This window comes from Megalops cyprinoides, chromosome 23, assembly GCF_013368585.1.
Source record: "Megalops cyprinoides isolate fMegCyp1 chromosome 23, fMegCyp1.pri, whole genome shotgun sequence".
In the NCBI taxonomy this organism is placed as follows: Eukaryota; Metazoa; Chordata; class Actinopteri; order Elopiformes; family Megalopidae; genus Megalops; species Megalops cyprinoides.
Window position 1 is genome coordinate 18,116,864 of NC_050605.1, and position 70,207 is coordinate 18,187,070.

General features: G+C 45.6%; 4 protein-coding genes across 7 annotated transcripts in view; 2 read left to right on the plus strand and 2 right to left on the minus strand.

The window, feature by feature from the left end:
• Positions 1-1,737: 1,737 nt before the first annotated feature.
• LOC118770213 (solute carrier organic anion transporter family member 1C1-like) lies at positions 1,738-27,939 on the plus strand. Its single transcript, XM_036517752.1, has 13 exons — positions 1,738-1,787; positions 15,653-15,785; positions 16,643-16,764; positions 17,875-18,021; positions 18,323-18,421; positions 19,148-19,396; positions 19,973-20,137; positions 20,820-21,015; positions 21,523-21,688; positions 23,534-23,730; positions 25,315-25,379; positions 25,800-25,917; positions 27,619-27,939. The coding sequence occupies exons 2-13, from the start codon at positions 15,736-15,738 to the stop codon at positions 27,842-27,844; spliced, it is 1,800 nt and encodes a 599-aa protein (XP_036373645.1). The 5' UTR covers positions 1,738-1,787; positions 15,653-15,735; the 3' UTR covers positions 27,845-27,939.
• A 6,177-nt stretch (positions 27,940-34,116) lies between these two features.
• Positions 34,117-42,849, minus strand: LOC118770273 (tRNA-dihydrouridine(20a/20b) synthase [NAD(P)+]-like). Of its 3 annotated transcripts, XM_036517846.1 has the most exons (13): positions 42,756-42,849; positions 42,412-42,539; positions 42,181-42,302; positions 41,498-41,615; positions 41,105-41,227; positions 40,355-40,581; positions 37,049-37,154; positions 36,564-36,664; positions 36,164-36,311; positions 35,593-35,728; positions 35,263-35,365; positions 34,799-34,899; positions 34,117-34,401 (listed from the first exon to the last, which is right to left on the minus strand). In XM_036517846.1, exons 2-13 carry the CDS (start codon positions 42,501-42,503, stop codon positions 34,363-34,365), a joined length of 1,416 nt encoding a protein of 471 aa, XP_036373739.1. In that variant the 5' UTR covers positions 42,504-42,539; positions 42,756-42,849; the 3' UTR covers positions 34,117-34,362. The 3 variants fall into 3 exon arrangements, with proteins under 3 accessions (XP_036373739.1, XP_036373737.1, XP_036373738.1); XM_036517844.1 differs by lacking the exons at positions 34,117-34,401; positions 34,799-34,899; positions 35,263-35,365; ... (2 more) ...; positions 36,564-36,664; positions 37,049-37,154 and adding an exon at positions 39,879-40,138; XM_036517845.1 differs by lacking the exons at positions 34,117-34,401; positions 34,799-34,899; positions 35,263-35,365; ... (2 more) ...; positions 36,564-36,664; positions 37,049-37,154 and adding an exon at positions 39,879-40,138 and having other exon boundaries at positions 42,752-42,849.
• Positions 42,850-43,236: 387 nt separating this feature from the next.
• Positions 43,237-70,207, plus strand: part of cog5 (component of oligomeric golgi complex 5) — a 111,700-nt gene continuing 84,729 nt past the window's right edge. The window contains exons 1-6 of one of the 2 annotated variants that reach the window (XM_036517916.1): positions 43,237-43,291; positions 44,278-44,417; positions 45,734-45,791; positions 47,101-47,155; positions 47,309-47,378; positions 52,154-52,274. In XM_036517916.1, coding sequence (XP_036373809.1) covers positions 43,243-43,291; positions 44,278-44,417; positions 45,734-45,791; positions 47,101-47,155; positions 47,309-47,378; positions 52,154-52,274 — 493 coding nt within the window. In that variant the 5' untranslated portion in view covers positions 43,237-43,242. Of the gene's footprint in view, positions 43,292-44,277; positions 44,418-45,733; positions 45,792-47,100; positions 47,156-47,308; positions 47,379-52,153; positions 52,275-57,503; positions 57,540-70,207 lie in introns of those variants that run through there. The other variant, XM_036517917.1, reaches the window with a different exon arrangement.
• LOC118770316 (G-protein coupled receptor 22-like) lies at positions 59,717-65,637 on the minus strand. Its single transcript, XM_036517918.1, has 3 exons — positions 65,374-65,637; positions 62,858-64,014; positions 59,717-61,350 (listed from the first exon to the last, which is right to left on the minus strand). The coding sequence occupies exon 3, from the start codon at positions 61,344-61,346 to the stop codon at positions 60,042-60,044; it is 1,305 nt and encodes a 434-aa protein (XP_036373811.1). The 5' UTR covers positions 61,347-61,350; positions 62,858-64,014; positions 65,374-65,637; the 3' UTR covers positions 59,717-60,041.

The window sequence follows — 70,207 nt, forward strand, 5'->3', positions numbered from 1 at the left end:
CATTGCTGTCTCTATTATGGTTACTCTTAAGTCTTTGTGAGTACCCTGTTTATGCAGAATGATCATCTGTGTTTGAGTCGAAGATTGAGGCGCATCGCGCGGCTAAATATGCATGGGCTAATTAAGCAAAGTGCGCGTGGTCAGGGATACAGAGCTGGTTGTCATGACGTCTGACCCTTAAAAGCTATTCACATCGACTAAGCAACCACCTATGAGTGTATGGTTGTCTACCATTTGTCACCATTTTTCACCTAAGACCGAGATGCATACAATGTGGTGAATCCTGAATTTGTACAGCAGTGTGTGTGTGTTTTTACAGTTGTAAACACAGCTAATCAGATAATAAGGATGAATGAATAACGGCATTATTTCTTTGGCACAACAGTTGCGTAACAGCCATAACAAAGCTTCATACAGTTTGCTCAAAGTTACACATGTGTGGATTGTTTTTTTTCTACTGTTTGCAGATTTTATTCTTTAATACAAAATCATTAATGATAAAATAAACCTAGTAAAAAAATGAAGGCCTAGACATTTCATTTTCTCAAGTACAATGAAAGAATGTCTGTAATCCTATTGGATTCTTGATCCTAATTACCAAAAGGATTACTCAAGTGAAATTCTGCTGTAGACATCAAAATTCCCACCAAACTGTGCAAGCTACACATGCTGCGATGTTATCCAGTTTCTATAGTTTATCCTGGCGCAATGACTGGTATGCAAAAAAAATTACTTTTATTTGCCTGTATGTGTGTTCATTCAGAGAGAGGCTATTTTATTGTGGCAATCGAGGGTTTGATGAATAAAACATAAAACAAGACTGTGCCCAGTTTCATTCATTAATCAGTTATTTTAATTACAACTTTAATAGAAGCTAAGTACACAAGCACTACTTTTGTAAATGCAGTCTATATCATGTATGAATAAATGAGTGCTAAGTTGCCTTTTGCTGACAACAATGAGCCAGCTGTTTTGGCCAGCAGTTTGCTAGAAGAGTGGCATTAAGAGAAACAAATCCGGAGGAATTGCTCGGATTTGCATTGAGCTGGAGTGGCGTGGATGGCCTTGACTTGGTTGGCTTCCAAGCTCGGGAGGTGATTCATTGTTGTTGTAGGGTTTTCCAATTTAGCGGGTTGTTGTTGAGGAAACTGGAAATACCAAGAGCATTAGCTGCCTAGAGTACAGTCTGTACCTACTGAACCCACCTATATTTGTAGTATTTCCTTTGTCAGCTCACCTCCATCATTATGAAATGTTCATAAATGTCAGTCATTTTTTTGGCTTGTGTAACCCTCATTGTTTGCACTTGAATTTGTCATTACAGTGCCGTTCTTTTTAATTTTACTGGCTTTTTGAGGCTAATAGAGTTCTGCAAAGCTGTGTGGGAAATTATCCTTTTAATAAAAGACCACATGTGTAATTTTACTTTTCAAATGCTGTTAAGTTCTACTTAATTTGTTCAGGGCTGGCAGTCCCTGTGTAATGCTGGAGTTTTTCAGACTGCATTCCACCAAACTAATGGCATCATCGTTCTTTTGAAGTGCACAGCAAACAGTTTTTTTCTTTTTCTTTTTTTTTTTTGAAGAGAGGAGAAGAGGGTCACATGCTTCAATTATCTTCTTACAGGAGTGCGTGCATCAATGCCAAGAAATTTCATTAGGGAAACTTCGCCCAAGGAAAACGATATCTTTCTCTGGAGGATGGACCCACTCGCTAAGGAGGGGTGGTCACCCGGAAGCAGACCCTGCTCTTCAAGAGGCCAACGCTCCTGCTTTTCCAACCTCAAGGTATGGGGACCGAATCGTCCAATCGGTGATGACTTTCTGATGGCTTCTACACTGACAAAAAACCTAAGAAACAACAACATTCCTTTTGATAATTCCACCCAGGAAGAGCATGAGAGATTGCTAACATTAGACCTTGTTTCCTGCCTTAGTACCATGCTTTGTGATGTTATGAGGGCAGCACTACCTTTAGCTGTAGCCCCCAGTCTCCCTTCAAACAGACAAAGAGAGGGGAACAGTTGAGTGTTTGAGCTTGTTAACCATGATGATTATTTCAAAAAAAAAAAAAAAAGCCTTTGGACCCCATTGTCAGAATGAAACTCTCCTCAGTCAATCAGTACAGTTTAATTAAATAGTTCTTTATTGCACAAAATTCAACAATCTCCCTCACACCAGTTACAAATATGCCCCTCACACACACAATGAGAAGATGAAGCTTCACGTACTCCATAATGAGTAAAGCTATCAAGTGCTGTAGATCATTATCCCATATGTATCAAAAAAGGCTCACTAGAGGAAAACACTACAAAATCCCCGACACACACACACATACACTGCTGTTTTTCACACAGCCTCAACTGCCCCATCAATATCCATTCACTGGTCCATTCACTCATCTGATGAGCTGATATTACAGTGCTTTTCACTCCAGCTCCTCTCTGGCTGACACACATTGTACACCTCCATTAGGCTCATAATGACACATCTCAGATCAGGGACTTCCCGTGAAATCTGTGACTTATCAGAGTTTCCTTCCCCTGTGATTTCTAGATGATGTATTTGCTTTCCAGTGACTTAAATAGCTCACATGTTATTCATTATATGGTCGTGTGTTTCCTGAAGCAATTCAGGCCAGACTACCTTGCTCAGTTGGCCTACCTAGGAATAGATCCTGCAACCTTGTGGCCATTGGCTCATTTCCCTTACTTCTATGTCTTATCTGTCACCTTAAACCCCTGACTCTAACCAGCAGCACAGCTGTCTTTGATTCCTTACCTAAATTTAGTTTTCAATCAGGCAAAAGTTTAAGACACAGAGAGCTGCGCTTCTGAAAGGTGAAAACCACGTGAAAGTGTTTAAGCTAGATGTATCCAGACCTCATTATTCCTATTGGCCACTGACATGGTGTTTGCATGGTGCATACAGAGGTAAATGTTTTTCCTGCACTTCATTGTCAAACACCTATTGAGGTTTTTCCAGAAAAAAAAAAGTTAAAAAAAAAAATAAGTAAAAGTGAAAATTAAAAAAAAAGTAAAATTTTGACATCAGCTTATATTCAGGTATGCATTTAGAAAAATAACTCTAATGATAGTGATAATATTTAAACACAGGTGACATTTCAAAGCTTTCTGTATTGATAAAATGCTTTGGCACCTTCAGAGACCAGCCTTTGGTGGCTTGAATAGGGCTTTATTGAAAATAGCTGCAGCATGTCTCAAATGCTGTTATGCTTCCTAACACATGTAGTTATATATTCAGATAGGAACCATTAACCCTTTGCACGGTGATCCAACTCCTCCCATTAGGCAGATGTTGGGCAGTTTAAAAAAGAAAGGGTGAATGATTTTCTCACAACACCACAGCAAAACGTCTTGACTGGCCAAAAGACAGCAACACAAGGAGGTTCTGAAGAATAGTGGTTCAATAACAGACAGCTGTTTAAAAATGCAGTTAAATGCAATTAAACAAATGATCCATTTTCTCATATCAAAATTGTTTTGTAATACTATTCTAGGCAGCAGCCCGCGCTAAAATACATTAATTAGGCAAACGCCAATTAGGCTGTGCGGTGGTGCTGGTGTGAAGAAAAGATAACAATCCACCCATTGTCCCATTGAGTGTTTCTGTAATGTGAGGACAGCAGCCGTATTGTTGTTGCTGTGCCAGTAACTTTGATTGCTGATATCGTGAAGCTCCAGTCTCTTTCTCACTCCCATAAATCACCAGTGCGCCCCCCCCCCCCCCCCCAACCCTCTCCCCGGGTCCAAACGCCTGCCATTGCTTGTCACATTCACACCTTGTTCACAGGTGAAAAGTGGTTAGATTGAAGGAAAGTCTTGAGTTGGAATGATAAAATCGATGCACATTCGACCAGGAAAAACATGGACCTCCCGCTGTTGTGGCCAGTGGTGTGTTCGGCGGTAGCATAATTATTTAAAAGGCCATTACATTTAGTGTTTAATGAACACAAGTGGGTGGGCGCTTAAATGGCTTTTCACAGCAGCAAATGCAGTTATATGAAGGTTGAGGCAGATTGTTATGGTCAGGTGGTTTCAATTGGACCCGCACCCATTAAGCTAGCTAGCATAAAGAGAGTTTTTTTTTGGTTTGTTTGCTTGTTTTTCTTTGCTTTAGAGTCGATGCTGTGCAGATGCTGCTTGTCTTTTTTTTGGGCTGAAGAATCCCACACTGCTGATCTTTGATTCATTTTTGAGTGCTTGTTACTGCTCAGCTGGAACCAGTAACATCAGCATTTGTCACTTTTTATTGAGTATCTAACCCCCTTTTTCCCACGTACAGGCACTGATACTGCATACAAATAACATGGCTGTGTTGTGGTAATGGTCACAAATGTTGTGGGCCCCCTTTTAACTTACCAGACACAGTGGCTTTCATTGCTATGGAGCTGGGTGTGGAGGGGAGAGAGGACAATTCTGCTTGCTGGTTGCCTGAAGTCACTTTACTACATTACTTTACATTATTGTCATTTTATTAGACACTCTTATCTAGAGTGACTTACACAGGTTAGTTTTTATGTGTAATCCATTTCTACTGCTGGATATTTACTGAGGCAACTGTGGGTTAAGTACCTTGCCCAAGGGAACAGCAGCAGTGTCCCACACTGTTGCCTACAGAATATTTCACCCTCGCTAGGCTAGAATCCCACCCCCCGGGAGGGTGTTCTGGGTGCAAATAGCCGCCACGCACCTGAACGCCCAGAGCATCCCTTCCCGAAAAAAAAAAAGCGGCCCGTTCGTCATGCGGTGAACAGCCTCTGCACGGAAAGCCTGCCCGGGGGGGCTCCTCGCGTGAGAAGGGCTGAACGGCTTTGCATGGAAAGGCTGTATTTTTGCCAGCACTTTATGGGACGAGATAAGCAGGCGATAACAGCAGAGGTGTCAGGCAGGTGACAGGCTCGATGATTCTGTGTGGCGTGCGGTCAAGAACAGCGGCTCACCTGTGGAATTCCACATGGGGGACGGTGGTCAATGCCATCACAATGGCTGTAGTACTGTGCTGTTTGTGACAGCTAGCTGTCACAGTGGCTGTAGTACTGTGCTCTTAGTTGTGGGGCTGTTGATGTGCTCTGCTTGCTGGGGGTGCGTGTGTGTGAAGGGGCGTGTGGTAGTGGGTGGTGCAGGGTGGGGCAGGGAGGGGGGGGGGGGGGGGGGCTTTTGTAAGAACAGTCTGTGCTCAGGGTCACAGGTTTCAGGGTGAATAATGCCTCTGTGAAATGACAGCCTCTGACGCAGGCATGCCCTCTGGGGTTTCAATTTCAATTCCACAGAGCGACTGGAGACAACGCATCTCTTTGCTGTGTCACAGACCGAAACAAGCTGTTTTATTGCCCTCATAACCTTCTCTTTTTTCTGTGCCCAAGGCCCCCCTGACACATGCATTCTCCTGTGACCCCCGAAAACCGAAAATATCAGTACATTCGTTAATAAGATTAATGGTTATTGTTATCTCACTATCTGACACTGTAGTCGTAATTATTTACTGGCCAGGGATGAATTTGAGTGCCCTTTGCCCTTTAATGGAGTGAATCAGGAGGGGTGTGTTGGAACGCCCTTCCTTTTTAATGCATTGAATCATTAGAGATGAGACTGGTTCCCTCAATGGGTACCATAGACAGGCACATCATGCTTTGTGGGTAGCAGCAAGTATCCCTCTCTTAGCATTACATTACATTATTGACATTTAGCAGACACTCTTATTTAGCGTGACTTACATAGGTTACAATTTTTTACATGTTGCCCATTTATACAGCTGGATATTTACTGAGGCAATTCTGGGTTAAGTACCTTGCCCAAGGGTGCAACAGCAGCAGTGCTGCAGGACGGAGTTGAACCGGCAACCTTTTGGTTACGAGTCCTGCTCTTTACCACTATGCTACACTACCACCCCGTGTGAGAAGCCCTGCATCCATGCCGTCCCTGTCAATCTGTGGAGGGAGGCAGAGAGCGAACTGATTGGGTGTTCCCTGTGGGCCAGCATCTGGCTAATAGTGACTGCCGAGCTACAACCGGAAGAGCCAAAAAACTTAGTGTACCCCTGTTTGATGGTTAACTCCCTGGGCTTCTCTTTTTTTAGTGTTTTGCGCTATTAGCAGATAAGGATCACTCACGAGCAGGAGAAATTCCCATGCTGGTAAATCATCGGCTTAAAGGTAAGGTCAAAAGGTAAGCCCCCCCTCTCTGTGGATCTTCTTCCCGGCCCCGATTGGGTCAGACCCCAGTGATCCAGAGGGAGGGGAAACAAGGGAGTTACTCTCTGAAGAGGCGTGGGACGGGGATCTATTTCATGTTCAAAGTCCCTTCCGCCCCCAGACGGGGTCACTGAATTAGGAGCCCCTCTCTCACCCCGAAACCCATGGAAGGGGGACACCCCGATGCTGATTAGTCCCGGGAGGATAGCGCAGAAAATGAAAAACAAGCTGGTGCCACAGCTTGTGAACCGAACCCATAAAAACGACTTCACTTCCAGTGTGAATTACGACTGAGGGACGGAGAGAACAGGCCGGAGCTCGCCACAATTGGGAAAGAACAGAGAAGTATCTCGATCCAATTTTAAAATGTTACATGGAGCTCGTAAAATGCAAAGCTCCTTTAATGTCTGCTGTCTGTGGCAGGTCGCGGTGAAATATTAGCGGCGTGAAGTTTGAGTTAGAGGCAAGACAATGAGTTTTGCGCCTGGGCTTGCAACCCAAGGGCCTTCCTGAAGTGGTGTAATGCAAGCATATGGCGGTCACCATCACAGCTGAAGGCACCGGCAGCACGAAAAACCAATTAACCATGGGTGCATTACGCAGTGTTGATTTAGAGGTGTAACATTTTGGGGGTAAAAAATTCAGTCCAGTGGTACAGATGTTGGTTTTGTGGAAGAGAAGCTCCTTTGAAAATGAGCCAGTTGCATTATACATCCCAAAACTATCTATGGACTGTATCTCTGACAAAAGGCCTGGAGGGCATTTGATTGCCTTACAAAAATTCTCTTGACATTATACTGGGGTAGAAGAAAACCAGAACAGGAGGCTTGTTCTCACTGAGGGATTAAACCTGCATTAGACAATAATGAAAACAAGCCGCTTAATAACAGATTATCTGTTAAAGCAGCAAAATAAAAAAAACAACAACTATTTCTAGGAAATTCGACCAAGCTGGGTGTGGTTTTAGGCCTCCAGTGTCTGCCTCCCCCTTAAGCATAGCAGAATAAATCTCACAGTGTGGTGCTTTTTTTTTTTTAAAAAAAAAAAGAAAATCTCTAGAGCTTTCTTGCTTGTTTTCTTTTTTTTCCACGAAGCGGGGTTAGGAACGTGCCGTTTTCACGTGAGCCATACCTCACCTACGGTATTTGCGAGTGAGCTGGACGTGCCCCTACTAAAAAGGGCGCTGGACACAATGAGCACAATAGCTAACTGAAAGTATAAATAGAGTGGTCAAAAGAAAGGGCACATTGTAACTCATGGCACAGCAACGGCCGGCAAAAGCCGATTAGCGCTGTGCTAAGGGAGGTGGCTGCACTCACTCTGATTTTTAGAAATGTGAGCGGGGTCTCACTTGCGTGATGTTCAGGACCTGGTACAACGAGTATCGACAGGCAGGTCGCAAACCTTTTTGTCAGGTGGCAGTGAAATGAATCATGGTGAGGACGTATGCTTGTGGAGCTAATGTTATAAGTGCCTCGGATTCAGCTTTCAGAAACGGTCGAATTTTACTCTTTGAAAGTGCTGCAGCTTGACATTGACATTGATAAAATAAATGTATGGAATCTTCCTACTGAGACTAACCCATACAAAAAATTGTATATTGATAATATATTTTCAGCTCTGACGGTATATTGAAACTATGTAAACTATTGCCATTTTGGTATACTGCAATATATGTCTGCTTTGCATTCATATTTGTAAAATGTATTGTAATATATTCTTGGTCTGAACAACACATTTCACAGTATATTATCATATATTTCATCTTCATATTACTGGGGAGCATTATCATTGCACCCACTGTGTTGCAAGAATATTACATTCGAATAGTCTGTATGTTACCACACTGTGCTGTGACATATTAATTGTGTGCATATTAATTTGTATAACATAACATGCACATTTCCACTATGTAACAATCCCCTCATTAACATCAATTCATGTTGTGACAGTGGGTTAAAAAACACTCCCATTGTAATATTTTTGTCATGTGAACAAAATGCTAATTTTTAGTTTTTGTTAGAAACTGAATGCTTTTGTTAGCTGGGTGAAAGCAGGTATGGGCCCTGCTGGACTGTTCTTTCTGACACCATTAATTAATTGTGATACCAGCAATGTGCAGCAGTTGTATTACAGCAGCACATGCCAAACACTCTAGCTCCATAGAGGATTCGTGCACATGCTTGCAGGGGCTTTAGCAACAGTCTATACCCCTTTGCGCAAAAATGGCTCCAATGGGGAAGTTGCAGGAGGGCATCTTGAGTGTGCTGGGAAGAGCTGACTTCGAAGTCTGAGGCAGAGTTTTGGGCGCAGGTGTTTATTGCAGCGTATTTGAAGACAGGTTTTACGGCGCATGTAATGTGATCTGATTGGTGGCTCAGAGGAAGTGCCCCCGCAGGAATGTGGAGAATTTGCTCCCAGTATATTTGGGCAGAATTCCTGAGAACTTTTCTGAGTCAGGCTGAGTCAGAGTATGTCAGAGCCGTACTGCTTGTCAGCATAGCCGAACAGTGTTGTATCTCTTCCAAAAGACTGTACCGCTTCCAGAAAATAATGCTTGCTTCTGAAAGGAAATAGTCTACATGTCATGTTGTAACCTTTAAATATTCAAATAAGATTTCACCATTACTGTACTTTTAAACAGCCACACCAAATCTTGAATGATCTTTAAATATCTGTGACGTACCTTTAAAGGTATATTATACCACTTTGCGCCCAAAATCAAGTGACATCATGAGAAAGCAAATTACAGGCAGGCCCTTTTTCAAGGTAGATCAGTTTAAAATCATTTGAGTTTATGACATTTTTGACATTTATGAGAGAGAGAGCCTGGGTAGTGAGGAACAGCGCTTGCAAGCCAAAGTGAAGTAAAAAAAAAATTCTGAAAAGGCCAGAAAGATTTTTGTTTGATTTTTTTTTTTTGTAGTTTGTTGATTTCTTTCAGTGAACTCACAGATAGGTGTTTAATAAACACCCTGAACGTCTGTCCACAGACTGGTTGCAGCTTCCTGTTCTCTATTATTCCTGAATGCCACATGGTGCCACGTATGTCACAACACGTATGAGTATCACATGTCACAACGCTGAATATATAATATATATATAATATTTGTATTAATTTGTAGATCTGTTTTACAGTGTTAATGTCCTATGAATATTTGACTTAATGCCATTTTATATAGCCATTTATTGTGGAAAATATAGAGCAGGAACATAATCTCCGCTGTCACAGTTTGGTGTAAGACAAAGCTTCCTGGAGCACATTGTGTCTTAAAAGTGGGGACTGTTACAAGCACATGAGAAATAAGCTGCCGATTGGCGTACATCAAAATTCACGTTTTCAAAATGTACTTCTGATATGCTCAGGCATTGTAGTTTGATTAATGAAAATTGATATTTACAGCTTGGTACAGTTTTGGCATTCCCAGATAAAAGTGGCATACCAACAACCAATATGTTAACTTTTGCTTTTTTCATACCTGCTTGGTATTTATTAACAGTTTTAGCATAGAAGTACTTGGATGAGAAAGAACATATTTGTTTGCTAACCATATGAATATGAAGACAATAAATACAAAGTGGAGTGAATGGTTTAAATTAATGCAAAAATGAGACATTGTGGCTTGGTTATCAAGAACACCTGACTACTGGAAAGGCAATGCTCTTGTAATTCGTAATTCGTCTCATTGTTTTGTAGTAGACAGGAGTGGTTGAGTTTTCTTGCCTGTTCTCTGTATGATTGCTAGCCTATACAGCTGTTTACTTATTCTCCATAGGGTTTGTATCTTTGTTACCACTACTGTAGCTGGCTTCGCCTCTCTAACATTTTGATTTTGCATTTCATTATCTGTCTTCATTAACATATTCTTCCTAGCATCAGAGGTAGAAAGGAAGACAGTCGTGTTTTAGTATGCCTGCTATCCTTAGTGTTCCCCCACACAGAGATTGTCCCACACCTTGAAATGTTGAAATGTGTTAATTGGCAATTAGGTTTTCTGTCCTAAGACGCATTACAGAAACTTAGAAGTGCATGAGACAGTCAACAGTACTGCACCTTAATGCGCGATTTACCATAAACAATCTCAAATTAATCATGTCTCCATTTGCCCTGTAGAATAGCACATTTAATAAATAAAACACATTTATACAGTTCATTTCACTTAGAAACGTATCCTTTTTTTCCCCTTGGCAAGAAGAATAAATTGACGAAAGAGAACTAACTCTTGTTATTTCATTTTGAGTTGGGGTCATGTTGTCCTTGTGGGTTCTGTTTCTCTCTTTCTTGACCCCACAGTGAGACTCATACACAAATAGTCTAGAAAGTATTGGGAAGAGATGTGTAGTGCAATGCTTTAATTACAAGCAGTCCAGTTGTTAAAATTGATTTCGCATATATAATACAGTACAAGTATTCAGCATTGTGACATGCACTTGTTTGGTAATGACAGGTCTCAGAGGACAGCGAGACGAAAAAAATGACAGAACAAAAAAAAAAAACTTTCTTCTCAGCCCCCTCTCAGCTGATGTGCTGCACGTCAGAGGCAGGACTTTGTCATCTGCTTCCAATTTCTGAATTAAGCGTCTCCCATTCAGGGTCAGCCAATTAGCTGAAAGTCTCCTGGACGCGGAGCCGGCTGAGGCCTCCAGCCCCACGGCGCTCCTGTCAGTTTCCCCCTTCGGGGTCTCTGTTCTGGAGGGCTCGGTGCCGAAGCCCCTTGGTGCGGTGAACAATAGGGGGACGTGATGGGGCATGACTAGGCCCCTGTGACCCAGTTTGAAAATGCGGGTTTACAAAAAGAGCTATAAAAACCCCAGAAACAAGGGTCGTATTCTTCTGCGGCTACCGCCTGCCCAGATGATAATTACCAGAGATAATTGATTGTTTTTTCTGACAGAGGTGTGTGTGTGTGTACGTGTGTGTGTGTGTGTGTGTGTGTGTGTGTGTGTGTCAGTGGGGATGGTGGTGGTGGTGGGGGGGGGGGGGGGGGGGTGGGGGTTGGGGGGGTTGACAGCACCGGCCCCCAGTGGCCCAACCTTTTTTGTACAAAGTTTGGTTTCATTACTGATGTGCATGGGAAACATACCAATGTGCTGAGGTGAAAAATAATGAATTGGATGCTCTTTCAGTGTGTCCAGCTAAGATGTTTGGTTTTCACATTATCTGGGTAAGGGTGGACCTCGAAAAGAGTCGTCATTGAGTGAATTTGGGGGGGGGGGGGGTGGCTGGCAGTGACTTTGGACTGGCAGTGACGAGCAATAATTAAAGTGAGGCTTCAGCAGCAGAAAGTGGGCATTCCTATTGCTAAAAGAACTCATAGCTGTTGGTTTCCACATCAGCCTGATGCTGTGTTTCTATGGCGATGTTTCCCATGTGGTATGGTGCCAACCAAACACTGTTTTCATTTCATAGCTAGAGACTTCTCACTGTAGTACAAGAGGGGTCAAGGCTGAGGTAGCAAAGGAAATACACCAGTGATTTCCGGTCCCAGCAGAGCCACCACCCACTCTGTTTTACAGATCAGCCTAGATCTCTTTACTTTGTGAGTCTTTTTTTCAGCAAGACTGGTACTAAACAATAAGAGAAATGAATAATTGATGAACATTTTAGCAAAGTTTGTCCTCCTTACACTCCATTGAGACTGTTTCCCATGTGTACTGATTCTTTGGTTAATAACCAATCAAAAATCACTGCTTTTTATATTATCTGCAAATAATACTCACTTGAAGATGAATAACTGGATGAATAATCTTTCCTCCACATCTGTGTGGTATTTATGTGCAGGGAAAGTAAAGGTAATTGCTTGTTCCCATAACAAGACACATCTTTTAGATCAGCTTTGATTTGTTGTTAGATGTTCATCAGGTAGGAGGGCAGTAGTGAAGTCACCTCGCATTAATTCCTGCTGAAACCAGACACATCCACACGCCCCCCCCAAACACGCTGTATTTCCAAAAGGTACATTGTGTAACCACAGGAACCACCAGGCATCTCTGCTTCTTCATTGGTGTTTATTCACCGTCTAAACACAAAGTACCCAGCTTTACAGGGTTGGTAGAGACAAAGCACCAACAGGCGCTCAGGAGGAACCTCTTTCTACACAGGAGACACACCGGGGCAGCTAGTTTGCGCGGCTCCGACCGAACCTGAAGGGATGCGAGTTCAGGAGCTGCTCGTCACCTTTGTTATTCTGGGCGTTTCGCTAAGATTGTTGGATTTATGGGGTGCCACGCGGCCGGCGGGGAATTTGAAACCCCGGGCTGTGATTAATTCGCTTCTCTTTTCTCAGAGCCCTGCCACCCCGTTCCCCGAGCGCACGAGACACAGAGCACCCAGTGGGGCGGGGCGGGGGGGTCCAAAGGAGAGTCCTCCTTTGACTGTGCCAGATGCAATCCCGGGGGTCCTTATATTATTGGGCATTTTCATTTTTTTGCCTCCAAATAAGGCAGATTCTGCTATGATGCACAGCTCAAAAAAGTCAGTTTCATATCTTTTCAAAAATATAGTCAAAAATTCCTCCTAAATACCTTATATTTAGAGTAAAGTTCTGCCCCAAATTGTTATTATTACTGTTTATAACTAATGCTGATGCAGTAAAGAATAGACACCTCCAAACATCACCAAACAGGTTTTTAAATTAGAAATGTACCTGAATGAAAGATGATGAATCACCCATCTGTTTTAATCAGTCATTTATTTTTCAATAAAAATAAAACACCCTCAGAACAGATATTTATATATTATTTGAGAGGGAACAAATGGTAAACGTGTCCTTGTATATTTCTGTATAACTCCTTACGTATCCCTCTTTTGCTGAAGAACGGTGGAACAGACGGGTCTTTGGAGGGGCCGTATGACTGAGAATAGCCGCTGAAAATAGGCATGCCTCTTTGATGCCTCCCATGCCACCCCCCCCTACCCCCTGCCACTCTGATTTTATTTTCATTCCTGAGAGCAGACTGACACAGATGCTCACCTGTTTCCAATTACCATCCCTGAGTCACTGGCCGGGGCCTTGCGGTTTGGTGCGTCAAACGCGCAAGATTATTCTTCCTAATCCCCTCTTTGTCCAGGTTCCCCCCATTGTGTTTCATCGCCGTGGAGACGGGCCCCCCCAGTCTGCCTCACACTCTGCAAACACACGTTTTCCAACTCATCCTCGCTCTCTCTCTGCATCCCTCTCTCTCTCTCTCTCTCTCCTTCGCAATCTCTCTATCTTTTTTGGGTACAGTAGCTCCCCCTTATCCGCGGTGGGATATGATACAAGATCCCCAGCAGATGCCTGAAACCGCGGATAGTATCGAACCCTATATATACCGAGACGGCTACTAAGTGACTAACGGGCGGGTAGCGTATACAGCGTAGATACGCTGGACAAAAGGATGATCCATGTCCCCGGCGGGACGGAGCGAGATTTCATCACGCTACTCAGAACAGCGCACAATTTAAAACTTTTGAATTGCGTATTTCTGGAATTTTCCATTTAATATTTTCGGACCGCGGTTGACCGCGGGTAACTGAAACCGCGGAAAGCGAAACTGTGGATAAGGGGGGTCCACTGTATATCCTTCTTACTCTTAATTTGCATTGCATATAAATCAATACTCAAAGAAAACAGCTTGATTGAAAAGTCGGTGAGATTGAGAGGAAGGTGATGCAGAGTGATGCAATGTTCACTATTACAACGAACCTTTTAAGCATTTTGAATGAAGGGCAGTTAAAAGTCTCTTGTCTCTCTTTCCCTCTTTTTCTAGATGTTCCTTGGGGCCTTGTCCTTTGCCTATTTCGCTAAGGCCTTATCCGGGAGCTATATGAAAAGCACAATAACCCAGCTGGAGAGGCGCTTTGATATTCCTAGCTACTTAATAGGAGTTATAGATGGAAGCTTTGAAATAGGTTGGTATTGTTTTTAATATGCATTACTGGTGTCCCCAGTAAACTATTTTTATGCACTGATGTTTAAAAAAAAACATTGTGGATGGGCCATGTATGCATCCTCTAGAAAAAATGAACTACTCTTGGAATGGACTGTTACTGTTATCAATATATTCAGCTGTACGTCAGTTAGGTCAGACATTTTGAAAAGGGCAAGACATTCAAAAGTATTTTTGGGTTGTTGAAATTAAATATATCCAACACTGGCCACTGAAAGAAAAACCACAGCTGTTACCAACATTCTTCAACAAGAAGAATGACCACCATTATCTGGAGAGAGATGTGTAAAATATCAATGTCAAGAGCAGTGCACAGAGCACAGGCATAAAGTGGAGTCATAAACCTACTGAGAGCCACTGTTCCACTGAGTCACTTTGTGTCAAACTAGTGAAAGCTTCCTGAACGCCATAATGAATGGCGATACCATAGGCTGTCAATAAATGACTTTAATGATCCAAACTAAACCTATGCTCCCTATTGGAAAACACTGTGGTTGGTTCAAGGCTGATAACACTTGATAGTTCCATTCATGTTGGGATAGAGGGCCCGAGCTCTACAGACATTGCGCTGGAGCACAGACGTAACTCAGCAAGGGAGGGCAGGTGTTAATTGCTCCCTCTTTCTTTTGAGATTACACTGGCCAAGTGCTAACAACTGCAGGTCACTGTGGCTTTCAGACCAACCTCCCCATTCAAGATCCCAGAGGCCACTGGTTCTGCATTCACATTTCAGCAAGCAGAGTTTCCATGGGAACAGAGCAGTGGTTCCAGGAGCATCACAGATCTTCTTTCAGTGAGCTGGGTCAGCCATGGAGTCTATATTATTTGTTTTTCCTGGCTGTCGCAGGCAAATCGCTTGTGTCCCTGAAAAACAGTGGAAGACCACCGGGGAGCAAGGGTTCAGAGCGGCTATATTTGACTGGCGAGCTTCGCATGGACTTTGTGCCATGTCTCCAGACGGAAGGACTTCCCTATGCAACTTTTGTGGAAAACGCCCAATGTGAACAATGGAGCGGTGCACACACAAAATGCAAAACCAATGTGCTGACCTTTCGATCTGGTCCTTTCCACCGCGGATGTAATGTTCTGCGCCAAGGTTTCAAGTGCTACCTGATTTCCTGGTGACTCAGTGCGGAACCCTGCATGGTTCAGCCAAACAACGGCCCGTGAAGAGTGGGACAGCATCGAGCGCAACCTTGAAAAGCAACAGCAGACCGCAGACAGAGGAGACTATCTGTTGGGCTTTTTCACCAAGCCTTTTCACCTGTTTTCATGCACCGGTGCTGCCAGTTGGCCAGTGCTCAATAGCTGTTGCGACATTCTAAAAAAAAAAAGAAAAGCAAAGTGTTCTAAACCACGTTGTCCTCACATTCCAGGTCTGGATTCTGGCCGATGTCATGTTTCTGGCCGAGGTGCTTCAATCAGCAGTGGTGGTACTGTGTTGAGGTTTAGGTGATCTGTCTCCTCACCTGCTCATCTGAAACGTTTTCTCGTGCGTTTTCCCCAGGTAATTTGCTGGTGATAGCGTTTGTGAGTTACTTTGGGGCCAAGCTACACAGGCCAAAGATCATTGCGATTGGTTGTCTTCTAATGTCTATCGGGACATTCCTAATTGCGATGCCACACTTCATTATTGGACGGTGAGTAGGTCTGAGCAGTTCACACAAAACCCTTATTAATTTCTCAGAACTTGGACAATGGATGGAGACTTGTCAGATTAGATTCGTGTCAATGGTCCCATTATTACTATTATTTTACATTACTTTCTGCCATTATGATTAAATGAGCGGGTGATTTTTTTAGATTCACACGCTGTCTCCATCTCTAACTTGTTATGTGTATGTTATTATCTAAACCTTAGCTCTTTTCATTAGAGAATTTGAAATTACAGAACAGGCATAACGGTACATTATAACAAAGGTGTTATCACCCACGTAGTGTCACAGCTGAATGTTTAACAGGAAGTATTTACTCAGTACAATCAGCACAGTACATCAATACATTGGTGTTTCAAACAACTGCTGACATCAACACACTGACATTTAAACTAACCACAAATGTCAACACACTGACATTTAAAAGATCTGCGAATGTCAACACATCAGCACTGTATAGACATTGGATCTCATGTTAGGTGTTTGGCAGGCTGGTTGCCGCTGTGCGCTGCTCTCAGGAATCACATTGGTTCAAGGTGCCTGGGTGACAGGGCATGTTTCATTTGCTGGGAGCTGGCTGTGAGATTATCAAAGACATAGTTGATTACTCTGTGAAAATTTGACCTTGGAAAGCAGAAAGGGCACTGTGTAAATGACCAGCTGAAGCAGTATGGGACTAGCTGTGCATGCAAATTGTTGCCAATGTACTGTATATATCTATACTCAGTATACCCTTTTCTTGTTATTGTTCTGAATTCCTTCGACCTGTCTGGTTATCTAATGGTGCACGATGCTTTTTCCTCCTCCCCTGCTAAACAGTCACATTGGTGTTTTGTACGCAGCTATAAGTTCGAAACGTCAATTAGATCTTCAGTGAACTCAACCAATAACCTCTCTCCATGTCCAGCAAGCTCACCTGACCCTCTGCCTGCAGGTGATAGGCCCTCTATACTGCCCAGTGCAGGTAAGATGTCATGCACCCGTACATTTTTGCTAATGCTGATCTATTCTCATGTCCCTGCCAAAATGTTGAGCACAGTCCTCCAGTGGGTCTCCCGAGTTTGGATTTGTTTGGTGTAGTGTGATCTATGGAGGGACCGACACAAACTCAATCCAAGCAACACACAGTATAGAAGTCAACATGGATATATGGATATATGCTGTCTGAATATTGCAATGTGATGTCTGGGGAGATAGGGACAACAAATACAGATTAGAATTGAACTGACTTCCTGATTACTTTTGTGTAAAGAAAACCAGTCACGTCATTGTCAAAGTCATGCAAGACGATAACGTTGTGCTGTATATTTGCTCAGGTTACCTATGTGCATGGTTTCCACAACTATCTATTCTAGAGAATGTTTGCTTGAATGAATGCACGCATCAATAAAAAATTACTGGTGATACAACACTGATGTTCAGTGTTTTGGTGTTATATTGGGTTACTAGAATGTCTCCTGCAGCCTGTTTAGAAGATAACTAAATTATCAAAATTCCTTCATGGACTAGACTCCAAGATAAGGCAAGACAAGGCAGGTTTTGGTGTTATTTGGGGCAAACACTGACTTTTTTGGCAGTAGGAACATTTTTACAACTATGATGGTAATGATAATGATAACAACTACAGTGTGACTGTTGTCTAATGTCTAAAGGCATTAAGGGAATGAAGGCCTGTCACTAGAAGGATTTTTGTCACACTTTCTATATCACTCGCAATATTTCCGTTAGAATGTCAAATTGAATTCAGCACAACACGTCTTGTGGTTTAGCAATGACTTGAATTCATCTTTCATACAAAAAAGAGGGTTCTTTAACAGAGTCACTGAGCAACTCATTTAAACCAGTTACTTTGCATTTTCCCCAAACAGTCATCTTAATAAAAATGTTCAGTATTTTTCGTGAAGTCAGCTGACATTCATCTCAATTCTGTAATTAATGTCTGTCTTTAAGTGCCTTTTCATAAAGTCACACAGAGTTGTAAAGTGACTCTTTTAATGTCACATAACTTCAGGATAAAAAAAGATAAAAAATAAACTGCCTGTTTATCCTCTTCTGTCTCTCTCGCCCATCTAAGGGTGTGTACGGGAGTCCAGCTTCTCCATGTGGATCTATGTTTTCCTGGGAAACGTGTTGCGTGGAATCGGTGAGACCCCAGTGCAGCCGCTGGGAATCTCGTACATAGATGATTACGCCCGCGAGGAAAACGCAGCCTTCTACATAGGTACCGCATCCTTGCCCACACAAAGAAAGAGAGAGCAAGAAACATGTGGTAGTGCATAGTGACTCAATGTGCTCATTGGTAGGTGTATGGTGCACTACTTTCAGATGGCTATCAGTCACGTTATTTGCCACATTTTTTTCTTGATGTGTCATTACCACCTTAGAGCATTGGTTAGTTTTAAACATCAGCCATTAAATATCCTTAAATTCTAGAGAAAGCAGAGGCCAAGATTTTTCAAACTGCTGTTGGCAATAGCTTGGGTTGCTGTGATGCTCATGCTGGCTTATGTTTTATGTTCCAGGCTGCGTTCAGACAATTTCCATAATTGGCCCGGTGTTTGGATATTTACTGGGATCTCTGTGTGCCAAAATATATGTGGACATTGGATTTGTAGACATGGGTGAGTACAGGAGTGACAATTACAGTACAGAAGGCTGTGCTTTCCCATTGACACTATGCTGTCCAACTCACACTAAAATATTATGTTGTAAGGTTATCTTGTTGAAACTATCCTTTCTGAACCACAAGTACTGCATGCTACCTAGGATCTGGAGTGGTGCTGTGTTTTGTATTTCCTCTAAAACCCAAATGACTCATTGTAATTTAATTGATTATATCATGTTTAATTACGCTAAATGACCATGTGACCTATGTAGTCAGCATGTAATGATTTGCAGAAGACCTAAACAATTTATGAGTTATGCAATGTTATGAAAATTCTTGGCTGACTCTTCTGAAAGACCTGCAGCAGGAAATGTTTGTTCCTGTTTAATCAGGTTTAACATGCTTTAGACAAGTCCAGAAAACATGATCTGAGAGCCCATCTCATTAAATACTTCAGTTAATTATTCTGTATCTGTGGCTGGGTGAAATCTCGAACTACTCTGGCCCTCAACGACTTGAGTTTGTCTAGACTATACACTCTCTCGCATTGCATTGCAAGACTCTAGAACATAAACTCTCCCAGCATGCTTTGCTGGGTTCTGCCACTCCAGCACATAAATCTTTCCTAGCATGATTTACTGTGTCCCATTGCTGTCGACCTTGCTGTGCTGTGTTTTGCTACCCTAGACTCCAGATTACATTCTTTCTCCCAGCATGCTTTGCTGTCCTTCCCTCCCCACAGACAGTATCACGATTACCCCGGGTGACGCTCGTTGGGTGGGGGCCTGGTGGCTGGGGTACCTCATCGCGGGGGTGATCACCCTCCTCTCAGCTATCCCTTTCTGGTTCCTGCCCAAGTCCCTGCCCATGCCAGAGACCCAGCGAGATTCCAAATGCTCCCCCGAGCAGTCCTGCTTCATCAAAGACTCTCCACACAGAGAGCAGAAGTATAGGGCAGAAGAACCTGCTAACTTCCTGGAAATGGCAAAAGGTGAAGGACAGTAATCACAGTTTTCATTTCATACCTGCAGTATTAGCCTCTGCACGCAGTATACAACATGGATGAGAGGGGTTGTGGTATATAGTGGGTAGTTAAGGGATCTTGCATTACGACCTGAGGGTTGCAAGTTCAAGTTCCAGGTTATCGTTCTGCTGTTGATGATTTTTTTTGCTTATGCTGTACTCTGCCTCACTTGTAAGCTGCTTTGGATAAAAGCATCTGTCAAATGAATGCATGTAAATGTGAATGTAAATGATGTTCTACTTATCCATAATTGCTTCAGCAATATCTTACAGTATGTAAAATGTAAACTAAATAAGTTGCCATGGATAAGACCATCTGCTTATCAAGTTATTAGTGTAATTCTTAAAATTACAGACATGTTGATAGAATGGTTTTGATGATGACAGTAACCCTTTAATAATGGTATCCTGTATCAACTATTCACATTTTTTATCAATTTTAAAAGCAGTTTTTGAGACCTCTGCTGCTTAATGTGCATAGTGTATTCTTCAGCTTCCATGCAATAATGATTACTACTAACAGTAAAACTCATTCTTTTCATAGAGTTTCTGCCATCACTGAAAAACCTGTTTGGAAATCCTGTGTACTTCATCTATCTCTGTGTGACCATCATCCAGTTCAACTCCCTGATCGGCATGGTCACGTACAAGCCCAAATACATTGAGCAACATTATGGCCAATCAGCATCGAGAGCAAACTTCCTAATGGGTGTGTAACTTCATTTTTGTTTTCCTGATCATTTTTCATACGAGTTATGACATTCTGGTGATAATTGCGCTGGTAAAACATATAATGAAAAGAACAGTACATCCCTGAATCTGTGAATTAATTCAGTCTGTTAAATATGTTCACAGACTGCTGTGAGCAAGATGAATTGTCTTGGGTTTTTTTGTAAATCAGCTTTAATGTTTTTACCCTTTCATGCCATTTAGTGAAAGATTTATGGCTCGTATTTTTAAAAGGTAATGTAAGTAGGCCATTAAATCTCTGTAAATCCGAAACTGACATTAGGCTTTCGCTTCAACATGAAAGAGCATGTTTTAATTAGGGCCAGTAATGGCTCTACTCTGTGAAATATGGAATTTCAACCACTACGATTGTGCAGTGATGTACAGCTGATGTGGTGACATGGCTTATTCATGTACCCTTCTGCCGTACTCTGCGTACTCTCCTTTCAACCGTCAAAGTGTTTTTTTATTTTTTTTTTTTTATATAAACCATTCAACCGTTTTTCATCTCTCCTGTCTCGATCTCATGGCTTTAAGCATGGATGAGATGACTTTGATATAAATGAGGGTGCAGTGTCTTTGGTCCTGTTGGGAAGTGAGTGTTCTTGGCACCAGTCAAGCTGGGGAGTGTGTAGCGACCTGAACTCGCTCTGCCGTCACAGGTGTCATCAACATCCCCGCGGTGGCCCTGGGGATATTCTCCGGGGGCGTGATCATGAAGAAATTTAAGCTGAGCATCATGGGAGCAGCCAAATTCGCCTTCGGGACCTCCCTCCTGGGCTACTTCCTGTCCCTCTTCTTCTTCGCCATGGGCTGCGAGAACTCCAAGTTTGCAGGGATAACCATGTCTTATAAGGGGTAGGTCTGCAAATGTTTGGGAGATGGGCCTCTTACCCAAAGGCTGTTGGTTTGATTGCCAGAAAGAGCACCATATATCTGCCACTGAAGTAATAAATGTCCAGTTGAATAAATTAGTAATATCTAAAAATATGAGATGTGTTATTTGCCCTGGATGAGCAAAAAATGTAATGCAGAAAGCAAAGAATCTTGTCTCAAGCACCGCGGGAGTTGGGCCAATTTAAGTCAGTGCTGTTCTGTAGTGATATTCACTGCCGTTTGTGACTTTTAATAATTGACTATTCATTTGTTAGTTGTAGTGCCAAGTCAGTCGTGCTTTAAGTAAACAGTGCACATTTCGACTGGTGTGTCGTCAAACTTTACATTGTTGTCAGTCTGCCGTATTGGTTGTCACTCTTACAAATCGTCTCCTCTGTTAAATGCAAGGATTCAGAATGATGCATCTCAGAGATGTTGGCAGCTAATGACCAACTAACTGTCTCGCTCCCTCTGCGTGCCGTCACGAAGAGTGGATGGAATATCCTACCATGAGAGGGCGCTGTTTGCAGACTGCAACTCTGGGTGCCTGTGCTCTGAGAAAGAGTGGGACCCCGTGTGTGGAGAGAATGGGATGACATACATCTCGCCTTGTCTGGCAGGTTGCCAGTCATCCAGCGGATCTGGGAAAAGCACTGTAAGAAGCCCTCCTGCTGCTGCAACTGTATGTGTTTCACATTGTATTAATTATGGTGTTATATATAAAAACCCTATACTGCAGATGTGACGAGTGTTCCAGGGAAAGGCCTTTATGTGTGAGTGTTCGAGACAGTTACACTTTCAAAATATGAACACATCTCCACAGAAAATGAAATGGTTTCTGAGAGAACTAAAAGTGACCTGTAAAAATGCTTACATAGATGAAATTCAATTGGCAAATATTTATCATTTTTTGTTTGCCTCATTTTTTTCAGGCACTCTGTCCAGTTTAGGAATACTTGAAGACTGAAACACCTTTCATATCAGGACAGTTGTTAGCTCTTTTTGTTAGGTCAGATATTAAAACCTGCCAAGCATTACATTTACATTTTAAGGTGAACTAAAGTACCCACTGGGCAGTTTTGCTTTACTAATAAAATCTTTTGTTTGCAATTACCTCTTGACAAATAACCCAATTTGCTTGTATGAAAAGAAATAGAGGCTAGAGATCTGCATATTTAAACAACTGCAGATCATTACAAGAGTTCTCTAGTAAATCTTTAACTAGCTAGTAAATTTAACTTTCCCCTCGGGAGAAACACGTTAGGTTTGACTTGGCAGTGCACATGTTTTCAGTCCAAATGTGAAAGACCAGTACGCTAGTACAATAGAAGACATAACGCACACCAGTAATTCAGCAAATGTACTGCATTAAACATTTACTGCCTCATATTTATTTTTAGCAATGAATTCTTTAAGTGTTTCAGTAAGCAGTACATCTACAGAGTCTTGTGCTTGTTCTGTATTAAAAAATAAAATTAAAAAGACAGAGCAGTCTTTCAGATATGACTTAGTCAGTCACAAGAACCTCAAACAGCTGCTGAAAATGATCTCTGTGGATGGCTTCAAAAAAGACAAAATGACTTTGACAAGACCTCAAAAAATGAGATGAGAGACAAGAAAGAAAGTTTCTGGTATGAGTAATTAAGAGATAAGAATCATGTTAAAGTGCACGGTTTAAACATGGATCCTTTACACACAAAGTGTATGTACTGACCAGCTAAATAAATGAAGTTATAAACAGACCTCTCTCTGTCGGCTTCCTGCTAGTGCTGCAGCTGTATCTTTCCTTTGCTCTGCCTCTTGCCAAAAGAGTTTTGACACATATTTTACCCTTCTGGACAGAACAGTGTGTTGTAATTATAAAAACGTGTTGTAATTACAAAAATACTTGATTTCCTGTGATACCTTTAAACTGATTTAAAGTGCGTGTTCAGGAAAATGACATTCAGTTGAGAAAACAAGATTCAATTCCCAAAGATCCGGTTCAGAGAGGGGTTTCCAGGAACATATTGTGTTGCAGATGGACTACCTGTAACAGACCATGTGGGTGCTCCTGGTTCTGGGACTTGAAACCCCAGAGTCAATACATAATTTTCAGTATAAATCAGTCCTCTGCAGTGATAATGGGACATTACTGTAACTACACTATAAATCTACTGTGGCGGTACTGTAAATCTAATGTAACTCTAAACTAAATCAACTGTAAATCCACTGTAGGTCCACCGCAAATCTAATTTAATGCTACTTTGACTGAGCTGCGCTGTAAATCTATTGTAACTCTACTGAAATTCTGATTTGACTGTAGTTTGACCGCATCACAGTGTAAATCTACCATAACTATACAGTTTTATGACTTGTTTGGTCCATACATTGTGGCCCTGCTGTATCTTAGTTTGGTACTGAGTATGCAGCAGGACTGCATGATGCAGTATCTCTGTTCAGTGCTCATGGTGAGCCGTGATGCGGTGTCCTCTCAGTCTCCTCTCACCTGCGCCCCCAGGTATTCGAGCACTGCAGGTGCGTGGCAGCGGCGATGGTGGCGTCCGGTGCGGGATCCGGGAACCTCACGGCCACAGTGGGGCACTGTCAGGACCGGGAGGGGTGCGACCGGGTCTTCCCCTACTTCCTGGCCCTCTCCGTCATCAGCTCCTTCATCATCTCGCTGGGTGGGACGCCGGGCTATGTGTTCCTCATCAGGTCAGCGCGCGGTGATCAGCAGCGCCACCTAGTGCAAAAGGGCCGTCTGATCGCCATGACAACCTGTGGGGCACCCTGATGATGCGCACAATGGTCTTAGGGCGTGAAGACTTGGCCTTATTCTGGCACTCTTTAAGGAACTGTTTAAGTAAAAGAAAGCTATGAAAATGATTTGATTGGAGCATTCATCAGAACAGGTTTATATTTTTTCCTGCCAGCTATCGTGTGCTAGAAAACCAGAGCATACACGGAAATACACTGAAAAATTCTGAGCATTCAGTGGCAACTGAGAATAATAATCATAAGAAGGAGTCTGAACATGTGCCCTTTTTATGAACACTGTCACTCCCTCCAATGCAGTGCTGGCTGGCGCAAACACACATTCAAACGAATGCATCACTAAAGCATATGCTCATTTAAATTTGCATAATGTCTGTTCACGACTCTTCTGAGTTACAGTATCAGATGTGTCTACAGTTACGTGTGATCAGTGATGACTCGGGATAGATGAGAAATTCTGAACATGCACTCAATGTGACAGCAAATATGGCCACACTATAGCTCCAGTTATAAGCAGCAATTTTAGCATGTACTATTTCTGTACACACACACACTGACATACACACATTCTCATGCACACACACACATACACACACACACACACAAGCACAGTGATAGTGTGTGAGTCTCTTGGATACACGAAACTGGATCAGCTGACCGTGTTGGAATGCATCTCCTGTCTAGGACAAATTAGGTTAGTGTCTGTTCCTGCTTGCCTTCATTTGGGTCAGCGTATGTCTGCGACCCTCTGCTTTCTCAAACTGGTCCTGTTTTGAATGACCAAAGAAGCTGTCTTAGTTGTTCTAATGAGAGTGTATTCTGAAAGCATCATTTCATGTGCTTGTCTGAGTAACCTGCCACAACAGACCAGAAGCTAGCCCTGCCTTCCTCTGACAGTAGAGGTCTCCTTTCCAAGCTCTGACACTGTACCTTCAAAAAGTGAAGGTATTGTGGTCAGAACTCACTAACCATGTTGTCAGCTACTGGGTTTGAGCTGTTACATAATAAAACAGAGTATGGGAACCAATATTCCTTTTGACATTTGCTGATGTTTAGAGGATATATTTTTTATACTGGGAAACAGGAAGGTCAAAATAAATTACTTTATAAGAGTTTACTGAATTACTTTATGAGAGTGTGCTTGCTTGTTTTGCATCTGTTTATATTTTCCTTAATATGATTATATCTTTCCTTTCAATCATTTTTGCTATTTTATTGTTACCACATTGTTTGGCCACACCTGATTAAGATAATGGGAAATATGCATTCAAAGACATTTTGATCTGGAGACTTATATAAAATATAAAATAGTTTTGATTTGTGTAAACACTTTTTTGGTCACTGCATAATTCCATTCGTGTGGCTTCATAGTGTTGTTATCGTTACTATCATTCTAAAATGTGGGAAATAGTAAAATAAAGAAAAACCCTTCTATGAGTAGATGTGTCCAAACTTTTGACTGGTACTCTACATGTGTACTGTACAGAAATTTGTTTATTTATTGTGATGGTTTTGTCTGTACAGGTGTATCAAACCAGAGTTTAAATCCTTAGCATTGGGATTGCACACTTTGGCCACTCGAACCCTTGGTGAGTCCTGTGGAATTTTTTTGATAAAACATGACACAATTAGTGATTAACGCTTAAATTAATGCTGATCGTGCTTTATCTAAACCGTCAGAAGCCTGGGACTGTCTGCCAGTGGAGCCTTTTGTGTAATCATCAAACTGAAACTTCAGTCGTTCAAAATCTGTCAGATGATTATTACGCAATGATATGAACTTGTTCAGACTAGGCCTAACATCTACCACACACCTGTCTACTGTTTATTTTTTAAACATGCATGTGCCCTTACTGCAAGGAGAGTCGCATGTAAGCAGATAGATTCAGTTCAGGGCAAAAGATTAATTTATTCTGCCTCCCAGACAGGTGTAGTGTCTGTATCTTGAAACGTTTTTGGGGAGTGTCTGTTAACTGAAGGTTTTCCCTCTCTGCTGGGCGTGACCGCAGCGGGAATCCCAGCCCCGATATACTTCGGCGCCATCATCGACACCACATGCCTGAAGTGGGGACACAAGAGGTGTGGAGGGAGAGGGGCCTGCAGGATCTACAACACCACAGCCTACAGGTATTCTCACCTGACACTCTTCTGTAAAAATGCAGTTTCATCCAATATTGCTCTGCTAATGTACTGTCTATCACCTGACACCCCTCTGTAAAAATGCAGTCATTACATTACAGGCAGTTAGCAGAGGCTTTTATCCAGAGTGACTTACGTAGATTACGTAGATTTTTAACATGTTACCTATTTATACAGCTGGATATTTACTGAGGCAATTCTGTTAAGTACCATTTAAGTACCTTTTCCATGGGTACACCAGCAGTGTCTCCTCAGGGAATCAAACCAGCAACCTTCCAGTTACAAGCCCTATGCATTACCACTATGCTACACTGCTGCCAATATAGTTGTCTAAATATTGCTCTGCTAAAGTACTGTCAATCGCCTGACATTCCTCTGCTACAGGGCTGTCTGTCACCTGACACCCCTCTTCTAAACTGCTGTCAGTCACCAGACACTCTTCTGTAAAATTGCAGTCATTCAGCCAACAGGGCTCTGCTGAAGCACTGTCAGTCACCCAGCACTGCTGCCAAAGTGCTTTCATTCACATCACACTCCAGGTTCTGTCTGTCACCTGACACTTCTCTGCTAAAGGACTGTCAGTCACTTACCGCTGCTCTGCTTAAGTATCGTCATGCGTGTAATGTGGTCTGCTTCTGTCACTTACATATCACTGACAGCGATGCAGTTCAACTGTGTTAGACCTACTGCATAATGCTGTATGTAGTTTGACCAATCAGTCCTAGCAAAACTTGTAGAGGGATCTAGTTGAATCTAGAGAGAGCCACATCCCGTAAGTGGTGACACTATTGCACAGGAAACACCTTGGGGAGTTTTAGGCTGTTCACAGTATCCGAGAGTCTGTCACATGAAAACGGAGACAGCAACCTGTACATGTGTCCATGTAGTATCATCTTCCACAAGGTCAAAAATGGGGAAAAGCAGCACTGCTCTCAGAAGTACAAGTCTCAGAAAGAGGCAGGCGCATCATCTTGGCATGACGGGAGTATTTACACTGAACAGATGCACATGTCACACTGTCAAGATATCAAAAAAAATTGTATGACATGGTGGTTGATAGCTCTGATTGGAATGAGCTTTGGCTCTCTTTTCACAGACAGCAGGTCTTTAATCCAACATTTACACCAGAGCTTCCTCTCACTCCACCACCCAGAGCTCCTCCTTGTGTGTGGTGCTGTATTTAGACAGCTGATGGCTGGATTTTATATAGGCAACTAGAATTAGATACGGGGAGCAAGTGAAGATATTCCTATAATGCTGTCTGATAGGCAGAGCACAGTGGTGAGCGTGAAAAAATGTCAAAATCAAGCAGAGAGGAGCAGACCGCTGCTAATCAGCTAAAACTCTGCAGCTGGCCCAGATCACAGCATTGATGGGACTATACTCAGTACGTAGATCACGAGACCATTTTGTTGGTTTGGGGTCTCAAGGCCCCTATTTTTGCCTGATTGAAAAGATTGGTGATGCCACCCTGACCGCGCTCTCTCTCTCCCTCTCTCTCTCTCTCTCTCTCTCTCTCTCTCTCTCTCTCTCTCTCCCTCTCTCACACTCTCTCTCCCCCCTCCTTTCCCCCTCTCTCTTTCTCTCTCTCTCTTCCCCCCCCCCCGCCTCCCTCTATCACTTTCTCTCTCTCTCTGCCCCCCCCTCTCTTACTCCCTCCCCGTTCCCCCCCCGCCCCCTCGCTCTCAGGATAGTGTACCTGGGCCTGACGCTGGGGTTACGGACTGTCTCTTTCTTCCTGTGCGTGCCGGGATTCCTGCTGCTCCAGACGCACATCCGCAAAGAGGAGAAGAGTGCCCTGGAGAATGGGGGGTCGGAGGTCGAGTCTCTGAGGAAGGAGGAGCCTATCTCCCTGCACTGTGACCAGTTTTTACGGTCCACAGGTTACAACCCCGACAGGGAGACGCGGTTGTGATTTCCGGAACGTCCCCCCCCCCCCATTTCCCGAAGCGTGCGAGACGTGCGAGGAAGCCCTTGGTCGCAACCAACCGTAGGACATAAATTATGTATTTGTACCGGACCTGTGTAGATTATGTGAAATAAAAGAAAAGTTGTTTTTAATATAATTGAAATAATATTTCTTGAATGTACATGCTGTGTTTTGCAACGACAACAAAAAATGGAACTCATTTTGTAGCATAAAAGTGTAATTTTTGTATTTAATTTTATGAGCAAAGATTTGATTTTAAATGGTTTATGTAGACAACTAAGTTTTTACTTAAGTAATAGTCTAGTTTGTGTCTGTATTTTTCTAAGAAATTGTGCACAATATACTGGCAGTTTGATGCAGTCTGTTGTTGAGCCGTTCCCCTTTTCTTCAAAGGCTTGGGTTTAATTCCAAAAACGGTAATTCACAGCCAACATTGTGGGAACGTTGTAACGTTGTCTTGAATTAGCATTGGGGTTGAGCAGTAATATTCAGCACAAAGACAATTAGGACAATTAGGACTGTTTTAAATGGTATAATTTGTGGTGGCACCATTGTTTTCTCACCATCCTGAACCTGTTTTTGACTATTCTGCAGTATTGGCAAGCATTCCAGTCACCTTTGTGTACCACCATGAAATAATTCAGTTTGACAAAAAATGGTTTTCTGCTAAAAAAAATCTATAATCTGGTATAATCAAAATAAACTGTCATCTGACCTGTTGTTATAAATTAATTATATAATGCACAATTTACTGTCACAAAGGTACTATTATGAAACTACAGCTGGAATCACTGCCTGATGGCTGAACCTAATGTAAATTGGAAAGCTGTCCGAATGAAAAAAAAAAACAGGATCGGGATCATTGTCAGTTTAAAGATGCATTTCCTACCTCCTGCTTCCTGTTCACAGGTTGCCAACGGTAGGATGGTCACACCTATGGGCTTCACCCCTTACAAAAGTATCCTGTATACTGTAGGAAACTGTTTGAAAGTAGGATTAGGCCAGTAAAATATAGCATTGCAGCAGATTACCATAAGGACTAACTGTCTTACAGGGCATTTCACAGGCATTGTAGGCAGCAATCTGAACTGGCTAATGCAGTCTAGTTTATCTCTGAGATTTCTCATCTATACCTTACACTAGTATGTGGCCATATTATCATTTAATGTGTAATTTTCCCCTTCAAACATTTGTTTAACACTGAAAGAACATAGTGTAGAGACAGAACTGAAATAACATAGTGTAGAGCAGGTCTTGTGGGCAGTGGTCAGAGAGGTGCTCTATGACCAACAGGAAGCTATGCAGCATCAGGTGACTTTACCACAAGCCTTATTTAATACCTCATTGTATTAAAATCGTCTGATTGTATACACACTCTGACTATATACAGTATACACCGAGCCACCAATGTGCCTAGGGTAACACTGATTTAAATACATCTGGTTTTACCACAAAATGACCAATTGCTGGCTCCAGTCTTTCCCTGTTCATGATGGTGTATGTCTTTCCTTTCTCATAACTGGCGAATGTTTACACATGCCTATCTACCATGCAAACTGTTAACTCCAACCTGATTATACAATGTCTTACTGGTTTTGGATAGGACTGGTTGGATAGTTGAAGGTATGCTATAGTTGTTGTAGTTGAAGATACATATACTGTAGGCTTAATTGCAGATACTAACCCAGTCACTCCTGAGCAGAGGTGGAAAACCCCGGATTCAGAAAGTAAAAGTCCTGCCACGTATTTGTTCCACCCATGCACTACGCCAGCTTAATTTAATTGGCACAACTCTTCAGCCAGGTAGAGGAGATAATTAGTGAAATCACCTTGTTTAGTGAATGGCTAGAACAAATACATGGCAGGACTTTTGCTTTCTAAAGCCGGGGTGTACACCTCTGCTCCTGAGAGGTAATTAAGCGATACACTCAGCTTCGCGGACTATAGGATTGTTTGGAGTGACACTTTATAGTGATCTAACATGCACAAACCAGGTAGCAGAGTCACTGCAGGTTCTTCCTAAATCAGAAGAATTCACCCCCTCCTCAGCACCTACTCAGCACAACCTCTGGTACAAGTCCGGTTTCTCTCCAGTCTAGACTACTGCAGCTCCCTCCTTGCTACCCCCGAATGTGCAAGCTGACACTTGCAGCTTATTCAGAATGCTGCTGCTCGATTGGTTGAAGATGTCCCCATATTATCCTGTATCTCCCAATCTCCCTTCACTGGATAACAACCACAGGTTGCATTCACTTCGGAATGCTGGTATTAGCCTACCAAGTGGTGAGAGGAATGTCGCCCTCTTGATTGCCCAAGCATTACAGTCAGCTGCGCTCAGGATGCTTGGCTGTTTTCCCCTGTTGTAACCTTGCATCCCCATCACGCCCAGTGTCTGTCTTTGCCCCTATGTGGTGGAACAAGCTTCCTGTTTCGATTAAAACAGCTGAAACACTGGCCTTTCATGGCAGACTGAAGACCTACCTCTTCAGTCTATACCCCAACCCCCTACCCAAGTGTGATCTTTTGATCTTATGAGCAATTATATATGAGGAAGTACACTTCAGAGCTTTATGTAATTGGGTGTGTGGAGGTTTACTTGCATGTGTGTGGTATGTGTTAGCATTAGCATTTGGCATGGTGTAGTCCTTAACCTAGGCACGCACTGGTAATCTCAGCAATATGTGTGTTTAGTGGTGTCCTGTTTGTGCAACTTTTCTTACCACTTTATTAGATGCATTGTTTACATTGTCCTTGTTCATCGTGAGCTGAAAGCGTGATCCAGAGCAGCTTAAAGCACTATGTGCAAGTAACATGTACAGGCTCTTCTGCAGCTTCCGTGGACCTCAGCCGTGGATTACTCCCCCTCTTTTAAATGACATGGGTTCTGGGTTACAATCTCGCCTACTTTGCCTGTATCCGTTTGCTTTATGAGATTACACTTTAAGCGTGACGGACAGGGTTCAGTGTTCCTTGTAGAGCTTTGTTCAAATCTCCTGGTTTCAAAGAAGAGGTGGTGGATTAGAACAGGATCCTGAGATCCTGACTTGAAATATGGCAGAGAAGTTGCTTGTCAGTGCAGCATGGATCAGAGCTTCTGTATCAAAGCCCAGAGGTTAAGCTTTCAGGTCAGTCTGTTTTAGCTATGAGCTTTTACGTACAACACACAGGTTCTCCAGGTATGTGTGTTGCATGTGCATGCATTTGGGTTACAGTACACCCTGCCTTCAGAACAGGGGTCTGTAGTCTTGTATTTTGCTCTAATATTTACGAGCTCATGACTCATGAGCTTGAGTTGTGAGCTTTCGCACCCTGTGGCAGAGTGGGGCATGCGCCCCTCTCCAGCAAAGAAGGTTCCAGGTTCTGAGCATACCAAGTTGCAGATGTGTGTGTGTGAGATCCACACAAAGTGCATGATGGGGAAAAAAATGTTCTGGTGTGCCAGGAAGTGGTCTGATTCAACTGATTCAGGCCAAGCCTTTAAAACTTGCAGTGAACTTAAGGGGTTGTTACAGCTTTAGGTATGACAGGCCTGAACATGGTGTTCACACACCCCCGCCCCCAATTCCCAGTGGCTCGCAGGGGTGAGGGCCTGCCTTACATTCTTGGGGTCAGGGGTTAAATTTTGTCTGCTGTACTTTTTGTCATATTTTGTTCATGTTAGACCTACAGCTTGTAGAGCTACGATTAGGGGTTGTGCCCTTTGCTTGCACTGTGGGAGTTGCAAGGAAGTTCAAAGCATGCTCAATTGGACAGGAGAAAAATTTCCTGTCTGCAGCGAAAATGGCCGAGGCTTGGTACTCTGGACAACCTGAACAAGTCCGTTAATTCCTTTCAGTTCCCAGGGGAAGAACCAGAGGTCCCGCCTTCAACACTGACTGTTCCCCCGCCTGGCTGGCTTTTTCAGCTGCTTAAACAAGCCAAGGTCCACACAGTCCCAGAGGTAACTGGCAGAGGTGGTGGGTTCAAAACTTTGCCTGTTTACGGTCATTTCTTTTTGTGTACAAGGTTGTATTTTTGGATGCAATGAGGGAGCTTCCCACGGGTGCTTCCATTGTGGTGTTGGGGTGGAGCTTCTGCTATGGATCCTGTTGTGGTCCAGAGCCATGCAGCAGAACAGGAAGTCTCATTCTGCTGTCTCCTAAACTACACCCATGAAAAAATATTTTGAGAATACATTTTAAATATTGAAAATATGTAAATTATTACTATTTTGGTATATTGTTATATAGTTCTGCTTTGCATCAATACATTTTAAATGTATTTTAAATATACTTGAGGCTTTTGATGATTAAAATAATAGAATTGCATACAAAATTTCAGCATGCAATATATCCCTGCAGCATACTGTAACATTCATACCTTTAGTGATGACTAGAGAAGCAAAAGTTGAATTCTGTTTAAAAATTAATTTATGAAATTATTTAAAATTAGGAAATTGATGCATAGAATACTCTTACATACGATGCATTTACAGTTTCTTGTTAAATATTATTCAAAAATATGCAACACTTTCCTTAATACAAAACAAGATGGGAAAACATGACTCATTTTAACGGCATGTTCAAGAGGCAAAACATTTCGCAAGGTTTTGAAGGGGCACTGATGGGAGGTGATGTCTACAGCTTGCTTACTTATGCACCCTAACAGCCATCACTGGATTAGAGCTCCCTGAAGCGCTATTGCAAAATGTTACGCAACGTTACGCTTCCAAACACAACCCGGGTTTACAGCGTACATACAAATAATTACCACCAGGTGGCAGCAAAACCCAATTAATATTATTTTTTTCCTTTATGATCCACTGTTAGATTAAAATGTATGACTGAAATTTTCTGTCATTTTAACTTTTCTCACCTTTTTCTTTCATTTCTCATTTTGTTATTTCTGCTTTTCAGAACAACTTAACTACTGAATCAGATTGCTGAAAACAAACATCTTCACGACAGTCATCAGGAATGCCAACACAGGGTAGATGATGGAAAACGCACTTAAATATATTTATTTGAATCTATAGAACTTGACCTTATGATGCAAGAAGAGCATCTGCTACTTCTCACAAGCTTGGCTATCAACCAAAGCCATGAAATAATGACACACACATGCCAGGCCCAGTAACTGTTTTTGAATATTTAATATTTTTTGTTATAAATTTAACATTATCATGTGCACAACTCAAAAACAAAACAAAAAACTACATGCACAAACAGTACGATAAAAAGACTAACCATGTGTGTCATTATGAGAGCCACAATGATCTACAGTAAGCCAAGTATTTCTGTTACATAAATGTATGTATTTGATTGTATAACATTCCTGTAAAATGAAAACCAAACATGCTACTAAGGGGCACACAGTCAACTCACAAAGAGCATTTTACGCATATCTTTAAGGCACTTCCACTTGGTACAGTACACGAGTGAAGCCTCATGAACCCCGAGTTGTGTGGAGCTATCACTTGTCATCAGGGACCTGCTGATGTAAACCACTAGGTCAATAGGCCAACTGATGTGAAGAAGTATTCTGATTGGTTTAAAGAGGTCAGTGATTGACAGGCCATAGCAGCTTCACCAACCACGGTGTTCACGTCCGCCCGTTTTGTTTTAGAGGTCCATCCCCCAACAATATTAATCCACAGACACTGTGGCAATTCATGTGCAACTCAGAATCCTGTTTCAAGTCATGCCACGCAGTGTACATATGAAAATATACCATGTGACCAAAGCAACTGTCAAATACATGTTAACACAGGCAACTTAAAAAATTATTCTGAATTTAAGACGGTGAATTAAACTTCATCAAACCTTAAATATACAGTTGCCAGAAACAGCATATAATGTTTTTTTTTTAAATCACATATAATATTTTAAAAGAGGACGGTAAAAATTAAGCAACACGTAGATCCTCATTTTACGGAAATCAATATTAATATTTGCATACTGAAACACGAACTCTCCATCACTGGAGATTCAAAACAAAATCTAAATAAATCAGAAAGGATAGAATAAAACTGTCAGCTTCATGCAACAATACATTTACATCACAGTTGTAAGTCTTTGTTGACTGCTGATGTACTCTCACACTGTACAGCATGGTACCTGCTCATTTGCAAACTGCATGTGTAAGAACACTCATCAGCTAGCCAAACATTCCTTAAAAATACAGCAGAAAAACAACATTTATGGTTATGAATGTTAACAATCAGAGTCAGTAAAAACAAACGAACAAAAAATTGTGAAAAATTTCAGAATGGCAGCAAATATATTCTACTGTGTTCATGAACATCTGTATTCATTCAGTGATGAGTAACCTGTCTTAAAGGAACAAAAGTTAATTTAAATATACATATATAGTTTCCCTTATTATTCTGGGTATATGCTATTGGGGGCTGGGGCAGGTGACCTGCCTGGGACTTTCGGAGCTCTTCAGTGTAAGGACGGACAGGTAGCAGTGTGATGCTCTCTGTGTTCAGTGTGTAAACCTGGAACTTCAGACCACTTTCTCTCCTACTGGTCTTTCTTATCTCCAGGGCCTTGTTGCTGATTCTGGTAAAAAGGAAATATAAATATAAAACTCTATCATAGCAACAATGACTGTGAACACTGGATTGAAATTTAAATGGCTCATTTTCTCCTGTACAAAATTTTAGTTGAATTATACATTACCACTGAGACAAGTCATTTTGTCTTTTGTGTCTTGGGTTCTGTCTTCTGTGTGTATGGGGAAGGGTAGTGATTGTGTGTTGCGAATTTGTGTGTATGTGTGTGTATGTGCAGAGTGAAAGGTAGCGTTTGTGTGTGCATTTGAGTGCACACGCGCACGCACGTGTGTGTGTGTGTGTGTGTGTGTATTTTTGTGCGTGGAGAGAAGGGGAGCATTTGTTTGTGTGTTCGCATGCGTGTGTGTGTGTCTGTGTGTGTGTGTGTGTGTGTATGCATGTACCTGTAGTTGCTGGTGCTCCTTTAGCAGCCGGTCATATTCCTGAGTTAGGCCCTGTGACTGTCTCCTCATAGCTTCCACTTCAGCGCGAGACTTCTTCAGAGCTGTGGAGGAACAAACATTTCAGAACAATGTGGTCTTTCAAGGCAGGAATCAAATCACTCCAGATGGGATGATTTAAGAGGAAAATCAGGCAGCATTGCTTTGTAACAGTACTTCACTTTTTGTGAAATAATGTAGCAGAGGGTCTTCACTTTGATTTAAATCATTTTAGCTGTAGACCTCAGTTACAGACTAAAAGAGGATTTATACATTTACAGACTCATAAAGGAGCATAGCCGGAGAGCAAGTATCCACAGCCTCCTGTGTACGAGTTATCGCAACCTCCTGCCAGTCAGAACCTTCTAGAACCAGCAGTCAGGAGGACGTAGGGCTGTGAGGGGTGGGGGGAGTAGTGGATTACCCACCATTCTCTGCAGTCTCCAGCTCCACCTTCAGCTTCTGAACCTCCCTCCTGAGCACCTCCTTCCCTTCAGCACTCCTCTTCTCTACCCTCTCCATCTCCAGGGCCTGAAAGACGGAGCTCTGAACATCGACTCCTCATCCAAACATCCGCCCAACAACTGCCTCCTCACTGTAAAATTCACCTGAAACACTCTTTCCTCATTCCAGCATCCACCCGACAAACTCTTCCTCATCCTAACATCCACCCAACACAGGTTTCCTCTCTCCCTCTTCATTCCAACATCTCCCCAACAGTTTGCAGTTTGGCAGCTCTACCAGACTCTCCCCCTCACCCGTTTCAGGTGATCGTTGTCCTCCATGTACTTCTTGGCCGCCTGGTTGACACTCTCTACCTGCGTCTGCAGGGCTGACCCCGTCCCAATGGACGTCGCCAGCTGGTTTATCAGGGTGACCACACGCCTCATGACACTGTGGTGACACACACATTTACACACCTCTTATTATTAAAGTAGATTAAATTCATAACCATTTCACCCTTTCAGATTAGTTATGCAAGAGAATATACATCTTTGGAGAGGACGGGGCGGAGCTTAGTCAGGAATCACATGACTATGATGTCAAAGAATCTCAATATATGGATCAGACAGTCAGCTTGGTGTGTCTCACGTTAAAAATTCAGTCTTGACCATTGTGAAAGCTGTGTGTTCTGATTGGCTGGCTCCTTAGGAATATTCCTGAGGGGGCGTGGTGTAAAACAGAATATCCATAGTAAGTGGTGTCATGCAGATAGCACCGAAACCTCCCGATACAAACCTGAACCTCTTATATGGGAGGTAAACATGAGCTGAATATCTACTGGCCATAACAGAATGCCTGTGGTGATGTGGTGGAGGCCATACTCACAGCCAGAGGAAGAGGGAGAATCCAGAGATGTAGAGGTTCCTCTGGGCACGGAACAGCTTCATGTGCAGGTGATCAAACATGTTGGGGTGCAGCTTGGCCTCTTTGGAGGGTTCCGCTCCCGAGTACTTCCTCACTTCCCTCACAGCGTCTGCAGGGGGCGACAGAGAGAGAGGGCGAGAGAGAACACTGATGACTGAAACCACTCCATTAAGACTGTGACTCTGAGATGCTGGATCACTGCAAATCAAGTGCAAATCTGTTAAAATTCATATAAAGATAAATTGATGCTGAGGTAAGAGGAGAAAATATCTTTATAAAGGACTTTTAGCTGGTGCCTTAGCCAGCGGTCAGCTTAAATCTTGGTGGCCATTGACAGCACTGGTAATCCATACTCACATACCAAGGAAAAGGACAATGAGAATTATTATCATTGTCAGGAAGACTTTATTCCAGAATGGTGCAAGTCTGTCCCATATGCTAAACTTGAAGATTCTTTGCCATCTGCAAAAATCAGAACATAAACATTTACACTGCAAATATACAACGGTGCAAAATATTAAAGAGGTAAAAGCATTTGATGTACTGCAAAACTGTTTTTTAGATGCACTGTTGCATAACCTCCACCCCAAATATCCCCGTACTTGGCCAAAAATTCAAATTTAATGTTATGCATGCTGTGTTCCACTTAAATATGTCATTAAATTCACATACATTTGCAATGTATCAACATTCTTTTTAATCAATAATTGCATTTATCACAGGTATGAAAAATGAAACAGTTTATCACAGCAATGAAGGCAGAGTTTTGCAGAGTTAACACCGAACTGAATAAATGTTGCCAGTATGTGAATCATGCTGATGGTGGACATTTGGTTGTCATGGTACCTCAGTGGTGATATGAAGGGTAGACTGAGGATGAGAATTACTGCGATCTCCACATAGAGGAAGAGTGCCACGGCTGTCCATTGCAGGGTCATCTTCAGGCGCGGGTCTCCTTAAACGAACGGTTATGTTTTTATTTGGGGAAAGCTGTACTCTCACGCTCAACAAACTGAGTGGTTGTCGGTATTGGCTCCATCTAGTGGTAAAACATCGTCACTGCAGTAGCCGCTCAGTGAGTGACACCATCGTTTCTGAGGTCTGCCTAATACGCCAGAGCCAGCATGCATTTCATTTTATTCCACAACATGTTTACAAATTAAGATAACATTTATCGTGGTGGTTTCAACAAATATCTTATATAATCATCGGTAGTGTCAGGAATTTCACCTTAATTAAACAAAAATAAGAATATACCATGTTTCTGACGTTTGCAGAAGGACTGTAGACCTTCCCGTTTTTTCCCCATCCAAAAATATTGATAACTACTATAACCAATTCCGTCTAATTTAACATTTGATTTAACATCGTTGAGTAACATTTCCAAAAACCTCATTTTCGCGTGACCCAGCCAGACTGCAAATAGATTCTGCAATAACAAGCCCAAAATGTGTTCAATACAGCCACCTGCATTTACATTTACTTTTCACATCATTAATGTATTTTCTTTGTAACCACCGTGAAGCCAGACAGACAGTGTGGAACCACTACTAAATAAACTGATACCTTAATTCCAACAGATGGGCTAGGCGGCACACCGGACTTCTTCACGAATACCTTTATCCAGGGAGGAATAAACAGGGTGAGTGGACTGGCATTTCCGTCAATCCCTTTTGAAATTCCGATGTAGTTTCCTTTGGTTGTCCAGATTACATGCTGCCCTTCAAACAGTTTACAAATGTATATTAATCATATGAGGAATTGCTTTCATTATGACAGTGCAGTGAGCCACCGGTCTCAGTTTACGCATTGTATAAATAAACTCACTAGGCGACTCCGCAACCCAGAGCAAAGTTCCCATAGGATCTGGCTCAGTACATTCGTCAATAGGGAAACAACACGTGTACTTTCCTAGATAAGCAGTATTATTAGCAAGCGAGTTATGACTATGTACAGTGCAAGATCTTGCTACAGTTTCACGTCAAGCATGGACGGACGGCGAAAACGCACCGTCGTCACGTGACACCCTTCTTACCAACCATTCTACACGCACTTTCGCTGACCGTGGTTCTGTGGCTATTTTTACTGTCATGTACCCTGACCAATGTCTGGTTAGGTCTCACGGCTACTTAGCCAACAATCTAGCAACCGATTCTCTCTCTCTTCTGAGATTTAGCAAGTAAAAACGAAGTGAGTCTATGGCATCGACCAAGCACAGCATTATAGATGCCCCGATTATACATTACAATGCAAAAATCCCAGCATGAAGGAAGTCACTGCATAAGTTTAATTTGTAATTAATGGAAGCTCAAGTAATGACATCTTGGTGATTACTATCGTTTAACGACTTCACTGTAACATCTGAGATGCCAACTGACGGTATCATTAAATATACAAACGCGGTAACATAGCTTCAGTATTATTTTGTTCAGAAATAAGTTACCGTTATCCGAAATTGTACGTAGCTGTACGCGCGACACACCTCCAGTCCGGCAGCTGGTGCAGTGTAAACCAGGCTCATTCTCATGACGTCATATGAAAACGCGCTCCTTAAGAGGATGAAGTTGATGTGAAACATATGCGTTTACCGGGAGGGATGTGTATGACATTCCACTGCACTCTTTTAATAGAAATACAGACTAAACGCACAGTGAGTTTAACTTTAATGTAATCAAGTCGGTTGTGCATGACAGCTTCGCGTTCATTTTTTTTTTATTACCAGTGAAAGCGCTATTCTCGACCGTGCTGGGAGCAACTTACAGAATTCCTTTCCTTTCATGTGCATTTATGGACCCGAGTTCAAGTTAACGAGCGCAATTAACGTCTAAGCATGGAAAAAAAATGTATATTGCAGAGCATTGCATAATATTGTTATTAAAGTACAAAATACCTGTGCATATGGGAAAAATGCTATTTTTCTGTTTCAGAACACTTCTGGTTGCTCAGTTTCTAACTGAAATCAAACCAGACTTTGTTGAGAAATTATTCAGTTTTGGGTTCTGTAGATTCACAAAACTGAATACAGCATTCAACTGCATTCTTAAGGTCTGTGTTAAGAGCATATGCTGAGCTACATGTAACCCCTCGCTGAGAGTAAACCCTATCAAATTACATACATTCACCCAGTTACATGTTTCAACCTAAATATAACTACAGAAAGCACCTACCCCTGAAAACCTGATGGCGTTTCTTCACCAGTTTCCTTTTCTCCGCCACGGGTGACCACAGAATATGTACCTGTTCCTTTTAAACTCATGATGCATGTCATTTCTTTAACCTGGAATTCATTTGGCTTTGTCAGCTGACGATGACAATAAAACTGGTATTTGAAGATAATTGTTGCATTGGGTATGATGCCATTTAACACAGGTGCACTGTAACAGAAAGTAATAGGAAAAAGCAGTGCAGTTGCATCTTTATAATTGCTACCATGTAAAAAAAGGACATTTTTACCAATATGGTCTTCATCAGGTTACAGTATCTGAGGATGATGAAGTTTGAAACATAGTTGTCCTTTTCTAATAAATCACCTCACATACCATTGTAAAGCTGGCATTTAGGATTGATTTTTTTACATCAATTCACAAGTTGGTTCACTTTAGTAATATTGAATATTTATTGATTTAAAAACATCTGTTAAAATGAATGAAAATAGTAAAATCACAGTCCGTGTATGTCTCAGTGCGCATCAGGAGCCGTAGGTGTGCTGCAGGTAGTCGATGATGGCGGAGGTGCTGGAGAGAGCGTTGAACACCTTCCTCTCCTGCTGGGAGGTGATGCGCTCCATCATGTAAATGAGGTGATGGTGAAAGCAGGTGAAAGGCGTCCCGTGGGCCAGAGCGATGTCCACCCAGTCCCAAACGCACTCCAGGGGGGTCTCGTCATACCCCGCGAACATGGCGGGGTTGGCCAGCAACCCGCGCGCGGCCATCACACCTGAGGTCAGGGGAACAGCGGCCATTTCAAGTGAAACAAGAAGGAGAGAAACAGACACAGAGGAAGGTCAATATACCACCTGATATGAAGCACATACAGACAAAATACTTGGACTTGAGGCAGAAGTTTGGTCAACATCTCTTTTTTAGGGGGCGTTTGATTGCATTACTGATAAAATTTGTGTGTGTTTTCCCATCAAACTAAGCAGGTACGTACCCTCAACTCCAGTCAGCTGATGGGTGGACTCCACGTCTCTGAGGTTTTTGATGTCGCCATTGGCGATAACCGGGATGGAGACGCTGTCCTTGATGGTCTTAATGGCGTCGTAGTGGACCGGCTGGTGGCGCTCCTCTGCTGTCCGGCCGTGGACAGTGATCCAGGACACTCCGGCCGCCTCTGCCTTCTGACACAGGTCCACTGTCCGCCTGAGGTCCTTGTGGATTCTGGTACAAAGAACAGATTCACTCTCAGAATCAGGAAGGTACATATTTTTATCTAACTGATGAGTGATTAAATGTAACTTATTCAAACAAATTTTAACAAATATGTATCAGATATTCCCTCTGAGAACAACCAGTATAACCTTTATAACAAAACTAGACAAAAATATAACATTGTAATAGTAAGCAGCTTACTCCTATTTTCTCAAGTCCTGGAGCTCATCCTGAGTTCATGTGCTGTGATTACTAATTACATCTCCAGTAAGAAAAATCTCTGATCACAAATGAAACATATCTACTTTTCAGCAGAAGTAAACCTGTATATCACTAAAGAAATCCTTTTCTTGCGCCAATTAAAAACTACATCAAACCACCATCTTGAGAACAGTCACAGGTGCTGCCTTTTATGAAATGTTATGTAAAATGTACCTAAATACTCATATTGTAAACATGCTACCTATCACATCGAGCTTACGAACTTAACCCAGCTCAAGGGCTAAAGATAATCTTTTCACCAACAGCCTACCTTATTTTGATGGAAACCGAGTAGTTAGGATTGTCCACTTGATTTCGGACATGGCGCACCATATCTCTGACCAGCTCAGGCTTGTTGATCAAGCAGGCCCCATATCCTTCTGCCATTGCCCACCTGCAGACACCCACACAAACAGCATGTTATTCCCATGAGTCTGAATCCCCCCCACTATTTCAGATATAACACTATAGATTCCCCTAAAATCGCAAATAAAAAAAAAATTAAAACACCTCTTGAACTCCATGCTGTCCTGGGGCCTCCTGTGGTCCAGTGAACAGGATAACTTCTTCCTATCATCTTGTGAGTAACTGAGCGTCTACCTTTAGCCCTCTGAGTAAGTGAAATTCTTCCTGTGGTTCTATGTCTAAAGGGACTTGCTCTCACCTCTGAGGGCAGCCGCAGTTCAGATCCACTCCATCGGTGTACGGGGCGACCACGCAAGCTGCATCAGCCAGAGTCTGGGCATCACTGGCTGCAAACTGCATGACCAGGGGGCGGTCCCCTGGCAGGGGAGACACATTATATTACATTACATTATTGGCATTTAGCAGATACTCTTAGCCAGAGCGACTTACATACGTTACAATTATGTTATCCATTTATACAGCTGGATATTTACTGAGGCGATTGTCGGTTAAGTACTGTGCCTAAGGGTACAACAGCAGTGGCCCAGCGGGGAAGTGAACCTGCAATCTTTTGGTTACAAGCCCTGCTCCTTACCACTGCACCACACTACATTACAGAAACACATCATCATGCGGACTTTAATGCACTGGTCACACAAGCATCTGTGGCCGTCTGTAAAATTTTGATGTGGATGTCATAATAGGGATAAACATCAAACAGCTCTGCTCTGAGTTACTCTAAGAGATCAAAAACGCAGTTCAACTAATAGATGATTTTTTTTTGGTTATGACTTAATCATACATTCAGCATTTAAGTAACTTCCTTGATTAGCCATAAACATAGACGTTGTGGCATTTCTTTTCTTTTGTAGTATATTCAGAATCTCCACAATTACAGGGGTCCTTGCTAGCACTGACAAACAGACAAGAGTAACATCTTACCTGGGCTAGTTGTAAACTCACTGTCTCTAGCTTTGACAGATCGCATGAAGTCGGCCGCAACGATCATCGGAGTGAAGCATATATCACAGCCATATTTCCGCACTAGGGATCTGAATGCCAACCTGGAAAACAAAGAATAAATACATAAGACAAGGGGAATTCCTGTAACTGATGCACACCAACGTGCAGCACAACACGCAACCAATTAATGTATCTTGTTTGCTAACTTACTTCGAGTAACGGACCATCGGTGCGCATATTTTGAGGACTTTGCCCGTTTCAAACATGTCCATTATGTTAGTCGGGTCCATGTCGGCGTTCATTCCCCTCTTAAATAATGCAAATCAGGCTAGGGAAACCTGCGACAGAATTACAGTTAAAGGTCTACACACAACGATCGTATAGTATCAACTACCTGAAACAACACACACTATTTATTTCACCAACTAGGTTGTCCAAATGCTCGCCCGTTCCGCAAATATCATGAAGCGAAAACTGCGGCAAAATCACTTAATTAATTATTAAGTACATCATGGTTAAAGCAAATTTACAGTGTTTTACAATGGAATACTTACTATTCGATGTTTTGGACAGCATTCACTGTGGTCCATTCCCTCTCACATGAGCGCATTATTCAAAGCGTGGCTTTTTGTAACTAGCAGACGTTAGCTAGCTGTCATTGCTAGTGATTCTGTTCAGGGATGTTTGCCTAGTGTAGACAGTTACAACACCGAGACAGCTATCCATCGATAATTTACGGTATTTAACGGCATTTATGCGGTAAATTACAACACCATTTGACTGCTACCTCATAGAACCTGAAAACTCCCTGCATGTGTGCCTATCACGAAAGGCGGGGCTTTAAATTACCCTTTGACCTCTCACTTTTGGTCACAGTGACGCATTTTTCAAAAATATAGAGAACATTTCAATGTGTGTTCGTATTTTTATTCCTAGAAACAACTGTAAAACGTATAAATGTAATTTTAATCAGGATTAAATTTCATCGATATACAATACACCGGCGCTTGAATTTGACGTCATAGTGATGAAGTGGCCAACATGGAAGGAAGTAAAGAGACAGCTCCATCGAATGCACTTTTAAAAGATGGTAATCCTACATTTTAAGTATTTGCTTTTGTGCATGTCAAGCAGTCGTTTCTTTATGTTTAGTGGCGTTTTATTTTTCTGATCTAGCACCATTTTGGTCCCCTAGTTCCTCATTTCCCCATACATTTTTTGGCTGTAATGCTAAAATGCCGAGAGGGTCGAATCAGTAATTAGCAAGCCGGATTTCTAGCAAGTCCCACCAGTATTTGGTGCATTAGCTGACAGACATACATCTCTAAGTAACATGACAAGTTGGTCTTTTGTTGAGTCGGTTGCTGTTGCTATCTTGTGGGCTTGCCAGCCTGCACGCCTGTCTGTCTGAATTGAGAGTATAATGTTGATAACGTTACATTAGCTAAATTATTTATGAATTGGTCATAACCAACTAGCTAGCTACAAGAATTGTCAGCACGAGTAAAATCCGGCTATTCGTCGTTACTGTGCTGTTCAGTCAAACAAATTAACATCAGCAATTATCCCCTACTTCTATCACCGGATTTATTGGTAATGAATGTCACTGACGTTAATGATGGTCATTTGTCGCTTGAAGTGCTACTAGAGATTGGCTCCTCAGGCAGAAGTCAGTGATTTCAGTGATTGTACTTGCTCGTGGTATGACGAAAGTACAAAAAATAAGCTTTGATGGCAAATGCTATCGGTGTAAAAAGACGAGAAAGCTCACTGGTCGTTTTCTTAACTGGTTATCTTTCCATTTCGTTCCTGATTCCTGAAGCGGGAGCAGTGCGCTTCAGTTTTCGCTATTTTTGCTCAGGCCCATGAAGTAAAGGCCAGTGCTGGATTAGAATGTTGTGGGTAAAAGTTCCACAGCATTGTGCTGTTGCCCTGTCTCCGAGCTACCTTCTCTGGCTACAGTGAAGACAGGGCAACAGTACAGCATCAGGAATCTGAACCCCACTCAATACAAGCCTAAATATGCCAACAGAAATGGCCTTTTCCTTAACGACGCATGCTTTGCTTCCTTCTCAGAATGCTATGCAGATTTCTGTAAAGAGGACTTTGACGTGAAGACCTACACTGCTCAGGCCATTCACCATGCGGTCATTGCAGAGCAGCTGGCAAAACTGGCCCAGGGCATCAGCCAACTGGACAAAGAGCTGCACGTACAGGTACTGGTCACCAAGGAGGCAGATGAACTGTATTTGAGACGGATCATTCTTTCTTTCCCCCCTCCCTCCCTCCTTCCCTTATTCCATTTTTCAGTTTGACTGACTTTTTTGTCAGTCTGTGTCATAGGGAACCAAAGCAGTTTTCATGTAGGACCAAATGGTGCTTGGCATGAGCCATTGTGAGATTAAACCCTATTTTACACTCAGATATGTTTTAGCCTGAAGGCTAGTTTACATCAGGATGATAACGTATTAGGGCCTGTCTGTTCAGTGTTTATGGATAGTTGGGAGTGAATGGGGGGTAGTGGGAGATTATGAGACCTGTCTTGGCCAGATTTTGCATGTAGAATCCTGAAGGCTCATTGGGTGTACCTGAATGAGATGTGAAGAACACTAAGGGTACCAGTATATTGGGTGGATGATCTCACTTCCAAGAAGTAATTAGAATAGAGTTTGAACTCAAACAGCAGCACTGAATGGAGGCATTGAGTTCACTAGTTCCGTATTTTAACTCTGCTTTGTTTTGTTAAAGATGAACATGAGGACAGATAAGAAAATGGAGTTGGTTGACCTGATTGGAAACTCATTTTTTTTTACGCACTTTGATGCAAAATAGAATTTGAAAAGAATGGGATGTGAAAATGCAAAACCAAACAACGTGCAAAAAAAGATTCAAACGGAATCATACCAGAGATTGAAAAATGAATCAACTGTTCAGCTGTTTCACTGTTGAGGAATGTTCCTTTTGTGCTAATTGCTGACAATATACTTTATAAATACACTGCTGTGCAAAATGCATTCCGGATTTCAGATATGTCATTTCGTTATGGATATGAACATCCCATCGCATTGCATCACAACATAAGCAGGAAGAAAGTTGAGTGAAATATCTCGCACCACTCAGGTTTCACTATGTGGCATCCAAAGCATGGTCAGGTACAGATGAGCATCACGTGTAATTGACAAACTCAGGACCGGAAGAGCCAAGGAGCCGTGTGAGGAGCGTGAGCTGTGTTTGCAGAGGAACAAAGAGAAGGGCAGCATACAGAGCTAGCAGAAGGCTCAGGTGTCATTGTCCATCCATTGACAGCCCAAAGGTCACCCTTGAAATCAGAACCTAAAGGACATGTTGCTGAAAGAACACCTCTGTTGAGAAAAGGGAATAAGGAAAAAAAGACAAAAATATCCACAGGGTTTTAGTTTCCTCACAGATCAGAGTGTAAAAATGTGAATGCCTGGGGCTTTTGCACAGCATTATATTGCAATAAAACATAGCTATATTTAAATTTTAAAATCACGTTATTGTATTTTTCCAGGTGGTAGCGAGACATGAAGACCTGTTGGCTCAGGCAACCGGCATTGAATCCCTGGAAGGTAAGTCTTCACTGCTTGGGTGATGTAGACTTTTGTATTCAAAAACGTGATGAAACCTTGCGGTTTTACCTGGTAATCTGATTTCATCACCACACACGTGCATCCGTGCTACTGTTTTACTGGAAGTGCTGACTGTTTTGCATAAAAGGTAGTAAATGGTGATAGACATTCAAATCATATCTCCAGTATAGTACATGGTTTATTTTCTGCTGTTTTTGGAGGCATATCACATAGAAATCTGTCCACTGGGAGTACGCAGCATTCTTTGCAGACCAGTTGGGCAGAGTGCCAACAGGTTTCAAATTATGTCTGACTTTCACATGCATACAAAAACCATCCCCGCATGACATTCTGTAAACACAATCCGATGGAATCGGCACCAGGCCTTACAGATCTTCCACAAGGGGGCACTGTGGTCACAAGGTTTTCAGAGCTCGGGATGGATATGGTTCTCAGGGATAAGTGTAGAGGTGTGTGCATATATACATCCACTGTTTTAAGTGATTGCACAGTTGCCAAAGCCAAGAAGGATGAGTTATGTAATGTTAAACTTCAAAGATGCATTAAAAGTGAATAGAATATAGCATTAGATAGCATTAAATCATTTTTATTATGTAGTAAAGTGGATTTTTATTTGCATGCAGCAAGCAAACACCCCTAGGCCTTTTACCGGCCCGCTGTGATGAACAACCTTTTATGCAAATGAATCTGTTTATTGTATAACCTAATATATCACCTCATATTCCAGCCAACTTCATGGCACGAGCACCTGCTATTAGTTACTGTGCCAGATCAACTCCATGGGGGGTCTAGGTTCATCTGAAACACCAAAGGCTGCTTTGTTTGATGATTACAGCCATGGGATTTGCTCTGTATTTTGGTGAAACTGAGGTGTATCGGTGGAGCATCTGATGATTAAAACAGCAGACCCTTGTCCTGACAGCCCCTTGTACATTGTCTTTGGGGAGGGGCTTCACTGCCTGAGTTACCTTTGCCACAGGAAGTATTCTGTTACAGAGGGGAGCTGGGAAGGGAAAGAGGGAGATATGGTTTGGGATCCATGTCAAAGACAGAAGTTTGTGTCCATATGATTATAACCTCATGAGATTGGGGTGGGAGTATGGAGTTTTTCAGCTCCACGCAAATGTTAGGGAAAAGAACAGCCCCTCAGACGTTTCCTCTGAATGCTCTGTATGTGAGAAACGGAGCCGTATGGAATTGCTGTGTGAACATGCTCTGTTCTGCATGGTGGGGGTCAGGGCTGCACAGGAAGAGTGGAGTCTGAAGTGTCTCTCTCTCCCACCCCCAGGTGTGTTGCAGATGATGCAGACCAGGATCACAGCTCTGCAGGGTGCGGTCGACAGGTACTGCTCTTTCTCTGCCTGTCACACGAGCCTTAGAAGGCGTCTGAAATGGTCGGCCACACTGTTCTGGAGTGTCCGTCAGTATCGTTTTCTTCCAGGACGGCATTGTTTTTAAACCATAATGTATTACTTTTTTGCCCTTCCTTCCCGCAGGATAAGGACTAAAATTGTCGATCCGTACAATAAGATCTTGGCCCGGACCGCGCAGCTGGCCAGGTTGCAGGTAAGGGATCTGTTGTCAGTTTTTTTTTTTTTTTTTTCTCTGTCCCTCTTTCAAACGCTCATTTCTTCCCCACGCCGTACAGCTTATCTGCCGGTGTGGCCTGGGGAGAGGGAGTGTGAGTCTGCAGCTGAATTTCGCTCTGCGTCCGCTCCGCCAGCCGTCGCCGCAGGCGGCACGGCGTGTCGGTGCTTTACACGGAGGGGCCGTTTCCATGTTTATTGGGGGAGAGGAGAGCCGTGTCGCGTGTTTGTGGATTTAGCCGGGCCTTTTTAATGGCCCCTGGAAGCTGGAGAGCCACTCCTACAGGATTGGATGAGTTTTGATTGCGTTTATTGCCTCCCTGGCTGCCGTGATGAATATTGACACGGTAATGTCACCTTGACACCGTTTCCAAGATACACAGAAATTTTATCCTTTATATCTTGTGTATAACAAAAAAAAGTCTCTCTGAGCTACCTGTAATTCATTTGCCAACAATATGAGTGACCATTTAAAGGCATTAGGGAAGTGTTTACAGTTAAGCTTTTTAAGGTGAGCTTTTTTTTTACATTTATGATTATATTTTCATTACTGTTCCTTAAATTAATAATTCAGTTGCTTAGGCTCAAACTTAGCAGTTGGTGCTTTTTTTGTTAAATTTTTATGTAGTTATGATCACTTCAAAAATAAACTAACCAAAAAAAAAAAAATGCCGTTTCAGATTCAGACTGGATCCACTTCATCACACACATTCAGTTTTTACAGAAATGAAACCCTTTTTATGTGGCGTCCTCTCTTGTGATAAATGACGTGACCATCATAAGCAATGACATGTTTATTGGGTTGATTTACTAAAAGGTCGTGTTGGAGGAAGGGAAGATCTGTGTCATTCCCTCAAAAGTAAGATGGCTCACTGGTTATAAAAAATTAAATTAAAAAAATTGCTGTGACTGCTTCAACTACGTGGTCTTTCAGGAACCTGTATAGATTATTATTAAATATGGCTTGGACAGGGTGTGGTTTTGGTTAAGTGGCTCCGGTGACCTAGCTTTGATCACACCCCAAACCTCCATCAGCTTTAGCCGGTGACATCATCGCTTTACCATGAATCGCTGTCAATATGTTCCATTTAGAGAGATCAATAAACGGCAATCTGGTGACTCCCAGAGTGCGGTTTCTCCCCCCGGGAACCCTCGTCCAGGTGGGAATCCTGACCTCCCCGGCCGCCGGGCGGGCGTGGCAGGGTCCTGACACCAGCGGGAATTTACAGGCCTCTCAATGTGGCCGTGCCGTGCTCTGGGGTCAGGCGGATTTATTATTAGATGTTAAAGAAATCCGGATTTGGAAATGTGACACTGGTTCAGAGTAACTGTCTCTCTCTCACTGCCCGCCTTCCCTCCCAGGGCCGGGGGAGGAGAGCGGGGGCGGGAGGGGGGGTCTTATCACGCACGCATCTCCACACAAAGGCACAGCCGAACGGCCGGGGACAGAGGAGGGACGTGCCTGTCCCCTGGTCTCGGAGATGATATCTCCACTGCCCGCCAGTCAGGGCCATGTGTCCTTGCTGGAATCTGCAGTGTGCCGGTCGGTGGCGTGTCTGTTCCTGTAAACGGTGCATGCACTTTCCCCCAGTTAGCCTGCGCTGTGAAAGAGCACGGCTGGCTTATGGAGACAGAGAGGCCCGTGAGCCCCAGTGGGGGAGAAGTCAGGCCCCCGAAAAAGAGGCAGTGTGGAGTTTGGTGGCAATGTCGTGGGGTGTTGTAAGAGGGAATGGGGAGGGGAAAGAGGGCTCTTAGGGGTAGATATGTGAAGGTATACTGTGTGAGGTGTTTGTTGTCTGTGGCCTATCTCAGCTGGTAGTGAGGTATGGAAACTGAATGCGAGGTGATGTCGTTTGTAGATGCAAGTGGGGAAAGGAAAGGAATTCGTATGTGGGGTGTTGTAGCGATATAGCAAGTTTGAGGTGTGAATATGATGTGGTGTAGTAGGGGTGAGGTGCAGATATGCAGTGGTATAGCAGGGTGAGGTGAAGCTATGAGGTAATATAATGGTGTAGCAGGGCTGAGGTGTGAATATGAGCTGGTGTAGCAGGGCTGAGTTGCAGATATGAGGTGGTGTAGCAGGGGTGAGGTGTGAATATGAGCTGGTGTAGCAGGGCTGAGTTGCAGATATGAGGTGGTGTAGCAGGGGTGAAGTGAAGGTATGGGGTGCTGTAGTGGTATAGCAGAGAAGAGGAGGAATATGAGGAAGTGTAGTGGTATAATGGGGGGGTGGGGGTTGAGGATATGATGTGGTGTAGCAGGGGTGAAGTGAAGGTATGGGGTGCTGTAGTGGTATATTAGGGTTCATGTGAGGTGAAGATACGCGGTGCTGCAGTGGAGCAGCAGGGTTCATGTGAGGTGGCGTGTCATTAGCTCGGTATCTCCGGGTGGGAGGTGCGCGCGTGCGCGGTGGGGGGGGCGGGGTTGGATTGGTATTCACGGCCATTGTGCACCGATACCACGCACTCCTTATCCGCCGCGCTGTTCCCTAGCAGATGCCCTTGACTCTCGGAGAGAGAGGCCCGGCGCGCCGCGGGCTTCAGATGTCATTTCGGCTGCGTCTGAGCGAACCCCGCGCTAATCAGCCCGCGCACTCATCAGCCAGAGGTGTCGGGGCGCTGGGGCGGTGCTCCTCTCTGCTGTTCACACGGTGGCAGATACCCTGTCACTCCCTGATAAAGCCATCAACCTGACACACACGGCTGCTGGCACACAGCTGCACCCCTCAGCTAAAACCGAAATACCCCTGACCTCTGCACGTCCTTCAGGGGCCAGACCAGCCACCGGGCACTGCAGCGATAGTGTGGCTTTCAGTGATCATATGATCATGTGATATCATGTATGTATAGATCATATGTTTATGTGATATCATGTATGTATATATCATATGATCCATCTCGGATCATAAGAAATGTGTTGGAAATGGTGTTCACAGAGTAGTATGTTTACATTTACATTTCAGTTTTCACAAGCCTGTTTGGAGTGTGTTATTGTGCAAAATTAATTATGTGCAGAAATTTGAATAAAAACAAAGGTTGTCTGCAAGCCCTGGAAAGCTGGGAAGCTGTCATTTTTGGAAACGGATTCTTCCCGGTGCTGGAAGTGGTGTTTAGGAAGTGATTACGTTTACATTTACATTATTGTAAGCCTGTTGGGAGTGTTTTGCTGTGCATAATTAACAATTTGTGGAAATCTGAATAAAAACAAGGGGTATCTGGAAGCCCTGGAAAGCTGGGATGCGCTGTTTTTTTCCCCACACGTGACTGGGGCTTTGGTCTCAGCGTTGGGAGGCGATATCAGGTTTTCAGACACTCACCCTCTCTGGAATGCAGCAGAAACCGCAGATGCTGCACCGAGGCCACAGTGTTAATCCTCTGCGCTGGAGTTAGAACAGTATGACGTCTCCTCGGCTCTGTGTTTTCCGCAGTTTGTTTACCGAATAAGGTCCCAGGCAGACTAAGTTATTATTTATTGTTTTGTTTGCTGGGCTGGCAGCCTTACCCAGGGTGACGTAAATAGCTCCTGTTTTCTGCAGATTGTCCATTCAGTAAGCTGGGTTTTAGAAAAGATCTGGAGGATGTGAGGGCAGTGACCCAGCTGGGGTTCAAACCTGCAGCCGTCTTTACATTAACTATTCTCATTTAGCAGACACTTGCACCCGGAGCGACTTCCATAGGCTGCGGTTTTTACATGTTATTCATTTATACTGGATACTTACTGAGGCGATTCTGGGTTAGGTACAACAGCAAGGGTACAGTAGCTGTGCCTCAGCCGGGAATCGAACCCGCAGCCTATCAATAACGAGCCCTGCTCCTTGCTGCTGTGCCACACAGCCGTGCTGTTATGAGCTCTGCCACTCTTAAGCGCCAGGCTGACAGTTCTTAAGAGGCTCGCAACCCCCCCCCCCCCCCCCCCCGGTCTCAGAGCTGCCAGTCTCCCTGCCACTGCTGCTCCTGTGTGCCGTTTCTCTCCTCACTCACAGCCTCCCGCTTTCAGGCCCCGATCTCTGTACGTAAGGGGCTGCTGTGTGTAGCTCTGGTGGGTGCGGGTGTGGGTGTGGGTGTTGATGTGTGGGTGCGGATGTGGGTGTGGGTGGGGGTGTGGGTGCGGATGTGGGTGTGTGGGTGTGGGTGGGGGTGTGGATGTTGATGTGTGTTGATGTGCAGGTGCGTGTGTGTGTGGGTGTGGATGCAGGTGTTGATGTGCGGGTGCGTGTGTGGGTGTGGATGCGGGTGTTGATGTGCGGGTGTGGATGCGGGTGTTGATGTGTGGGTGCGTATGCGGGTGTGGATGCGGGTGTTGATGTGCGGGTGTGGATGCGGGTGTTGATGTGTGGGTGCGTATGCGGGTGTGGATGCGGGTGTTGATGTGTGGGTGCGTGTGTGGGTGCGTATGCGGGTGTTGATGTGTGGGTGCGTATGCGGGTGCGTATGCGGGTGTTGATGTGCGGGTGTGTGTGTGGGTGTGGATGCGGGTGTTGATGTGCGGGTGTGTGTGCGGGTGTTGATGTGCGGGTGTTGATGTGCGGGTGTGTGTGCGGGTGTTGATGTGCGGGTGTTCATGTGCGGGTGTTGATGTGCGGGTGTGTGTGCGGGTGCGTGCGCAGGTGTGGCTGTGGGTGTTGATGTGTGGGTGCGTGTGTGGGTGCGTATGCGGGTGTTGATGTGCGTGTGCGTGTGCGGGTGCGTGTGCAGGTGTGGCTGTGGCTGTGGCCGTGGCCGGGGTGCGTGACCACGCCTCTCCCTGTCCCTCCAGGTGGCCTGTGACCTGCTGCGCAGGATCATCCGCATCCTGTACCTGAGCAAGCGGCTGCAGGGCCAGCTGCAGGCGGGAAGCCGCGAGGTCGCCAAGGCAGCGCAGAGCCTCAGCGAGCTGGGTGAGTGACACGGGCCTCTGCTGGCTTCTCTAACCCCTCCCGCTGTGGAGGGTGAGCTCTGTGTGTGTGCGTGTGTGCGTGCGTGTGTGTGTGTGTGCGTGTGCGTGCGTGTGTGCGTGCGTGTGTGCGTGCGTGTGTGCGTGCGTGTGTGCGTGCGTGTGTGTGTGCGTGTGTGTGTGCGTGTGTGTGTGCGTGCGTGGGTGTGTGCGTGTGTGCGTGCGTGCGTGTGTGTGTTTGTCTGTGTGTGTGTGTGTGTGTTTGTCTGTGTGTGTGTGTGTGTGTGTGTATGTGTGTTTCTGATTCCGAGTGTATGTGTGTGTGTGTGTGCGTGTTTGTCTGTGTGTGCTTGCGTGTGTGTGTGTTTGTTTGTGGGGGGTTGCATTTTCAGTAAAGTACTCATGCGTTTTCATTGTACTTTCTTGGTTGCCACTGAAAAGGACAGTAAATTGCTGTTTGCTTAGTTTGTGATGGGCGTGGCTCAGCTCTGTCAGAAAGCAGGGCTCCTGTGACCTCCTGGACCAGTTAGTGAGGCATGCTTGCGTGGTTGCGTGCTTACATACCTCTGTGTTCCCCCGGGGGGGCTCGTCTCGGTTTAGTTATGGTGTATTTTTAAAGTGCATTGTGGGCATAAAAGATAGACTAATGGGCGACCTGAATGTGTCAAAAACACCAAAATGGCCCTGATTTGCACCGGATGCCTTGGGAGCTTCTGAGGTTCGCAGTGCTGGAAGAAGGATGGGTTGCTGTGGGGGATTGGCTAGGCACACGTCTGGGATGCTTTTCGTCTCTGGTGTTAGCCTGATAGTAACACAAGACAGGCGAACTGAGGGCGTGCAGTACGTGCAGCTGACCTCAGGTCAGCAGGGAGGGGCACAGTGCAGCAGTAGGGTGGACCTGGCGCAGACATGGTGCTGTGTTGCTGCAGTGCAGCCTGAGACGGGAGAAGCTGCTGATGATGACGGCCTGGTGATTGATGCTATCCCTGTGCGTCGCCCCACCCCACGCTCCGAATCATTTAGCCCCATCGTAGAGCTTAACGGGGGAAAAATGCCTGCGTCCAGAGCAGCAGAGAGATTTTGTCTGGAAGCTTTTTTTTTTTTTTTTTTTTTTTTTTTGCACGATGTCTGAATACTAATTCAATTTATTTCACCTGGAAATAAAAAAAGCTGAAAAAATTATGCAAATGCATTTTGTGCGCTGTGGCCATGAGGTGATGTCTTCATTATCTGGGATACCTCGTGGCAGAAGCTGTTATAGAATTCCCCAAATGGTCCTGCTGTGGGGAATCGTAAATCCCTGAAATGTGAAAGTCAGGGGTAAAAAAAAAAAAAAAAAACAGTTTCCCATGATGTCATTAAGGACACGCCATCCTCTATCCTCTATTTATTATTTATGCAGTCGTGCGTATTGATAGTGTCGATCCGCACCGTGAAGCAGCGGGGCTCGTATCCGCTAACGCTGCGCCAGGCTCCCCTGTTCTTCCCATTAGAGCCTGCTGTAAATTTTACCTTTAGCGAGCGCTAACTTCTCGATATGTGCCTGTTCGTTAAATCCCGTGCTAATGAGGAGTGGATTTTTGACCCTGTTCGTTTTCGCAGCCTGAAAGCCACCGCGGGCCTCGAGGTGGAGGTTAGTCCGAGGAATCAGAGGCGGTTTGTTTGACGCTGGCCGTTGATGGCTGACAGTGAGCGGAGGAAGTGGGTCTGCGTGCATATGTATGCTGTGCGTAGGAGCTCAGGAGCTGTGGATGTCTGGCTCTGCATCTCCAACGGCTGTTAGTTTAAACAGAGGGAGATTGATGAGTCACCCATGTAATCCATACATATAAAAGCTTAACTGACAAAGAGGTTCCTCACGAAGAGCCATAACTGGCCAATGAGAAGACATGCTTTACCTTTCGTCGTTGAACACTGGTTCACCTTCACCAGGGCGTATCATCTTTTTTTTTTTTTTTTATTTTCCTGTTGAGGTTTTGTTTTGAAATCTTTCACCTGCATCTCCAGGTTTTTTTTTTTTGTTTTGTTTCAGGTCAGCCTCCTAAGGGCTGTTTTGTTTTAAGAGGAGCGTTTCGAAATTGACCGTGACCAACGATTTGTCACGCGGTGTGGGGGGGCATCGGGCTCTCTCCCGTTCTGCTCAGCGATGGAGAAATTGTACTGAATTACAGGCCAGCGCGTGCTGCCCTAATACAATAGAAACACCATAGAGCCAGCGTAATGCGATTTACCTGACTGTCCTCCAAGAGCCTGCTGCATCGGGAGCGGGGGGGTGAAACAAGGGAGAAAGACAGCAAGAAGGTAAAGTGGAGAGGAGTCGGGGGGGGGGGGGGGGGGGGGGGCAAGAGAGAAGGGTTGGAAGAGTGGAGAAGGTATAGGGGCTAACAGGAGGGATAGAGGAAGTGATGGGGAGGGAAGGGGGGCAGGAGATTGTGAGGTTGATGTTGGGAAGAGAGAGAAAGTCGGGGGGGGGTAGTTGCATGGGGGGAGGAGAGAGGTATTGGGGGGTAGTTGGAGTGGGGGAGGAGAGAGGTGTTGGGCAGGGGGGGTTATTGGAGAGTAGGTTTAGAGAGGTATGGGGGGGTGGGAGAGAGGTATTTGGTGGGAGAGGTAGCTGGAGGAAGGAGTAGAGCAATATAGGGCAGGGGGGGTTAGTGGAGAGTAGGAGTAGAGAGGTGTTGGGGGTAGGAGAGGGGCGGGAGAGAGGTATTTGCTGGGAGAGGTGGTTGGAGAGGGGAGTAGAGAGGTATTGGGCAGGGGGGAGGGTTCTTGGACAGGAGGGGCAGAGAGGTAGGTAGGTAGGGGAAGGGGGGGGTTTCCTGCGCTCATTAGGGAAGCTGCCGTGCTGCCAGCTGCAGGGTCGGGGGGGCGTCTCGGAGGAAACGCTGAGGGACCGCGCACACGCCGGCCTGGAGCGGCTCATGAATATTGAGGAGGTGGCTCTCGACGGCGGCTCCTGGCAGCCGGCAGCAGCTGGTCTGTCAGATAAACAAGCTCGCGAGCGCCCGCCCTCCTCCCCGGGAGGGGGGACAGGGGGATGTTAGCGGGACGGGCGCACCCTCGCACCCTCGCCCCCTCGCCCCCTCCCGGCCCTGCCGCCGCTGCCGCGCGCCGTAATTACAGGCCTAAGTGCTATAAATTGCTTTTTTGTTTAGAAAGAAAACCTGAGGTGAATGGCCCTCGCATCACAGTCCACACAAGGCCGGCGGTCCCCGAAGCGCACTGCCGTTAATATCTGTCCGGCTGGCTTAAAACGGGTCGGCCGCTCCCGCTGATCAGGGATGCTCGCGGATATGAAAGACAATAAAGAGCAGATGGCGGCGCGTAGCGTGCGCTGCAGATACGAGATCGTTTCACTTTGCTTTGTTGTCATGTGTGAGTTCAGTCAGACTTCAGCCTCGATCAGCAGCTGCGGACGTTTTTGACACATCTTGTTGCATAAGGATGCAGAGTCATGTTGTGGGTATGAGACAGCTCCCAGTGTGCTGTTCCCTGCCCTTTAAGGTTTTATATAAAATACAGGCTTTTATTTTTTCATTAGCTTTCCTTCTTGAAGGATTTTTTTGTACAAGATTATAATTGCTTTCCCGTGTTATCTTTTTATGTTGAAGAGTTGCGCATGTTTGCTTTTACAGATAAAGTGTCAGTCAGAGCACTTCTAGGCCCTTGTTGAAGAGGAGGAGAAGGGGAGAGAGGAAATGGAGTAGAGGAAAAGAGCAAAGGATAGAAGATATGGGGGAGAGAAGGAGGAAGGTATAGAGGGAGAGCAGAGGATAGAATAGTGGGAGGAGAGGAGAGGATGGGGGTACAGGAGGAGCGGAAGACAGAGGAAGTGTGGGGAGAGATGGGAGAGAGAGGGGGTCAGAGGTGAAAAGGGGAGAGTGTAGCCAGAGGAGAGAGGAAACTCTAAAGTGGAATTCAGAAGACAAGTCAGGGGAAAAGTTCCTTATATCGGCCATGAGAAACGTAGCTGGCCTAAATGCAGGTCAGCGAGGAGTGCTCCATTTTTAACTTGCGTTTCACTGAGGTAATCATATTTCCCCCTGGTTTTGGGAGGAGCGAGCATTACCTGCTACCTGCGCCGGGCGTGTTTGAGCCTCCCGGTGCGGGAAGTCGCTCGGGCAGAGTGAAGGCAGCGGTGTAGGAGGCCCGGCAGGTGGTGCGGCGTGGGCAGCGCCTGTTTCCTAACAACCGCTGAGGAGGATTTCAGCAGCGCTTCTCACATCATATTCATTGTTGTTAACAACAGTACCCGCTTCGCCATTCTTATTTTATTTCTTTATTTATTTCTGTTTCCCTGCTGCAGCAGTGGTGGCGGCGGCGGCTTGCGGCTCTCCTCCGCGCCGTGACCGTGACGCTGCCGTTCCGTGACAGTGGTGCATCGAATGTAATTTAATGGGATTTAATTCAATTTGCGCGGGGTAATGAAATCAGGGCCCCGTGCGAGAGGGGTCTGCTGCGCGGCCGGTGATTTATCGCGGCGTCGCGGGCGTTGCCGTGGTGTTGGCGGCGTTGGCGGCGCGCGGGGCTCGTGCTCCAGGTTCGCGGTCGGCGAGGGGGCAGGTCGGTGGGGGGGAGGTGTTCCAGAAGCCAGTTGAAAGCCGGGCTGCAGGTGGCGGTGCCGTGTTTTGGTAATGGAATCGTGCCACGTAAGCGCCGGTCTGTGGCGGCGGTGTCGTTGGTAACAGAGCAGCTCTGCGCCCCTGCTCTTTTTCGGGCAGGCGCTGAAGGACCCGCCTGTGGGATCGACAGGCTGTTGTGAGGTTCCCGTATTAACGCCTCTGTGGCTGTTCTCACAACGCCCCCCCCCCCTCCACCCCCCCACCGCGTTCCCGTCTGCCAGCCCCAGGGTTGGCGCGGTGCCTGTCCTCGCTTGTAATCATGTTTCTTTCCATGGGGGCTTTTGGCAGGAAGGGCCACGAAGAACCTCACATCAATATTCTCCAACCAGATCCCTGTTGAGCCTGAGCTATACCGAGGCCCCACATACAACCAGCATTGCGTAACACCATGGCCCCCTGCCAGCTCACCGCTAACACACGGTTACAGCACGAGTACTTCAGAGAGTGTCATATTTTAATATTCTTTCTGATCTGTGATCTGTGACCCACATGGAGGAGTAATATTCTCCCCGGTTCTTTTTGTGTAAATGACTTGCTGCAAAGAGGTCTGCATTCACTCAATGAATATCTCATTTATGTCATGGAAGATTCTAAGGCTCTCCTTCATAATTAATCAGCAAGCGTTTGAATGCCAATCCCAGCAATTGGTAAGTGAACTTGTGGCTAAATATTCTGCTAATTGAATATTGATTCCGACCCCCACACAAATTCCATTATCACCTCTGTATTTGGACACTGGGAGAGTGTAGTGAACACACAGAAAGAACATTGGATCTTCATCTCGCAGTCTCTCACAATGAGAAATGCGTTCAGTGGCTGTGGTGCTGTACTGGCTAGATTACGACCGCACCACACTTAACAAACTTTTTTCTTTTTTTTGTAAAAAGCTTTGGATTGTGGAGATGAAAGTTGTGGAGACTGAGGGCTTTCTTCTCTGGCATTGAGTGCGCTGGAGTGGTGGGTTTTAGCCTGCTGTACCTTTACACAGGGCCAGAAAGCCCTTATGCACTGATTCATCCAGCTACTCAGGTATGTGCTCATCAGCCCGTGTAGTACACACATGCCTCATGTAGAACGTGCTTTTTCAGTTGCTGTTCATAGATCTGTGATGCCAGAGCGTTCACATTGATCGTAAAGCTGTGCTTTATCTGCCTTGCACAGGACCGGTTTTCTTCTCTTTAACCTGTGCTGTGAGGAGCAGGTATTGTGGGTAAAAATGCTTATATTGTGAATTGCGTACATGTCAGGTCTGTAAGCCCTGTCAGGCTCAGGCTAAGGGTTATTTTTCACTGGGAATGTGGTGAAAAGATTGCGACTTTCGCCTTTTATACAAAGCCGGCAGTGTAGCATAATGGTAAGGAGCGGGGCTCTCAACCCAGAGGTTGCTGGATTGAATCCTGTCTGTTGCTGCTGCTGTACCCTTGGGCAAGATACTTAACCCCCAGTTTCCTCAGTAAATATCCAGCTGTATAAATGGATAACACTGTAAAACCGTAACCTGTGTAAGTCACTCAGGTTGAGAGCATCTGCTACATGGCAGTAATGTAATGTGATGTAAAAGCCACTTGGTCGGTGTTAGAGCGACGAGTTTGCCGCTGTAAACTGCAGACGGACGTGTGTTTGTTTGCTTCTCACCCCAGCCTTGAGCTGCGGTCTGTCACAATGGCATGGAGGTATGAGCTACGTATCCCTCTATCAGCCCCCCCCCATCCCCCCCCCATCCCCTCGAGGCTAAAGCAGACTGAGTGAAGCGGGGCGGTGCTTTCATCTTGTGAGGCGGGGAAAATGGCCTGCGCGTTTCTCCATGAATAAGACATCCACAATCCCTGCGACAGCCTCCCCAGAGCCCGCGCGAGCCCCGCAAGGGCCTGCAGCTCAACAGCGAAGAGATTAAGGAGATGATGATAATCACTGAATGAAACGCTGAGGGGAGAGCGCACTCTCAGGCTTCTGCGCAGGTGCGGCGGCCTTGGAAACGTACGGTAGGTGACAGCGGAGAGCCTCTGATAGGCCAGCCCCCCCCCATCCCCCTCCCCTGTCTAGACTGCCTCAGCAGATGCTGTTCATTGGTATTCCGTGTGGGTTCGAGAGCAGGGCGTGCGCGCTATTCGCAGAGGCGTGACCTTCCAGTGTCAGACGAGTTACGGCGATATGGATGCACTCGGAGCTCCATGGAGGGGGGTGGGGGGGTCGTTACTGGCGCTCGTGGGGGCCGCCCACCCTCAGCCTGCAAGGTCAAACGTTGGGTCGTGCAGGCCCGCGACCACTTCACGTTGTCAGGCCCGGCTTTTCGGGGAACGAGTCGACCTTTTTCAAGCACCGGCACTTCTAACCAACAGCCAGACCACAGCTCTCACTCTGGGTTCTATTAAAGTAGCGCCCGCCGCTGCCAGCAGGCAGGGAGAGAGTGCTGTTTGAATAAAACAGGCCTTCCTGGCATCGTGTTTCACAGCCTGTCAATCACTGTGATAAGAGGTGCTTCGGCTGCCGGGACGGGGGACCCAACCGAGCCCCCCCCCCCCCCCCCCCGCCTCGCGAACACACCCTCCCGGTCTGAACCAATGAGTGCCCCTAAAGAGCTCCTGGCTGCCTGACTGACGAGCCTATCGAGAGATCTCTGGAAGCACCGTGCGGGGGCACTGGACACCGTGATCAATCTTTCTGCTGCCCTGTTAGCGCTGTTTTTTTTTTTTTTTTTTTTTTTTACTTTGGTGCAGAGCTTCCTTAAGGGGGAAAAGGATGTAGAGACTGCTGCCACATGATAGAACACAGGACTTGCCCTGATTTAGGCTATTTATTATAAAGGGACAGATATATGGTGTCTAAGTGTCTATTTTATGTACATATATATTATATACATGTTTAAAGTATATACACAATGTGTATTGTTACAGATACAAAAAGCCATGCAATATGTACAGCATATTTTGTGCAGTCCTATGAAACCTATCGTTTTCACAATAAATAGTAATAAATTATCCCACTCTGTTAACTCTGTACATTTGATACACTCGTATTTACATCAACAGCTTTGGATAAAGTTGTTCCCTTATTGATGCATTTGTTTTACCTGATGAGAGAAATATTGGCATCTCTTTTTTTCTCTCTTTTTTTTTTTTTTAAACGGGAGTTCAGAAAAGTTCAGTCTTTTACTCCACGTCCTCGGAGGAGAGGCATTTCTGCCGGAGCTCGCTCTCCTCGAAAGTCACCTTCTTGTTCCGCTTGGGGTCGATCCAGGAGTTGTGGATGACGGTGTTGTTGGGCAGCGGGTCGGCCTCCACGATGGACACCACCCGCTTCTTCATCTTGCTCTTGAGCACCTTCTGGAACTTCTGGCGGGTGAACGCGTAGAGCAGCGGGTGGAAGATGGTGGTGCCGTAGGCCATGACCAGGAAGCCCAGGCGCAGGCGCACCATGAGGTCGCTGGGGCCGGCGCTCAGGATCACCGTGTTGAGCACGGTGATGGGCGTCCAGCACAGCAGGAAGGTGGAGACGATGAGCAGCGACATGCGGAAGACCCGCCGCTGCCTCTCGCGGCGCTCGCGGTGCCGCTTGACCGCCCGCCGCAGGGCGATGATGACCGACACGGACGTGCGCATGCCCAGCGTGGGGTTGCGGCCGCCGCTGCTCTGCGAGGCGTCGGTGGCCTCCTGCTGGGCCGTCAGCGAGATGGCCTTCTTCTTGCGCGCCTTCTTCTTCTGGCTGGCGTGGAAGCGCGCGCCGATGCGGATGTTGAGCGCCTGCATGATCTTGGAGTAGGTGACGAGCATGACCACGGCGGTGAAGAAGAAGATGGGGATCTGCGCCAGCAGGTGGTAGTACAGCCCCAGCTCGGTGTAGTACTGGTTGGTGTGCGCCACCGCGGCGGTCGCCGCCGCCGCCGTCTGGTTGCGGTCGGCGCCGGGGCGGCTGAAGAAGCCCACCTCCATGAAGGGCACCAGGAAGCTGAGGAAGGACAGCACCCAGATGGCGGCCAGCAGAGCCGCCGCCCGCCCCATGGTCAGCACCCGGTTGGCGGGCTTGACGGAGATGTCGTAGCGGTCCAGCGTGATGGCCAGCACGTTGGCGGCCGTGGCCACGCTGGCGAAAGACACGCAGGCCTCGTGGAAGCAGCACACCAGCACCGTGTTGCCCTCCAGCGAGAGCAGGATGACCACGATGGTCAGCGGGATGCAGCAGACGCACACGATCACATCCAGCACGTGCAGGTTCATGGTCACCACGTTGCTGACCGAGTTGATGAGGTTGGACTTCATGCAGTAGAGCACCAGCACCGTCAGGTTGCTGCTCAGGCCCAGCACGATCTCCAGCATGAGGAAGCCGGTCAGGGACACCTGGAAGCTGACGGGGTAGGGGGCCGCCGTGGCCATGGTGCGGCTGAGGGACTCAGTGTTGTCACGGACAGTGACGTTGCTCATGGTGACTTCTTCCTCCAGCGCGGGGGGGATATGCATTATCCTGTAAGGGGGAGTGGGTGGGTGGGTGGGGGGGGGGGGGGGGGGGGGGGTGGGGATAGTGGGAGGTTTTCATCAGCTACCAAAAAGCACAGGCATCACAAGCTCAATCATGTGAATCTCCAACGCTGTATGTCTTTTAACTGGGACACCAGATCTCTCTTTTTTTTTCCAAGGGACAGAATTAAAAAAAAAAACCTTTTATGTGTGAAATCTGTCCACCGTGGTTTTCGCCAGTTTTTTTTTTTTTTGAAACATAAGAAATGTGCTCCAGTTTTAAATTTGGAACGGCAGAGGCAGCCTCTGTGCTGCGTACCTTGTGAATTTGGATTGGAAAAAGCGCTGTGGATTGGATTGTTTTAATCTCAGTAGGGGTTTTAAGCAGCGGTGCTAGTGGCTGGGTCACTCTTATTGAGATTCTCTCCACAAAGCAGCTCTTGCCACACTTTGATTATTTCATCACGTTGCAAATGAGTGATTACTGTGGTGGAAAATGGGAGCCACAAGCTGTCTAGTCCTGCTCTCTGAGAATGGACCTCCAGCACATGAACACCTCTTATTACCCTAGTTCTCAGTAAAAGGACGCTTGTGTATCACGGTGCATTTGCTGCGTTTGCATAGTTAGTTCTTGTCCAAAATGAACAGAGAGCGAATGATATGAGTGTGATATGAGAGATTGATATCAAAATCAAGCATGGAGGTTTTTTTTTTCTTTGTATTTCTACATACAAGCCAGTGACATGTTATAACTGACTATTCCTAGGTAAACAAATAATTTATGGGAAAAAAAAGCTTCAAAATGCCTTTCGTTTCACCGGAGCTTGGAGTGTTTGTGTGTGAGTGAAGGAGGCTGGTGGCAGTGTAGTGTCGTGGTAAAGGGCTGGGCTCATGGCCGAAAGGTTGCTAGCTTGATTCCCCCCTGGGGCACTACTGATGTACCCTTGGGCAAGGTCCTTAACCCACAACTGCCTCAGTTAAACATCCGGCTGTATAAATGGATAACATTAAAAAACTGTGACCTATGTTAGTCACTCTGGATGAGAGTGTCTGCTAAATGACAAATAATGTAATGGAGGCTCTTGCAGGAAGCTTATTTAAGGTGATTAAGAGGGGCAACACAGGTGGTGATTTGGACAGGAGGAGGTTCTGCAGAATGAAGGAGTGCAAAAGGTATAGGAGGGAGAGGAGGTGGGGTACATGGGAGGGGGGGGGGGGTCATGGTTGTGCAGGAGGACGTGCAGTAGGTATGAGATGGGGGTCCAGGGTTAAGGAGGAGGAGGTGCACCAGCTTACAGGTTCTCAGAAGGTGGAGGTTTTTAAAAAGGAGGTGCAGCAGATGGAAAATGCAAGGTAAAAGATTCAGAGTAGGAGGTGTGGGTACAGGTTGTAAAGATGGAGGTGAAGGTCACTCGTAGGAATGTGCCGGAATGGGAGCCACATGACAGAACTAGAGCCCCCTGTAAAGTGGTGATTAATTTGGGGTCCACGCCCCGTGCCGACCCGTGACTTACCCTTTCCCCGAGCACTGTCTCCGCCTCAGGAGTCCCTCAGCGGGCCAGATCCAACTTTCCCAGGTCCAGACACGCTGTCAGTACATCCCACCATATTTAAAAAAAAAACAAAACAACTCTGGTTCCTCCGCAAGCACACGCTCTTGTATTCCACCCACCGCCGACCCGGGGTGCGAGGCGCCTCCCTCCGACGCCCCTGGGCCGTGGGACAGCTCTGCGCCCCCCCCCCACCCCCAACCTGGATTGGCTGGGCTTGATGAGAGGCGGGGGCTGGACCACGTTGAGCTGGGGCGCAGCGTCAGTGAGAGAGCAGGAGCGTGTTTGTTTTGGCTGTGGGAGCGCGGCTGGGCAAGTGGGTCATGAATAAACTGTCCGAGCCATCTCCGGTTTGGACACACTCTGTATTCCTAGCCAGCGGCGGCAGCGGCAGCAGCAGCACGGTGGATATCTAAAGCGCACAGCCGCGGTGTCCCCCTCTCCCGAGGCCCGGGAGGACATGGGCATTGTATTGTATCCACGTGTTGGCGGTGCCAAAGGGTCCCTCTTCCTCCAACCCTCTCCTCAGTTTGCGATCTGCGGGTTCATTCCACAGCGGGTCTCCTCCCCCGGTCAACGCGCACTCCGATCCGCGGTTCTTATAGACGCTAAATGGAAACGTTTCCCCAGGAGTATCTGTGTTTGCGAGGCCCGGCGGGCGGGCTGGCGAGTGGGGGCGAGGAGGGGAGGGAGCGAGCGGGCGGTGGCGGTGCACAGGCCTCTCGGGGGCCCTGCTAATGGAAGTGCCCTTCACACTCGCAGCCTCATCACCTTGCTCCGTCTTAAAAGGTCCATGGCCCGCAGCACGGCGGGAGCAATCCCCATTGAATTGTAAATCAGAGAGAGAGAGAGCCCTCCCGTCCGACGACTCCACCACCGTGCACACCTGGCAACCCAGAACGGAGAGTGTGTGTGTGCGTGCCTGTGTGTGTGTGCTCACGTAAGATTCACCGCAAGGTCGTCTTCATGAAATGAAAATGAAAGGGGGTCCGGTCCGTCAGCCACGTGGCCTGTAGAAGGCGCTCTCGTTCATGCGCTGACCCCGGAGGAGAGAGTGATCCAGACCAGAGAGCAGGTCATCTGTCATCGGGCTGCCCAGCAGTCACTTTCAGCTGGACGTCCTGGGGAACAGAGAGAGAGAGAAAGAAGGATTGTTAGTTGGGGGGAAAAACAGAGAAACTCATCTCGGAGGAGGACAGAGGTCATGATGCCCGCCCATATCTCTACATGTGTGCAAAGGGCTGGATCTGTTTTTAACTGTATGGGTAGGATGGTTGGTCCGTCCCTGGCCAGGATAGCAGAGTGTCATAAGGGCTGCTGGAAGGGGTCCAGATAGATGCAGGTGTTTGCATGCATGCCTTGCGCTTTTCTGTGAAAGCAGCCGAGCCGTTTCCCTGTGCTAGGTTTCCAGTAACGGGGCTGCGGTTTCCCTCCCGCCCGGTGCAGCCGTGAGGACACTGCCGTTGCCACGGCCGCGGATTTGTCAGGCAAATGAGGCCCCCGACCGCAGCCTGATGCTAGGAGCTCTTTTGGTCCGCTGCCCTCGGGGACACAGACCAAGGACAGGGCCCTGTGAGGAGGACAGGGGACAGGAAGCGCAACCCCCCCCCCCCCCCCCCCCATCCCATCCCCACGTTGCACAGACACGGCTGATGCTGTTCGAATGGCAGGAAAAGCCTCAGACACCCCCTAACAAGCGCTCACAGAAGAGTGGCAGGTTATCACTGAGCAGCACGTTCACAGAGAGACTGTGTTTTTCATACACACACACACACACACACACACACACACACACACACACACACACACACACGCTCTCAGAGGCAGGTGTTTATCGTACTCCAGGTGGCGGTTCAGACTGCTCCTAACCTCTCCAAACTGGATCGGGTCTCATTGTTGTCCACTCTCTTAGCTCGTATCTCTATTTATAACGGGCAGCAAACTTTCCCCCAGGCTTTAATGAGCTGAAGGTACACTTTGGATTCACAGGTGGAAAAGAAATGATGCATTTGCATTAAGCAGTAGTCGGACAGCAGCTTATTAACACCGGTGTGGCGTGTGACTAACGCGTGGTGTTAAGTGATTGTGTCTGGAAGAGTAGAGGCAACGAGCTGCCACAGCAGGCTCAAGTCTGAGAAACATCCTTCAAGGCATCAAACGGCGTTCAGCTCAGCTTATTCGCAGCACAAAAAAAAAAACAAGTGGGCTGCAGTCACAGATCGACAGTTAACTGCACCCAGGAAACATCTCGCACAATCCCAAGGCAGTCTGTAAAAATGAAGCCTGTTTTGCGGTTTAAGCGGTCCATGTGCGCACGCACACACACCTGTGTGTGGCACGCGTTTGCGCTTGCTGCACGTTCGCGGAGCTCTGAGCTGAGCGCCGTGTGCGTCGCCGAGCGCCGGAGACGCTGGGCTGTGTCACGCAGCAGCGAGCGGGGAGAGGAGCCCGGGAGGGGAGCCCGGGAGGGGGGTCGTTACCTGGCAGGAGAGGCATGCCGGGGGCCCCGGAAGCAGCCCGTGTTTGCCGGTGCGCCCGGGGATCCTCCAGGAGCTGGTGTTCTGAGAGAGGGGAGCTGGAGACCTTCCCCTGGAAGCGGTCGAGCGTGGCTGAGCGAGTGAGCGGGCGCCGTGGCGACCGCGATCCAGGGTCCGGTGTGGAAAACGGCAACAGAGGAACGCACGGAGACAGTCCAACTCTGCCGATGCTCTCTCGTACGCTCTCTCTCGCTCTCTCCCTTCCACTCTCCCCCTCACACTCTCTCTCCCTCCTGTCTCTCTCTCTCTCTTGCTCTCTTGCTCTCTCTCTCTCTCGCTCTCTCACTCTCACTCTCTCTCTCTCTCCTCTCTCGCTCTCTCCCTTCCACTCTCCCCCTCACACACTCTCTCCCTCCTGTCTCTCTCTCTCCTCTCTCTCTCTCTCTCTCTCTCTCTCTCTCTGTCTCTCTCTCACTGCAGTGGTTTGCAGTGCTCCCTCCTGCCCTGATTGGGTCTCTTGTAATAGGCTTAACCCTTTCCTCTCCGCTGAGCAGGTCCCTTTGTTCGGTGCTCGTCCTCTTCCCAGCTGTGATTTCTCCACAGAGGGATGTGACATCCTTTACGTTTTCAATGCACCGTGTTTTTGAACGGCTCCCCTCCCCGAGTCTCCGCAGGCGGCTCCAGGACACGGGCTAGACCCTCAAAAGGGACGGCAGGGAGTGGGCGCATGCAACAGGAAAATAAAATAAAATAAAATACTACTGGACGCATACATGAAATATTAATGCAAGCGAGCGCGGTGAAAATAGAACCCTTTCCCCCGTGGTCAACGAGAGAAGGAGAGAGATGGAATGGGGATTTTTAGTGGAAGGAGAGGAGAGAGGGGGAGGAAGAGGGAGAGAGGCACGGTGTCTGATTGATAGTTTTAATTATGTTTCCCTGTCAGATTACAGGGGGAACCGCTCTCCGTCCATTCATTCCTATTTGGTTGATTTGCTGTGTGTATTCAAGGCCAGAGGGCGGGTGTGGGGCTGGTAAACACGCTGTGGAGGTCCCCCAGGAACCGTGTCAGGACGGGGGGGCGCGGGGGGAGGGGGGTGTCTGGGTGATATCAGAGGCATTTGTGTGTGTGTGTGTGCATGTCTGTGTGTGCGCGTGTGTGTGTGTGTATGTGTGTCTGCACACTCATGCTCCGTTACTCTTCTGGTCGATGTGACTGCACTCAACAGACTGTGTCTGTCATTGATTGAAACCAACTGATGGAAAAGACCAGCAGTCAGCACAAGCCCTCTAAGCGCTGCACACCCTTGTGACTGCTGTACAGCTCACCCAAACAGACGAGCAGTCCTGACAAATTCATGATGAATGGGACGATTGTTCTGTTAAAAAACGGGGGGGGGACCGGAGACCTTAAAGGGGGTCATTCAGCCCAGCGTGACTTTAGTGTCTCAAGAACAACTTGTTACAGTAAAAGCGATTGACTGTCATATATCTGTACTCTTCATCACAGGGGGGAGTGTTCTAGATGTACGGTATTGTCATGGTTCATGTCTGGAGGTGACCTCCATGTCTTCAGGTTTTTTGTGGTTTGGTTCCAGTCATGATTCTGACTGTTAATGGTTTTTTTTAAAGCACTGTGTGTACACTAAAAACTGCTACGGCTTTATACTTATCTTAGAACCGTTTTACAGCCTGAGGCTGCTGATTTGTATTTGTCTTTAACCTTCATAGGGACATTAATTGCAAATTCACTTTTCCAATATCACAGAACTCAGGGGTGAAGGAAACTGTTTTCAGGCTATTAAAATATTCAAGAATATATAAATAGAATCCAGAATTGGGCAGACACCTGGCAAATTAAAATTTTACATTGCCAAAAATAAAGTTTTAAAGTAAATTTAAAGCAGAATTAAATCATGGTAGGTTTGCTATGATAGTTGGATGTGATAGGTGAACCAAGTCTGTCTGAATCCAGATATGGTGCTGCAGCAAGAATATTCACATAGGATACTGGAGTACATAGTAAATGGTATTTATAAATCAAAATATTACTGTTTCACAATGTCAGACAGCATGAAGGACAGACAGTTCTTCACACCACACCTGAATTAGAACAAAAGTTCAGAGGATGGCAACAAGACAGGTTCATTCAAATTTACTGGTTTTCTATAACAATAACTAATAAAGTGGTTATTAAATATTAAGGCCGAAGTTGATCTGTGTGCTGTCAGCATTAGGAAAGAGCAGAAGTAGAAGAAGGCATAAGGTAAATTTAACACTGACACTAGCACACACAGAGATTACTGCATGGAACGGTTCACTGGGACACTTTGAAGGTTCAGGACCGGGTAAGCATGGATAGTCCGAATGTCCTGTTGTCTTCATTAAATCTCTTATGCTCTGGTGTGTGTGTGTGTGTGTGTGTGTGTGTGTGTGTGTGTGTGTGGATGCGTGTGCATGTGCTTGTATGTGTGTGTGTGTATGGTGTGTTCATGCACATTTCTGCGTGCGTGTATTAACACACGTGCATATATATGTGTGTGTATACACAATGTGTGTGCGTGCTTGTGCGTGCGCCACTGAGCACCGGATGAAGAGCAGCTGAGATGCAGAGGCCAGAGAGGAAGGTGAGGAAGTGCCTCTCGCTGTCTCTGTAGATGTCATCGGAACGTGTGTGTGTGTCCAAAGCTCTTTCCCCCGCTCGTCACTGTGAAAGAGAAAGAGCTGTGCACATCGCATAAACACCTCGCTCTGATACCACATTAACTGCAACAGCCGCCGTTTGTCACCTGTCGGGGGACTCAAGGTGACGCACTCCGTCCCTCGGGAATTGCACGGAAGCAAATATGACCACTTTCGATTGACAGGCCCATGTGAAAGCTTATTCCTTTTTTAAAGGAAAAAAAAAGTCAAAAGAGATGGACTACGCTCCGAACTTGGCGGCGCTGAGCAGAGAATGCGGTTTAATATTTCATGGGGGCATTAATATTTCAAGCCTGTTTTCTTCGTCCCCAGACTCCGCGGTCTGATATTTGGTGCATTTTTCTCTCCTCTGTTTCCCTCTCTCTCCTTCTCTCACTCTCTCTCTCTCTCTCTCTCTCCTTCTCTCTATCTCTCTCTCTCTCTCTCTCTCTGTCCTGCTCTCTCCTCTCTCTCTCTCTCTCTCTTTCTCTCCTTCTCTCTATCTCTCTCTCCTCTCTCTCTCTCTCTCTCTCTGTCCTGCTCTCTTTCCTCTCTCTCGCCTTCTCTCCTCTCTTTCTCTTTCCTCTGTCTCTCTCCCTCTCTGTCTCTGGACAGTGAAGTGCCCCTGATGCCTGCTGAATCTGATTCTGATGCTGGCAGTGTAGGGTTTTATTTCCACGTTTCCCCTACACGTCGGAAAGACGTGTCTCCTTCAGCATGGCTGCGTGAGCGAAGGAAGGCATCCAGGACCTGGCGACGATGCTCTTATCTCGTTACGCCAGCGGGCGTTGGGGGGGGGGGGGAGTCGGTGAGGGGAAGCTTTCCTGTGCTCAGGCTGAAAGCGTGTGATTGTTCTAGATTAACACGCTGAGGTCTCCGGCTAAATAGAGTCATTAGTTTGAAATATTCAAGTGGTCTGTTCCATTTAAATCACGCCACACTCCGCGGCGCAGGGGCTCCAAGAGGAGGTGTGGTGACGGAGGAGTCCCTGGCAGGCTCACAGATGAGGGCGACGAAGGGGGGAAGTGTACCTCTTGCGGGGGGTCGTTTTGCGTGACCCAGTGGGTGGGGTGGGTCACCCACAAGGAGCGGATGTTAACGGGTGAAGTGCTGGCCCACCTCAACCAGTGAAGCTCTTGTCTATCTTCCCCACAGATATATGGACAGCAGTGTTGTGGAAGCGGTGTTGTGGAAAGGAGCAGGGCTCATAACCAAAAGCTTGCTGGTTTGATTCCCTGCTGGGCCACTGTAGCTGTACCCTTGGGCAAGGTACTTAACCCATAATTGCCTCAGTAAATATCTAGCTGTATAAATGGATAACATGTAAAAATTGTAACCTGTGTAGGTTGCTTGTAAGTTGGATAAGAGCATCTGCTAAATGAGAATAATGTAATATTTTAATTCTCACGAACACTGCGGAGATTGGAAAAACAGAAGCATCCTCACAGTATTATTGTTAAACAGTAAAGAGGTCACCCACCACACTCACACACACACACCCGCAAAGAAGGCTGACACGTTTTAGATTGCTGAGGTGTCTGTGGTGGCTGATCAGGGTGTAATTACGTGCTCCCTGGTCTTAGAGATTGCAGATCTTGGTATATCGGTTTACGGAGTGGAATTCTTCTCTACAGCAACAACTGTCCTGTTCTAAAGAAGTGCTAAAGCTCACACTGACCCAGATGGATCAGGACGCCGAGTGGGAATTGGCAAAAAGTGATTACAGAGAACTCACAACATCACTGCTGACTGCCTGAACAGTCATTACTGATGACCATCTGAACAGTCATTACTGATGACCACATGAATATTCATTACTGATGGCCATCTAAACAGTTATTACTGATGACCGCCTAAACAGTCATTACTAATGACCACATGAACGGTCATGACTGATGACCACCTCAGCAACCGTCACCGATGAACATATTGACCATCACAGGTCAGATCACCCATGACCACCCGAGCAGGGAAGAAATTTCACCTGTCCTGTCGCCTGTGGATCTCATGATGCCATCTTAGGGCATCAGATCCTTTGAAGCTTGTGTGTTTTGGCAGCTCAGACTCCCTTGTGATCCAAGCCCAGGACCTGCGATGGCCATGATTTCTTTTGAATGGATGAATGGTAACCGCTGGACTGCGGTTGAGAGGTGCA

Bases quoted from the DNA above. Each gene is read 5' to 3' on its own strand.
- LOC118770273 (XM_036517846.1), bottom strand. From the start codon at position 42,503: ATGAACGCCGACATGGACCCGACTAACATAATGGACATGTTTGAAACG. The intron at 42,303-42,411 runs GTAAGTTAGCAA...TTTGTTTTCCAG, and splicing joins CCGATGGTCCGTTACTCGAA to GTTGGCATTCAGATCCCTAG. The intron at 37,155-40,354 runs GTACGTACCTGC...TCGTTTAAGGAG, and splicing joins TCAGCTGACTGGAGTTGAGG to ACCCGCGCCTGAAGATGACC.
- LOC118770316 (XM_036517918.1), bottom strand. From the start codon at position 61,346: ATGCATATCCCCCCCGCGCTGGAGGAAGAAGTCACCATGAGCAACGTC.
- LOC118770213 (XM_036517752.1), top strand. From the start codon at position 15,736: ATGTCTATCGGGACATTCCTAATTGCGATGCCACACTTCATTATTGGA. The intron at 21,689-23,533 runs GTAAGAAGCCCT...CTGCGCCCCCAG, and splicing joins GCGGATCTGGGAAAAGCACT to GTATTCGAGCACTGCAGGTG. The intron at 23,731-25,314 runs GTCAGCGCGCGG...TTGTCTGTACAG, and splicing joins GGCTATGTGTTCCTCATCAG to GTGTATCAAACCAGAGTTTA.